Below are 54,036 nucleotides of genomic sequence, written 5' to 3' on the forward strand. Positions count from 1 at the left end.
CGCGACTGTACGGGAGCACATGGTTGAGTGGATGGCCAAAGTTAAAGCCCAGTGGAAACATTTCTTGCATGTATTGATCCAAAGCCCAGTAAAAGACAAAGGGAATGAAATGAGGGTCTTGTGCCAGGAGGCAGAAGATCCAGATCCTCTTCCGATGTTTGGAGCGTTCTGACTGGGCCTTTTAGCTTCATGTGTTTTAAAAGTAGCTTTTGGTTTATGTGCTTTTTCTGTTTGAGGGTAATCCAGTATGAGACCTCTACGACCTGGACATCAGAAGTACTGTCAGGCAACCATTTCCCCTGACTTCTGTTGTGCCAAACTGTACTGAAAATCCTATCCTGAGGCATTTTCATGTGTACCCATCCAGAAGCAGCAGATATCATGGATTACCGGGGTCTTGTCTTCTCAAGACTCAGTTTCCCTGCTTTTACATATGGTATTAAAGTATTTGTCCTATTTTTAGGCTTAATTAGTATTTTGGGGATATTTAGATTTTCTTAGATGAAAGAGCCATAATACAGAGTTACGTTATGCGAGGCTGGCAACTCCAGTCTTAAATTGACGTGATCCCACTAACTTCAGACAGAGCTATGCTGACACCCAGCTGAAGTTCCTACCCAAAGTACCTGGAGATTTGTTCAAACAAAAGATTGTTTAACATCCCCTTAGGAGGGAAGTCAATCTGCTGAAATAGAATTTCTGATTATTATTCTCTGACTTTCCCTCTTGCTTAAAGCTGCACAGAAGCCGTGGCCCTGGGATGCCAAAACCTCTATTAATATTTAACAAACTATGGACCTTTTCCTGAATAACTAACTCTTTGTTATCTAGGGTTAATAATGTTTGATAAAGTTTCCATGTCTGCCTCGGAGCAGAAGTTTGGAACAGGAGAATGAAGAGGAATGGTGCTTCTGGGAGGTCCTGAGAGGAAGGAGGAGGGAAACTTTGAGAGGGAATATGGCGTTTTGTAGAGGGTGGGTGATGGGCATCTGCTAGGGAGTCAAGTCTAGGATGGAGGAGGAGGAAAGGGGAGAAAAAAGAGGTAAGAAGCCTTCCTGTTAACTCAGTCTGTTTAAGACAGGAAAGTTTGAGGTGGTCCCGATCTTTCCAACCCCTCCAGGGGATAAGGGGATGCCCTGAGTATAAATTGAGAACCAGTTACGAAGGCAAAACTTGGATTCAAATTTAGGTGCTTTCTTCAATATTTGGCTTTTAGAAATGCTTTCATGAATGGGCTGAGGGATAAATTGGGTGACCAAGGTTGAAGTGGTGGCAGTGACCTGTCCTTGGACATCAGCAGCCTTGTCATGGAATAAGTTGTGAAGTTTCTCCTGTAGAAAGGCTGGAGGAATAGAATGGTGAAGGGCAAAGTGGGGCAGCTGGAAGCAGATTGTGCTACCAACTGGTGATCATTCTGTGTTATATAAAATGTTGTCATACGTTTTGAGGTCTAGTAGCGTGAAGACAATTTTAGCAGGGCATACTCTGGTACAAATATGAGGGGAAAAACACAGATGGAGAGGTTTGAGAACAGGACAAAGCTTTTTAGGAGTGTGAGGCTCAGAAAAACATAAAACCAGAAGTCATCCTTGGCGTGGCTATATCCATCAAATCACAAGGCAAAGACCACTCGGATGTATTCTTGTAGTGTGGAACTGGAGCATCATCTGAGATGTCAGAGGCTAAGTGGCAGTAAACTGTTATGAACATCATCCTATGGACAGAAAATACTTGAAAAAACCCACAAAGAATAATCAGCTGTCCTGCAAAGCGAGTATTTCTCCCAGGCAGAAACCAAGGCCAGTGCTTGTGCAGGGGAATGCTGTGCAAAGTTGTTATAAGGTATGTGCAGAAATTAAAAAAAAAATGTTATAAGGTATGTGCAGAAATAAAAACTATATGCAAGCGTGGCAAGGCATTGTGGCAGACTGATAGCTGCACTGTAGGAAAGGGCAATGTACTTCAGACTTGAAAAGTTGAAATAGTAACAGACTTTTCCTAAAGCATGGGGCATAAATGGCACTTACTGAATTTCTTCCACAAGCAAACGCAAGCTGGGTGAAGAACTGCATCCTTTGCATTATATTCTCTCCCCTTTAGCAGTCGCTGCAGGTGGAGTGCACCCAAGGTGCACAGATCCTCTCCCCATCCCAGCCAGGGATGTCCTGTCACCTGGGCAGGGATGGAGTGAGACATCCTCCACCCCCCAGCCCATCCTCTCCTCACACAGGAATACCCTCATCAGGGTGGTATGCACCGGCTGTTTAGCGAGGGGTCAAATCCATCTGGATGAAATTCCAGGGCTTCAGGAATAACAATGGCAGGAAGAGGGGTCCTTGAGCTGGCCCATGCCGGCCACCTGGAGCAGCACGTTGTTGACTTGTTGCCGGAGGTGCCACCCGCTGCTGCCTGATCCCTGGCTGCTCCCGACACCGTGGAGGACCGAAAGCTCACCACAAGTAGACTAAAACGCAGGAACTCCTCCGTTAATTACGAAATTATTCTATGACTGTACCGCTTGCCCAAAGCTAAACCTCCTCTTCAGCACTTTGGGAGTTCTAGGTGTTCCATGGCATGTATATTAGCAAGCGGTACGTTCCCCTGTGCTCCTTGCTTATCTCCCGCAGGAAAACCCTCCCACACCACCCCCGTGAGCGTGCTTTCCCTTACAAACCCAGGTCTCAGCTATTTTCAGTCTGTCTGAGGGCAATCACGCTGGACTGATGGCTCCTCGGAGTGTGTGAGGCAACACAGAAATAAAGGGGGTGGTGGGCTTTGCGAGCCTGTTGCTAATGTTTGATGTGACGGCGTATTTTTCATTCCTTCAGCTACTGTTTTTTTCTGTTTTGTTGAAACTCCCCATCTGTTAAGGTAGATGTGCAAATGGACCCAACCCAGGGCACGAGGCAGAATCTGGCAAGTGCTGTAGCCTGGGAGATGTTTCCCTGTCTGGTTCTGGCCTTGAGATGAGGCGGGAGGAGGAACTGGAGGGTTAGTCCAAGTTAGACAAGAGCATAAGCACATTTTTTCATTTCTAACATGCCATGCAGCGCTCCGACCGCCTGATAGCAACTGTATGGGAAAATTCCAGCTTATCAATTTGTTAAAAATGTCTTTCTCATTGGGGAATAGGAGAGTGCACTGACACGCTCAGACAGAAAATGTAGGAGTGCTTTGTGAGTGCTCTGATAATTGGGGAACTCCAGCCCCCAGCAATTAAGCAAAACAAACCAGAAACTCCTAAAAGGAAATGCATTTTTTCTGTCCGCCTATTGACCAGATCAACCCCGTTTCCATTGTGACTGTTTTGTTTGGGGGTTTTTCCCCAGCCGATGACAACAGAGTGACCTCCTGCACCATTTCCTCCAGGTCGTGTCTTTTCCCTCCACTCTGGAAGCAGCTTGCACCGGGTGGACTCGGGTGGTCAGACCTGGACCCACCTGCTGGTTTCTCTAGACGTATAGATGCTGGCTCCCCCCAGGCGGAAGTTACTACAGCTGTCCGTTCCGTGGAACATGCTTGTACGATGAGTATATAGATGTGCCACCAGGGACAGAGCTTGGGGGATGCAGGCTTTGCCTATAGACTGCTTTACGTTGCTCATGTTTTTCTCCCTTTTAAGGGATGGTCATATGGAAAACAAGCGTAACCGAGGCTCTCCCACAGCCTGGGCTTGCTGGCCCCTTGGGGTTTGATTTTTTCTTTCTCCCCCACCCCACCCCAGTGTTTGTCTATTATTCTGTGACCTTCTAACACTGCAGATCGTTTATCAAATAGCCGGTAATGGCTAAACAGAGGCCCATTAGAGCAGTCATTTGCAACGTTTTGTTAGCAATAAAAATGCTGTGGTTATTAAATATGTTGTAATTGGATAGCATTACGTGGAAATATTGGCTTCAGTATATGCCAGAATTTTAGACTGGACTATAAAAAAAATGGCTTTTTAAAATTAGCTTTCATCTGAAATAGCTGAGGTGACTTTTCTTGGCCTGCTATGTTTTTTTCTACACCTATAATTCAGGACTCCGGGTCAAAGTTGAGCTCTAAATTTGTGTCAGAGTCTAGAACTGGGACTTGGGATGACTAAGTAGACTGATGACTAGAAGCAGAAATGTAAAGGAGAACTCGAAAGTCAAACTTTCATACCATGCACAGCATGCATGTGGATTTGTCCTTTCTTTCAGGGCTTTCTTCATCAATAAGATAAATGTATTACTGATAGAAACAAGCAATCTTTATTTTATATGAGGAAATGTACAACACAGTCAACCACAATACAAAGTTCCATGTTTTATCTAAGATGCCTCTGCTGTGGCCTGGACTATTGATGGCAGAAAAGCTAAGCTGATCCTTCACTGCTATTTTTTGAACGATATGTAGGAAATAAATTCAGTTATTAAGGAGGCACTTTGAAATAACTCCCTTTTTTCTTTATTCTTTTTTTTTTATTATGTTTTTCTGCAAAGTTTTAAATTCAGTACCGACCACCCATAAGCCGCAGGCTGTGCAAATTTTGCTGTGTGCCTGCGATCCCTATGATTTGCAGCTATTTCATCTTCAAATAACGTTTTTCCCCAACCAGGAGGGGCGGCCATTTTATGTTCCCTCACAAATACTCATTCAAACTGATGTTTGTGCCTTGAGAACCAACACTGGCATAGTTGTAGTAAAAATTGAAGAAAGGAGTGGTGGGGGGAATAAAAGATGACTATTTCCGTAACTTTTTCCCTCTTTGCAACTCATTTTCTTTCTAAAATCAGAGCTGTATGAAAGCGTCATGTAAGGTGCATCGTGCAACCACCCTGCTCAAGAATAATATGCAAGTTTTAGTGATACAAGCACGTGGACAGAGTAGTCAAATATTTGTGTTTTGTTTTCATTTATGCAACAGCATAAAAACAGCTGCTTAAGTTAAACACTATCTTTTGATACAAACTTTTCCCTATAATGGGGGTGGTGGTGTTTCTGTTCCCTACCACTTTCTTATTCCTACTCCACCCACCTCCAACATTTCTACCCACTTTTTCAAGTTACCCTGCTCTTTTTGAGTTTATTTGTGCAGCACACCATCCATAAAATCACCTCTGGAGCTTGTAAGTACTTTTGCAAAGGCAGCAGTAGGAGGGCCGTGGCACACAGAATGGTTTTTGGCGAGGATGGTTTTTGGCAAGGATGGTTTTCGGTGAGGATGGTTTTCATCGAGGATGGTTTTTGGTGAAGATGGTTTTCATCAAGGATGATTTTTGGCGAGGATGGTTTTTGGCGAGGATGCTGCAGGAACAACGGCTGTTGTTTGGCAGCTGGCAAGAGGAAGGTGCCTTGCATGGGTTAGAGCCTAGGGGTTGTTCCTCAAAAGGTGGTGGCCCATTTCAAGGCATGAGTGACTCAAGGGCAAAGCCATTTGGCAACATGTGGTTTAAAGAATAATAATAATAAAAGAAGGCAAAGCGCCCCCAAAGCTCAGACCGTGGGTGGAAAGAACGTGGTCTATGAACTTTTCTTTCTTTGCTCGTGCACACAGCTGTTGGATGTGCTGAGCAGAATAACCAATTTGCTCTTTATTCTGCCTGTGGCTGGGGCTGTAGCAGCGCTGGTGGGCTGTGGGGGGGTCGGGGGGCAGAGTGGGGGCTCCCCTTTCGGCGTGGGCTCGCAGATGCGTGTGGGCAATGGCCAAAGCCCCCCCACCTCGTGCCAGCCAGGCCAGCCTGCTGCGTCGGTGGCGGGTCCCGCAATATTAATTAACACCGCTCGTGCCCTTGTGGCACCCCCTGAACGTCACCGGTGACGTTAAAATAACCCACAGCTGCAGCGTTTCCCACAGCTTGCAACAACTTGGAGTTGCGGGGGGGGGGGGGGGAAGCAGCTCGCGCTCCCCCTTGTCGCTTGTCGCGGGGGCTCAGCGGCGGGGGCGCCCGCGGGCCCCGCCAGGTGGCGCTGTGGCGCCTCGGGAGCCGCGGCCCCGCCCCCCCCGCCGCGGCCTGTGGAGACGCCGCGGAAGGAGCGCGGGGCCGGGGGAGCGTTTTGCCCCCCGTGTTGAGTCGTGGGAGCCCGGCGGCAGCGATCGCCCCGCTCTGAAGGCATCTGTGCCGCCGGTGGGAGGCAGAGGCCTCCGGAACGGGCCCGCTGCCCGCGGCCTGGCGGCAGCAACGGCCAAAACACCGGCCCTGCCGCCCGGGCACAGGCGTCCTCCGTCCCTGCCTGGCTCCGGCGCTGGGGCTGTGCCCGTGGTGGCGGCAGGTCCCGAGGCAGGGAGGGGTGATGGTGGGCCTAGATGAGAAGAGCCCAGAGTTCCTGCAGGGGTCTTGGGTGAGAGCTCCAACAGCCAGGCAGGGAGGCTGCAGCCGCCACAGGAGCGGTCAGCTCCGAGCCTGAGGACAGTCACCTCAGCCTGCGAGGGAACCATCACCTCTGATGGTCGTGCCGAGCTCAGGGATAGTCACCTCTGAGCCTGGGGATGGTCATCTCCAAGCCTGGGGAGGTCACCTCTGAGCCTGGGGTTGGTCATCTCCAAGCCTTAGAGGGAATGGTCACCTCCAAGTCTGGGGATGGTCACCTCTGAGGCTGGGGATGGTCACTGAGCCTGTGAATGAATGGTCACCTCCGAGCCTGGGGATGGCCACTCTGAGCCTGAGGTTGGTCACTCTGAGCCTGTGAGGGGAAGGTCACCTCAAAGCCTGGGGACAGTCACCTCCGAGCCTGGGGATGGTCACCCCTGGAGCACAGAGCTTGTAAGCTGGAAGCCTGAACTCCCCACAGACAGGCCCCCTGGGTGAGAGTGCTGTGTCAGAGCCAGGGGATGCTGCTACCAGAGCTTTTGATCCCGATGTGGAAGAAAAGCAGCAGAAGGAAAAACTGGTGTTTCCAAACCCAGACAGAAGTCATGGTGTGTTGTAGCACACAAACTTCTAGTAGACTAAGTGACGAATTGTGGCTTTTACCTGCCAGCTGGCAATGGCATCATCGCTAGGCAGTTCCACACCACAAACCTTAATGAACATCTCTAAATGAATTACAGGTGTGTGTTGGTATATGGAGATTTCTATCCTTCCTCCTTGAGGAACGTAGTCCTTCCTGACAGTGAAACCAGATCACCCTGCATCCTCGGAGGAGGTAGTTCTGTTTGTCTCGGGTGTAGAAAAAAGCGTTATTTTCTTATAGGTGTGCTGCTCTTTGGGTAGTGAGGGAAATCACCCTCTCGAGGTGAAAGGAACATGAAGGTTTGCTTAAATGTTTTGAGAGCATTTGAGAGAAGGTGACATTTGAAACACCATGTGTTGTTATTAAATCTTATGGCTCAGAACTATTATTGGGCCATATCCTAGAGGTTTTACTCAAAACTATGTTTTTAAACACCGATGTCTGGAAGTTAAATTAAAGCATATTGACGTCAAACACCTTAGGTATTTGCTTTGCCCTTCAGAATTGCTGAACTCCTTGCAGGGCAGGTCCCCTGGAGACTTTAAAAAGGCAAAAAATTCACTTTGGAGCTTTCAACCACTTGTTACAAGGTCTGGCCTATTGTAATTGTATTTGGGGTTTACCTGCTGTTTTTTCCAAATGGTTAATTTGATCACAAACAGTTCTTAGCTGTAAGCAGTAGCTTGAGTTCAAGAGCAGAACTTGATACTGGGTTTATTCATACAAATCCACACAGCCAATAACCTCTTCCTCTGAGGTAAACAGATAATCAGTAAGGTTAAATGCTAACAAAAATTATTATGAACCCATATATGAATGCAATGATTTTTTTCCAGTACTTACTGGTAACTTGCCTGGGAAATGGGTCTTAGTTTGGCTCTCATGGTTGATTCCAAGCATCCTCTTACCAATACCCCTGAGACTCTGGTTAATTTTGTGGCACAAAATATTTAATTATGTGCTCTGCCAAGTGAATACAAGGTCTCAAATTGAATATCAGCATCCCTGGGCAACTATTTTAGACACTTTGGTAGAATGTAAATGCATATTTTCTGCATGCCAGATCCTGGACCCATATCCATCAAAGTAGATCTCCAGTAGTTCCATTGAAGGCTTGGAACAATCTTAAATTACGTTATTGAGGTCAGATTGTGACCCTGAAGCTCTGGCAGAGACCCAAACCAAGAAATTTGTGTGGGAAATTGGGGAGGGAATAAATTAGCACTTGCCTATGCTTTTTGTGGGACTAAACTGTTACAAAGGTGTGAGCTAAAATGAAAGTTCCTAAGCATGGTGGATAATGCTTTCCAGCCGTTTCTGCTGGAAATAGCTTTCTGTGTGTTTATGGGATGGGTCCTTACTTTCTGGTGGTGCTCTGTCTCAAATAACAACCAATTTTACTTCCCCTGACTGTCCCTGTCCCCCTAACTCCCTCCAAAGAAAAAAATGTTTAATCCTGTAAAAAGAAAAGTGCAGGGCTAGGTTCTAGTTTGCGGGGGTTTTACTCTGGTGAATATAAACCTTCATTTTCTCTCTCTGCCAACCAGAAGTGGTAGGTCTAAATAGTATTAAGTAATTGTGGTTGTCATACTGCACATTGTACTGTGGAAAAAATTAATTGCTGGTTTTTTCGCCCAAGGGTTTAAGCAGCGGTCCCTTCATCTGACCGGGAGCATGTCGTTTTCCTCCCGACTGAGGCTGCGTACCATCAAGCAGCAGGAAAGGATTCCTGTACAGCTGCACTGGGTGAGTGGGCGGGCATCTCATTCAGTAATAACATCTAATTTATACAGCCATGAAAATCTACAGCTATAAATAAACAGTTCTGACTGACTTTGCATACTTAACTCAAAATAGAATGAGAGAGAGAAACAGACTGGAAAGAGAAATCTAGTGTAAATGTCGTAAAAGCCAGATCCTTACTTGGAGTATTTCAGTAAAGCCTTTTTGAAATCCCAGGGAAAATGTTTTGTGAACAACGATGCATGCTTTCTTCCTTACAGGGCTCCGTGTGCTTCAGGGAAAGGAGCAAAACAAACCCAAGATCCCAACACTTGTCTTTCAGGGACAGGCATTCCTAATTGCTTTCCCAAAGCACATGACTGGGATCTCGCCTCCCCATGCAGGACGCAGCAGAGAGCAGTGCCTCTTCTGAACCCTTTTCAAAGAAAGAAACAACCCCACCATGATTCTCCTCAAACCCCTGTGGTGCAGCAGCACAGTCACCATGCCAGATCCCAGAGGCAGTCCCGGCACGAGCAGGAGCTGAGGATGTGGTCTGGCATTCAGCTCCTCTGGTTGGACATGGAAAGAACTATAACCCTCCATGTCAGAGGCCAGGCTTTGTTCTGAGTTGCTGACATTAAAACTGTTTGCACTGGACTATTGCTACAAAATCAAATAATTTGAGCGAGAGAGAGAAAAACCAAAAAACCTGTACAGAGAGTCTTCTGAACTTTTCCCTCTTCCCTAATTACCTTCATGGCTTTTCTTCTGTCTGTCTCTCAGACACATTTCCTTTGACCAGCATCTTTCAGCTGACTTCTTTCCATGTTCTCCTTTAGCTTCAACAGAAAAGGAGGGAGGGATGTGTGTGTGTGTAATTGCTTACATTCCCCTTGCAAAGTTAGCTGGAGCGAGTTATCTAGATAAGCTGGGAATTATTGAATGCGTGCGTGTCTTTCATTGAGTTAGCTTAGTTTACAGTCTAGCCTAGTATGTTAACTTCCCAGACTGGAATTTTATCAGGTGCTTAACATGTGAGAAGAACAACCTTATGTATACACATTATCTTTTTATTGCTCACAGGCAGCTTACAATGTGTTTCGTTTTTACTAAGCTCCAGCAGCATTTGAAAGATTAAAATAACACCCTGGTGAACTGCATACACAGTAGCTCTAAGCTAGGGGGTTTAGCAATGGAGATGGAGTTAGACATTTAAGTACTGCAACTAGTTTCAAATCGTCTTTTAAAAGCGAGGCTAATAACAGAGATCTTTCTTTTTCACATTGACCATTAAGGAACACTTAGACTACTGTCAGTTTTGCCTGTTTATTGCAGTTTGCAAAGCAGATCTCCAGTGTTTTAGATCTTAACAAAATGTTGAGGCTAATAACAGAAATCAACTATATTGAGGAAGATTAGTAAACATGTGAATGGAGTGTAATTATATGGCAGGCAGCTTTATGTTAAACAGTGCTTTAAATTAACATGCTTTCTGTCGAAGCAATCATACAGTCAGTATAATGAGGTTACGTTTGCTGCAAGATTAACTGAAACCAAGAAAACGGAAGAAAGTGTTGCATTCAGATTTCCTGTTAAAATGGAGGGGAGCTATTATGCATATTAATATTCCAGAAAGTTTCTCGTTAGAAGAACTTGGCTTCATGGTGAACTTTCTGAGCAGACATTCCTAATTACAGTCCTTATTAGCCCAATTTGTTATCTAGCTAGCTTGGAAGTCACAGCACTGTTAGAATTATCCCTCCTCTTAATTTTTTCCAGACTTGATGAAGGGCAATCCAAACAAGAGCTGGCTTGCATTCACAGGTCTTTTACAGAGTGGTGCCAAGCTCATGAGGGAGTTCATTTACCAGTGACGAGTTTTAACCATGGACACATCCTCACGTACATTGTGCAAGAGATGAGAAATCTGTGTAAACAGATGAACACAGTTTTCTTATTCATAGCAGTTGCAGAGTTATCATGTAAGAGGCAAACATTTCATATTTTCCACCAGTTTTCCATATGTCTGATGACATAATGGCTTCACCAGAAGCTGCAATGCATTGGAGAAAGGATTTATCACAGCTGCATTTATTTTCCTCTACTTCATGGCTTCAGCATTCATGGAGAGATTGTTTGGCTTGAAGAGGAGGATTCACTTGCCTTTCCGCCTGTAGTCCAGTATTACTATTGAATCTCCTGTATAGAGGCAGAGGAGAAGAGATTGTCGGGAGCAGAAAAAAAAAAAAAAAAAGGCACAATAGGGAAGTCCTCTTGCAGGTCAAGCATGCTGTTAGGAGGAGGACGTGAACCTGGCTCCTGCCTCCCAACATCCCTGGGGAACCAAACCCGTCTGGGAGTGGGAGTAAGCTATGAATGTGTGGCTTGGACTAGCTGCTAGTGCCGAAGTGCTGCAGGAGTCAAATGAGCCTGGGGTATCCCCAGTGAGTAAGGGATTACTTGACTCCTGAGGAATGGTTTGAAATCTACCACGGGCTGTATACACTGAGAATAATGGTGCTTTGCTAGTGAGAAAAGTACCTGTCAATAAAGAAACTTAGCTTGGTGTAAGAATATGTGAAAAGCTTTAAAAATAAAGCCTGTCTGGAAAGGCAGCAAGCAGATAATTGATCCGTGCAGCTGAGATCTCTGGAGCATCCCCACACGGCTGGCCAGGACAGCACAGGACCTGCTGAAGACCCGCAGCTTCCTGAAGCACCAGCTGGAGACCAGATATGCTGCCATGGGGCACCAAGTGTGGCAATAACCAAATATATTTGGGTACCTTATCTAATGCACTGTCTCAGCCTCTTTTCTTCCCTGTTGATGATCATTTACTTGCAGGGAACCTTCTTTTAGAGGTGCTTTCCTTGTCCATAGACCTCAGAGGCTCCGAAACACTAATTGCTATATTTTATTTATCTCCAGCCTGTGTAGCATTTGGCAATTGACCTGACGTGGAACAAAATCCTGCCATTTCTTCCTTCCCAAATGATCCTGTAAGTATTTTGTACCGACCAAATAGATATTTCAAAGATGGGGGAGAACAAAAAAAATGGAAAAAAAAAAAAAAAAGACTAGCCTATTAGGCCAGGGAACAGCATATTAGCAAGCACCTGTTAATGTCTGGCCTCCAGTGATGAAATCGTAAGCCCTGGGTTGCCAGAGCTTCCGATCCGGTCTGCCTCCAGTGGATCATCAGATAAACTTGTCAGCAAGAGTAGGGCGTGTGACAGATGGTGCAGGTTTCCTTTAAATAGTTAGACTCCTCTACCCGAGGGGTAAACTGCAGTTGGGGGAGTGACAAATATGAAGGATATAAATACACCATCACAGGTTTGTGGCACGACTAGGATGAACGGATGAGACAAAAGTAAGTATTTGTATTTAGTTTGCAAACTCAGGGCTGTAAATCCGCTTAAATTTCAGCTCCATTTATCACTGACAATGTAGTGATATTGTAGGTATAAACATTATTTGTTCACTGGAAAAAATAAATATACCCTGGACTCTTATTCTTAGTTTTTAAAAGCATGATAGAACAAAAGAAAGTATCTTCTGGAAAGGAGGCTCAGTTTAAAAATCCCTCCTGGATACTGTAATATTGAAGGGTGGAACCTGTGTCTGGACTGATAACTACCTGCAGAACGTGACCTTTTTAACTTTCATATAAAACCTGCTGTTCATAAGCCTGTACCAGTGCCGTGGTAGAATGGCTTCGTACCCCACACAGTTGCCCTTTGTATCCCTTTATTTGCCAGCTGAGGTTCTGAAATCTCAGCAGCTGCCTAGAAGAATGAGAGCATCAAGGATTCAATTGTTTTATAGTATTGCTTTGTATTGCGCAGGTTCGTGCGCTGTCACATAGGCTGGGTTTCCCAATAGGTGACTACGGGGGATTAAGTGAGCTTGGTTTCACAAGCACGGAAGTACAGCAATAAAATCCAGGGAAAACAATCATGTTATATGTTTCTGGAAGACACATTGAAAGCAAAAGTACTCTGAAAAGAAAATGAAAAATACATTAAAGATTGCTATCTAACTTCAGCTCAGCCTTAGGTGACTATGTTTCACCAGTGTCTTTGCAAGGACACTCAAGAACTCATAGAAGATCTGGAGGAACACATTCATCCACGCACTTGGCATGAGGAAGTTATTCCACCATGTCTCTTCTTTTTCCTGAGAGCGATGGCTCTTAGGCTTGTTGTACTGCCTCATCCCTTGCTTTAGAGTATCTAATCCTGGCTTTGCCCTGCCTGATGTTCCTCAGCCAGCTGCTGGACAAAGGTTTCCTTTCTGGAGGGCAGCGAGCATCTAGGCGTGGGGCTGTCGGAGCTGCTGCCTTCTGCCCTGTATCTCTCCCGAAGGACAGCCCCACTACCTGGGGATGAGCATTTCTCTGGACTTGGCAGAGGCCTTGTGGCTGTAAAATCTCACAAGTTGTTTGCCAGTGTCCCCCAACAGGCATTTAAATCACTGGTGGAGCGGGTGGCTGTTGCTAGCTGTAGCTGCTATCCACTTGCATCTCAAAGTATTGAAATGAAGAAGCTGATGAATGTTTTGGGGTTTTTGTTTTTGGTTTTTGGTTTTTTTTTCAGGTGCCCTAGATGGAAGACAAATGAATCTGCTCCATCTTCAAATGCTGGTGCTAGAGAAGAGCCCTTGCCTGAAATCTTACTCTGCCTGTTGTGAAGAACTTTGATTCAAATTTCTCCCAAGAATCTGTTGTCTCACCAGGAGCAAAACCCGAGGGAAAACTGCTTTGCTTCATTTTTGAGGATTCCGGTTTGACTGGCCAAAGTGACATGATCAGTTGCCTGCATTATATTTTCTACCCATCGGCAACAGGAGAAGCTATTGCATGGTTCATCTTTGGTACTCGGACCCTGCAGCCAAATTCTTGGCTGAGGTAAATTTATGGCAGCAAAAGAATCAGCCCATTGTTTCAAATTATCCTCTTTGGAGTTTCTGTATTGCTCAACATTGTCTAGAAACTCTGGGATTTAAAACAAAAAAAAGGTCATTACTGGTACTATTTTCTGTGCCTCTCAGGCTGTGCAGCTGGGTTGCCTTAGTTACCATCAATCCAACTGTGCAAGGGGAGGGAGAGGCACATGAGAGAGAATACATTTTTAAAACCTCCAATACTGTATGAAACAGTTTGTCTATAAATAATAAAACAAATTTAGGGTCTGGCATCTTTCAGTTGTTCTGAAAAGGAATAACAAGGTTATATTATTTGACAGCCTGGATTTTCCAGCTTTCAGAAATGATACTGCATCATTTTGGTCAAGCGCAGGACAGAGCTTTAAAAATGACTTGCTTGAAGCTGAAAGCTGCCATCCATAGACTTTGGAATAAGTTGAAACTGAGTATACCTTTAAGGGTGAAAAAAAGTAGAATATTTATTTAGCTGGTTTTAGGAAAAGTGATAGTGGCCTGAAACTAAAGGAACATGGAAAAGAGCCCATATGAAGCATGGTATGCTGTGGGACAAGCTTCATTTGCAGCCTGCAGCTGGCCACAGCATGTAAGCTCAGAAGGAAACCAGGCTTACCACTCATGTGGAGCTATTTGTTAATCATTCCTTGCACCTTCGAATAAACACAACTTATCTGGGCACGAATTCAGCCAGCTTTCTTCCTTGAAGTGGGAAAGAAAGAAAGAAAAAGAAGTTGCCCCAGAGCCTTTGCCTTCGGGGAGAAGCCTGGTGGCAGCAGCCCAGGCAGGGCGCTCCGCCTTGGCAGATGCCACCAGCATCAGGTCCGATTGCTTGGTGGCTACAGATGTTATTGGAGAAGGTGTTTCCAGATGTGCCTAGAGGAACCCAGCGGACAGTTGCATTACTCTGGAACTCAAACTGTGCCTTCAGGGGACTGAGGTCCGTCCTCTACCACCAAGGATTGTTTTGTTTGTCTGTGCCTTTTCCCTTTTTTTTTCCTTTTTTTTTTTTTCCTTTTTTTTTTTCTTTTTTTTTTTTCTGCAGGGTTATTTTAACTGCGTCATCTCCCTTATTGTGATGGGAAGGTGAGACAGCAAAGGGTAGGATGAAAAAAAGTACGTGGAGCCATTTTTTGCTGTGAGAAGAAAGGTATGTTGGAATTGCATCTTCCTTCAGTTTGCAGCTCTTTTTACTCTGGCAATGCTGAGCCAGAGATTTGTCTCAGTCAGGAACATATTAAGATTCTGGCACACTGTAATTTGGAATAGCTTCCCTCTGGCTGTGTTTCAGTGCTTATTGGGACCTTGTTATCAGTACCAGCTTAAAGAAGTCCTACCCTTCTCTTGGGTGGACACAGCTGGGAAATGGATCGGGAAAAAGATCCAGGTTGAGAACAGCTCCTACTTGCAGGAAACAGGCGTGTGGTGGAGTGGGAAGGAGTAAGGGGTGGTAGACAGGACCTTATTGAGAAGTTATTGCTGCCAAATCCCCTGTATAACCAAAATGCAGCCTGAGATATCGCAGTTACCAGCTACTGGGGTGCAGCTTGCAGCTTCTTCTATCAGTGTGCAGCAAATCCAGGGAATACTGCCTGTCCTGGGGGCAAAGAGCTGAGGATGCATGTGAAGTAGCAAGAGTGTGCACAAACATGGGGAACTGTAGCTCAGGGGGTGTGTCCTGCACGTGGATGAAAATACCATGTAATCATTATGGCCACGATTTTGTGGCTCCTTTGAAAAATATCAAGTACGTATGGAGAGGCAGACCCACCACACACAGGAGGCCTCTGTGGCTTGCAAGAGCACACCAGATATCAATGGAGGATATCACATATGCCATGTTTATATGTATTCTCTGAGGTTACGTTCATGCTATCACAACTGGGAGTGCTTTTCAGCCTTTTTGTGCACACAGAAAAGAAAGTTGAGTGCTTGTCCCAGTTTCTTTAGAAATCTCTTAAATGAACATCTCTTAAGCAAGTATATTTACTCAACTGTTCAAAATTAGTCTAATTTATGCAGTTACTTTGATCTCTGTTCGGCACAACCTTTTATCTGATCAATTAACACCTTGGGAATCAAATTTTTTTAATTCTGATTATCTCCAACTTATCCATCAGGCATACTGTCGGCCTGGAATTACTCATACGTACTCGGTGATGAAAAAATCTGATACCTAGATGTATCAGATATTGGACCTCATAGAAAGACCTACACTGTCTTGTAGTGCTGATGTGGTCTTTGATTAGTATATAGTTACTATTTGTATGATGCCTCTTACACCAGAGCTAGTGCAGAAAGGCTGCAGCTCTGTTTTCATTTACCAGCAATCCTCATCTCGCATCGTGTTTATGCCAGAATAGAATTCAGCCAAAATTTCCAAACATGGACATGTAGAGCAAGCATCTTATTTGCAAAGGTATCAAGCGGTGAAGTTGGTTATTCAGCACATTTGAAAGTCAATCTGCTGCTTTTAGGTAGCTGAGTACGGATGGTGAGAGACAAGCTACAGACACTCTACTTTGGCTTGACAGGCATGTGAGACTTCACAAAATGGATCAGGCATCAAATGTTCCCTGAGAACAGAGGGAGGTTGTCTTATTTATTTTCAGAGGTGTTTTTGCAGTGTTTTTTCTTTCATCAGAAAGCTAGTTTAAGAAATTGCAAATGTTCACACATTTGTCCTAAATAAAATACACACGTTTTCCTGACAGAAACACTTTCATCCTCAAAAACTTAATCTTGAATGAAAAAGGAGAGAGGAAACCAGAAGGGAAAATAATAATAATCATCATCAATCATCATCATAATATCCTATGCCAAACTCCCAAAGCTGCTTCATCAGTTCTTTCTTCTACCTGTTGAATGTGTCATCTTAAACTAGGTTTTTTTTTTCCTAACTGCCCATTTGTCCAAGGAAGCTGTCTTTCATTTTCTTTAAATCACTACTGTTTAAACCACTACCAAAGTAGAAGGGAGATGTTCTCAACAGTTTGTAAAACTTTCTGAAGTGTTGTTTTACTCATGGAGCTGCTGCAATGCTTTCACTTGGATATACTAATGCCTTCCCATAAATTGTTAGTAAACAGTGCCATTCCTTAGTCTGACAAACACCACATGATGCTGGTGTAAGAGTGTTAGCCAGGGAGATTTGGCTTCTCTGGACTTTTGTTTGAGGAGGAATTCAAAATCCAGTGATAATGCTGGTAAGTGGTGCTTCTTGAGCTACATTGAAGAAACCTGGCCCAGCCTGTTATCCGGTAGGGTTGGGATTCCTGCTCCAGTTGTTCTGTGTGTGCTAGTAATTGGTTAGGACCCGGCAATCTCTACCAGACACCCAGATGGCACCCCGCAGTGTACAAGTGCCCCCTTCTCTCCCCCCTGCCTAGGCAATCACAGGAATTCATTTTAGATAATTATTTTTTTTCATATGGATAGAAGTGAAAAACAAAGCTTGGACTGACCCCATATCATACGGTTGAGGAACTCCCCAAAGTTGTAGAAAGAGACGATGACAGCAAAGCTACCAGCGAAAAATGCTGCTAGGCCGGCTGGGCTGAACAAAGCAAAGAGAGGATATACCCACTCTCCCGTTACAGAATAAATCCACAGGACCCTAGGCAAGAAGAGAAATGACCTTTGGTTAGGACCATTCAGTTAGAAGAACCACTTCATGATTTCTAACTCCTGAAGGGCCAAGCTATCAAAACAATCTTGATACAGAGAAAATTAACTCAGCTGTTGATACATCTCAGCATTTGGGCTATTTGCTGTGAAGCACACTTGAGCCGCTGCTAAATTAGATGGGTTTCAGTGCAGGTTGAAATACACACAAAGTTCTGCTGTTATCCTGGTTGCATTGGCTATTAACAGCGGTAAAATAACAGTAAAATAGCAAAATTCTCAGAAATAGGGATGTGCACTTGGCTACTCTAAGTGAAGCTTAGTCAAATAAGCTCTCACATGTGTGTTTACTCTTTGGTTACAACAGCTTTTCAGCCCCTATCCACATCTTGAGGGTCTGTGGAGACAAAGTGCTGCTTCTCACTGTCTCTATCCTGTCGTGCTGCTGTTGACTGCTGTTTTGGGGAGCAGAGTGGAAAGTTTTCAGGAGGCAAGAGGGCAAGGGGAATTCTCCAGCACATTTTCTCTTAGTCTAAGAGGAGGGGGAGAGGAGGGCAGGTAGGTGGGAAACAGAGGTAGCTCTTTTGCTCCTTTGTGCCAGAACCATTTGCAAAGCACTGCTTGGAAAAAGAAGGGAAAGGAAGAATTTGCCTGCTTTATAGGGTTTCTTTTATTTTACTTAGGCCCTCTCTTTCTGCCTTTTTCTTCTTTCAAAAACCATGTTGTAGTGGCTGCCAGTTCGCTGATACTATTTTCATTGTTTACGGCTCATAAGAACAGTTAGTAGTAAATGCCTAGACTTCAGAATATAAAAAAGGCCTTTATATATTAAATGTAGGGAAAAATACATTGTTCTGGATAAAATTATATGCATTTCTATTGAATATGTAAAGAAAATAAAAAATAAGACAGGTCTCCAGTGATCGTTAAGAGGATGTGCCAATCTAACGATGGGCAACACTTCCCTAAAAAGTACCTTTGGGTCCAGAGAGTCCTAAAAGGTTTAATTCTCGATTAAAAACCCCTCATCTGAGGAGTATGCCGTAATTTCCACCACCAGTGCTAACACGGGAATGCAGACTCTCTCTGATGGCACCCAGCCTGCCACCTCACAGAGTGTCACGCCTCAAAGAGAAGTGACAAACAGGCTGCCCCACCAGCCTGAAACTGTGTCATGAAACTGAGGAATGAGGGTGCGCTAAGAAAAAAACCCAAAAAAGTCTGAAACGATGATTTCTCCTTTCTCTAGTTAGAGAAGGAAGAGGTAGGGCATAAAAAATGATGGGTTTTTACCTTGCCTGTAAAGAGAGATTTACTAATACCCACCTAAGGGGTAGAGTGGAGAAATGGAGAGGGGTGGTACTGGAGCTGTCTGGGATGAGCATGGAAACGTTAAGTGTAGAGACTCATTTTCATGATTTAAGGTTCTTTCATCAAACAAACAGGGCGGTGAAACAGCTAAGTAATTAAAAACATACAAAAAAAAAAGCCTGCACAAAAGGCCACAGAGAGGCTGAGCAGAAATACTGAAGACTGTGTGTTAACTGGAGCCCATGTAAATGTGAGCATGTGTTCTTCACTGCACAGGGCAACTATTTGCTTAATGCGTCTCAACCAGTAAAACAGAGAGTGACAACCGCCTTTATTTCATGCAATGAGGAACTAGATGATCTGGATGCAATTTGGCCAGCTGGCACGCCTCACATGAGGTGCTCCGACTTGTATTTTCAAACCTAAACAAATGACTATGCAGGAGCGCTAAAGCACTTTCAGCTTTCTGACTTGGTAGTAGCTGTGTGTTACCAGGTTTTTTTATCTTGGGTCATACTGCCAGGTTCCTGAAGCACAGAATGCTTGTCAGGTTTTGGTTCTAGTTGTTTTTTGTTCTGAAGAGTTCATTTTACCAAATTTCATTTTTTACCAAGATTTTACCTTGGATATCAGGGAGTGAGTCAGAAGCAGACAATGGCCAGAATTATGGGGAAGATAGATTGAGATAACAGCCCTGGGTATAACCAAGGTTGCCAAATGGCTATAAGATATAGGACAGCATATAGATACCAGGGAGAGGTGATGTGCTGTCATAGTACAACTGGATGAAACTGCGAGACTTACTCTGTCCGTTAACATTAATGGGACCACTGTGTTTACGGAAGGGAAAAAAAGTATATCTAGGGAATTATTAGATGGGAAGATTCAGAAAGGAGAAAAGAATGTAGGCCACATAATAGCTCTCTGAGACAGTGGTTAATTCAAAATTAAAAGGTGGTGAACTGAAAATGAGCATGCAGTAGAGGAAAAATATTTTGATTCCTAACTGAGGTGGAAAATGGACATACTACAAGAAAGCCATCAGTCTCTAGATTTAATTTGGTTTGGATTTTTATGTCTTTTAGTTTTATATACAGAGTGCAATCTATAATGATTTATATTGCCTTGCAAAGGTAGTTTGACCTTTTCTCCGAAAACGCATGCAAAATTGTGAAGATTAAGATGTATTTTAGATCAATCTATCACCACTGAAGTGGGCAAGAACAATCTATTGTTACTTCCTTTTTAAGATTTAAAATGCCAGTTCTAAAATTTATGTATTCTTCACTGTTTTCAGTCTGATGACTCCAGGAGTAAGGCACTACTTAGCACAACCAGGAGATGCAAGATCCATCCTTGCAAGAATTAAGTAACATGCCTGATGGTTCCCTTAGCCCTGGTGTTCTGCAACCGAAGCTGCCTTTCCTTTTTGAACAGAGCTATAGTGAAGCCCCGCTAGAGGCAGGTACCTGGCGCAGGGTGTCACCGGCCACTCCATTTCTCTACTGCCTTGCAGGGACCAGCCATTTCCCCGGCCACCAACTCTGGGGAAGCGCAGCGATGACGGTGACAGTTCAAGGCTTTTAGGAAGGACTCTGTTGCTTGTGAAACATGAGGTGCCCCAGTCAGGCTATTAAATCACCAGGCTGCAGCAGCAACAGTAAAATGTGGTGGTTTTTAACTTGCACAGGCTAAAAAAGTGTTCTGTTAGTTGAAAGCTGTTATCTGTGGTTGCAAGGAACCAAGACAAGGAGGCAAAAAGAAAGCAGACAGGAGGTTCCTTGCTGCCTCAGGAGGAGAGAAAGCAACAGTATTGAAATCCTGATGTCTTCTATCCAGTTATTAGGGCCCTGGGACACGGGGAACAAGCACTCTAAGGGACTGCCTTCCACTCAGGACCCCCACAGCACCATGCAACGTCAATCAGAGAAGATACTGGGAAGACTCAAATGTGTTGATGCTTGTGTTGATCCTCATCCTTTGATGAGGATTCAGGTCCTGGCATGAGCTGTGTCTCCTGTGGGGTGAAATTGCTGAGCCGATAGGGGCTTTAGGGGAAAGCATGGCACACACGACTGCAACAGCTGCCTGGAGAGCTGTCTGGTCTCAAAGACTGTAAAACCCAAATTCTGTCTGAAGACGAGCAAAACAAAGCTGGCATTAAGCAACTGGGTGAACCAGAACATAGAAAAGGAATTTAGGAAGCCGTGGTTGTAATCCTATTAGGCTCTGGGCTGGATTAGGATAAATGGCTCCTAACTTGGTTACGTAAGGTAGCAGTGAAGTCCATCGCTCCCACAGCCGCTCTGATGGGATTCAAGTCACAGAAGTGTTTTGTCTGAGCAGTTTATTTTCTATCCCAGACTTTCATTTGGTGTGCTGAAGGTAGTCTCTAGCTGAGAGTGAGAAGTGGTGGGTAGGAATGGGAAGGATGGTTTCTCTTATCATCCCAGCCACTTCTGAGAAATCTTTGCATGAGGACAAGCCACCTCCCTGCTGGCCAGTTGTCCTGTATCTCACCCCCACCATCCCCAGGGGCCATGTGTTTCCTGAGCTCTGAAAAGTGGTATCACAGCATACCCTGAAACTATATGGACCTGTTCTTGAGCAGAGTCTCAACATAAGGCATGCTGAGAGGGGTCTGAAGTGTTGGCAGCTGCCCATAGTTAGATGGAGCAGGCAGTGCCTCCAGACCCCGGCCCCGCAGCCTCGGTGCAATGATCAGGAACGGATGCAAACCCAGCTCCAGGGGTGCATGATGCACACAGGAGGTGGGTGGACGGCTGTGGGCTGGCGGTGGGGAGCTGATTAGATACCATTTATCCTGTCAGGATCGCCCTCCAACAGGTTGGAGATCAACTGCGGTACATTGCTGGAAATGTAGGCGGTGTCCACTGGTGGAGTGGGAGGTGGTAGTGGGGCAGATGCCTCCTTGCTACCCGTCACTTTGCACCTGGCTCTGAGTATCATTTTCTATCTCAAGTTTCTAAACCCAGCCATGTGTCCCTGCCAAATACCAAACTGTGTTTTACTCCTCTTCTGCTCCTGTGACCCCCAGACCTTTGGGGTTTTGTGTTTTTGCAGTGAGCAAGACAGTGAGCAGAGGTAAATCTGATGGTACTGGTAGAAATAAAAACTCCAGCCCAGTAGAAATAACTCAAAGTAACCCAAAGTTTATGGCAATTTAGTTGTTTTCCTAGAAGAGGCCTTAGAAAGAGCAAGAGATACTATGTATGGGCTCAGGACCTGTATTGTGTTTGAAGAAACCTGCTCTGCCTACGTCTGGAAATAGTTTTCCTGGGTCTCAGCTGAAGTTTAAATGACTTCTCCACAGAACAGACTGCTGTCTCCCGTGTGCCTGGGAGGGGACTTAGATTGAAGTATAGCATTTGGCTTTGGTTTGCAAAGCAGATCACTTGAAAACGTTTTAAAATACGTAATTCTTACCAACTGATATACAGAAAAGTGACAAATCCTAATAGGATCAATCCCTTCTTCTTTGCTGGGTAACGGTGCGGTGTGGCAAAGATTTCCAGGACAGCAAATGGCAATACAGCCGTGTGCTGAGGAGAAAAGAGAGTCCGTCACTGACCTGTCACAGTGCCTGGCCTTCGGACATTGCTGATCATGAAGCCCAAGAACCTGCCCCTGAGTGTAATCGTATACAGATGTGCAGACTTCATTTTTTTTATAGTGAAGAAGTACCCCTCAGTAACAAGCACCGACATTTTGTTGTTAGTATGCTCTAAGAAGTACTCTAATGAGGTCTGCCTGTAGAATGATCTGCATCACTTTATAATAGGTGAGCTTTCCTTTTACATTTTATAATGCAATAAATTTTTTGGTAATTCCCATTAGAGTACAAAAGATATCGACGTCTATTGTTATGTGTGCTTGAGGATGTCGGAAGCCTCCTCCTTGAACTCATTAAGCAATTGCTGAACTGCCTTCATGTTCTCTTCAAGTCGTTACTGTATTGTATTATATTGTCATTTATTATTTACTCCAGTGCAATTGCGGCATGTTGTACTTCTCTCTGTAAACTGAAAAACATGGTTGTAAACATACAGTGCACATAAGTTAGTGGTGATTCAAGATGATGAAGGAACTTCAAACAAGCTTAGCCAAGAGTTAGTAAAGAGTTAGCGGGCTGGAGAAGCTTTTTGTTCTCCTCTCTTTTTTTTTTTTGTCAGTTTGATTTGTATTAAGTAGCTTCAGTTTCAAGGGCTTTTATGATGGCGACTGTCTGAGCACAGAGGATTTTCAGCACAGTGCAGAAACCTTGGTGGCACTGTTTGGTGGGGAGCTGCCTCCAAGAGTGATGCCCCTCTCCTCTCTGTGGGGAGGCTGGGAGCACTGCGAAAATCCTTCTGGGCTCAGATGTTAAACAGACACTGTGGGGTTCTTGGGACACCTCAACTTGTCAGCTGATTTGTGGCAACTTCAGAAAATAATCTGTTGGGGTGAAATTTCCCCACTAAAAAATTTGTTATAGTCCCCGTGCAAGCAAATGATAGTCTTAAGTAGCAATACCTAGGGCAGAAGGGCTAAACAACACTGGGGAATGACACAGTAAGAGCAGTCAATGAGGTGCAACAGGAGAAAATTATAGCAACAACTGTAGCTGACCAGTTGGTAAAATTCCTATTAATTTAGCAAATAGTTTCATGGGTAGATGGGGGAAGAAAGTGGGGGAGGGCAGCAGAGAAAGATAGATAGACTTTTAAATAGAAAAAAACCCACCAAACTAATGATTTTTTTTGGTTTTCCCTGAAGGCACAGCCTGCTGGGTGTATGGTGAGACGTTTCCTCTTGTCCCAAGGGAATGGTTGTAGTACCTTCAATGTACGTATTTGTCAGAAGCTGTGCTGAGTATCTGGTATGAGTATGGTGTCAAAGTTTTATTGCTGTATATTTATAGTACAAATTGCCACAAATACACATGAAATTCTTTAAATGCACATTGAGCTACACACAGCATGCATGAAAACATTCTTTACCTATTTGGCTAAGAGGCAGACATCCGTTTGTGTCTGCTGCTGCCAAGTGACTGCTCACTGGAAGCTACACGTCCTCCCTCAGGCCCCCCAGGAGCTGCTATTCACACCTGGCTGTCCTACTGCCAAAATAACCCTTTCATCTCAGTTATCATTTTTCAGAGAAAAGAGATAGGAAAGTTTTATTTGATGTTCCGGTCCCTCACACTCACAGGCACCAAGATTTTCGTCTGTTCTGTTTCATAAAGATATTCTTCAGCTCTACAACCTGCTTGGCTGATAGCAGAGCTCTCGTTGTATTAGTACAAGTGATGCCTGGATTCATTTAACCAGAAGAATGTGTTCAGTGCACACAGTTTTCATATATAATCCCTGTAACTTTCTTTTAGTCAGAAATCTATGTGTTAAGCTGCTTTTAGAATGATTAAAAAAGACGTTTACTTTCGACAGGTGGTCAATAGTTTGTCTTTGAATAAAACCAAAATGCCTATGCAAGACAGCAGTGATGGAAACTTGCACTTTGTCCTCATTTCTAGGCTTTAGCCTTTCACGGTGCATTTGTCCATTATGCAAAGCGGATATAAGTCCTGGTTTTCATCTGACATCCAGTGGGCTACAAAATTCCTTTCGGACTCATGAAATGTCCTTGCTAGTCTTTTAATTAATTTAAACACTTTTAACAACTGTAAGCTGGTTGTTCCAGCTGTATTACTGCTGCCCTAGGAGTTACTAGGTGAGATAATCCTGTGTTGAAGTGAACAGTTTTTAGGCAGAGGGGGTTTTTATGCTCAGTTTTCGGGTTTGGGACTTCTTGTTCTCAGAGGAATGCTAAATAAGCACAAGTCAGCAATATGATGCTGCTTAAATAGAAAAGGCGTGTAGTGTACTGGGATGGTATTAACAGGAATATTGTGTGTAAGCAAGACCTGGGAGGTAACGAAGCTGCTCCACCTGAACTGATGAGGTTTTGGCTGGCACTCTGCCTCTGATTTAGGGTACCCCATTTTGACAGGTGCAGATAGTTTGGAGCATGTCCAGAAAAGGACAGCACCAACAGCAAGAAAGTGTGAAGAACAAAGCAGCCCAAAGGCAGACGTAGAAATCAGGACTGAATGCGTTGTTGCGCGTAGAGAGAAAAGGAAAATGAGAGAGGTTTCAAAGGCTTGAGAGGTTGATGCAGTGATAACTGCAATGGGAAAGTTCTCTGCATCCATCGCAGGTAGGACCAAGGGCGATTGGCTCAGTTTTCCTCAAGAGAAACGTAGCTTTATACTGGGAAATATGTAGCACAGACAAGCAGGGAAGTGACCACCTAGGGGAGCTGGGCAAGCCCTTCCCAGGAGAAGCTAGACAAGAAGTTGACTGTGATTCTGCCAAGTGCCCTCTGGGCATCTCTGGCCCAGCCTCAGCTTTCCTCTGAACCAGCTGCCAAGGGCCGTGCAGACTCCAGAGCTGGGGCAAGCACGTGTGTCCAGAAGCAGAGGGTGAAAGCATGCAGAAACGGGGGCTTCCCTCTTGTGACGGGAGCAAGCTATCGTGACTAAGACCACCAGCGTCTCCACATGTTTAGCCAACTTCTCTTTCTCAGTTCATACATCTCTGTGCTGCCTTACAATATGTGAATCCCTCAGGAAAGGGGAAGAGGGGAGAAAAGCGGAGCTCTGCACCTCATTTACGATTTCTCATTTGCCTCACAGGAGTGAGCAGCACTGCACGGGATGATGATGATGCGGACAGCGTAATAGGGTCACAGGGAGCAACAAGCTGGGGGTGGCGGGGGGGAACTCACGGCTCTAACACACACAGTGGCACTGCAGACGGGAAGCAAACTGGTAGTGGTTGTGAAAGACAGTTGGGAGCTCTTCCCTTTATGCCGTGTTGATTTAGAAAATACCGATTTGCTTAACTAGTCATTTTTTGGTGGGCTTTTCCACTTATGGCAGAGTTTGAGAAAATATTCAGGGGCCCATAAATCAAAGGAGGTTTGAAAGTTATGGAAAAATCTGGAAAAACTGGCTGCTTTTAGAAAGAACCAAAAGTTTAGTGGAAGGGGTAGGTTCAAATTTCTGCTCTGCCTGGTTTACAGAGGCTTGAAGCTAAGCTTCCCACCACCTGGAGGGGTGCTTCCACCTCCAAGAGCAGCGAAAGCAATCAGGCATGGATTTTTGTGAACAGTTTTGTGAACAGTTTTTTAAAGGTCTTGGATCTATCTTGATTTGGAGGAAGGGAAAAAAAATAAAAGAAAGAAATTCATTGTGGCATAGGAAGGCTCCCTTCTTCCCCAGTCCAATGGTGACACTGGTACATGACTAAAGTGTGTGCTGTACACATGATCATATCTTTTAAAAATATTTCGCTATCTATTAATCCAATTTTATTTATTAATAGATTGTTAGCTTATTCCTAGTTAGAAGGAATCACTGTATAAATTAACTAGACGTGTTTTTTGTTGGGCCATTTAAACTTGCCATACAGTTGCCTTCTTGAGACAGATTTGTACAACAGTTCTCAGCTGCTTCATGCACCCCCAGGATGAAATTTGTTTGGTTTAGCATTTTTACTTTGTGGATATAAAGCTTTTTTTTTTTTTTTCTCCTCCCACCTCCCCCTTTCCTTCTTATGTACACATACACCCCCAGGCCAAATCTGTGGAAAAATCTTCCCTTGCACTTCTGCTGTCCCAAGAGTCTGCTGGTGACTTCATGTATTTCTGCTGAGCCCAGTTTGTCCATTAACGGTAAAATCATGGTGGAATTTCTACCGAATAACCGAGCATGTTTACAAAAGCAGATGCATATTTATACAGCAGACACCAGAGGAATGTGTGGTGCAAAGCCTGCCCTTTGCCTATGACATGCAGTTGGCTTTCCAAATGATTTCCCTCTCACAGCTGATAGACGTTGACTTTGGCAGCATCGTTAGTGATAGACCATATATCATGGTTAATCATATCTGCTGAAAGGCTTTAAAGACTTCTCGTATCTTTCTCAATAAAAAAGATGTATTTTCTCATTCAAGTTATTTTTACCATAGGTCTCTAGTGCGTGCTCGTTAAATATACTTTCAACCCTATTTAGCTGTGCTTTATATCCTTAAACTGACATATGTTTGAAGAGTGAAGTGTTTGTATGGGGCCAAATTAAAATACGAAATTTTGCCTTTTGCTTTAAAGAAAACTTAATAATTAAGCTCAGATTGACACAGATCAAAACATTGGCAAAAATTGCTGGAAACAGTGACTCATTTTTTATTTCAATTAACAGTTTCTCAGTTTCACATATAAACAGTGAAACTGTCAAAAATAATTATCACAGGGAGGAAAAACCTATTTCACTCCAAGGTAAGGAAAACAGGCTAAAACAATAGCTGAGAGTACAGACCAGGCTATCAGTGAACCGAACTGAATCAGACAGGTTTTTTCTTCTCTTGCCAGGAATCCTGTTAAATACTTATTCTTACATTCTTTTAAATATTAACATATTTACTTGTGTAGTAGCCTCTGTTTGTTGAAGAAAGCTTTCAACTTACAGATTTTTTAAGGACAGAAGTATTTGAAATGCCTTTTTGAAAAAAATTTGTACAGTGGAAAGAAGTTATGGGACTTTCAAAATTATCAGAGACATTTTGTTAACGAATTGCACTTATAATCTGAAGTCTGACTCCAAACATTTGATTTAAAAATCCTCTGTGGCTCCTTTTGGCACTTATTATGATTTTTAACTTTAGTTTGGTTTCTTTGCTTTTTTTCTTGACGAACTCAGGTAAATTTGAACTAGTTATAAAACTGCAAAATTGTTTTTGTTGCTCATAAACTCTGGCGTATGAATACAGGGGGAACAAAGTTTCTTAAATGTATGCTGAACTTTATCTGAAATTTTGGCATGTTAACTCATCTCCTGCGGAGAAGGATGAAATTATGACATTCTCCTGCTTCTTTTTGTTTCCTACCCTACGTTGTATGTTTCCCAGGATACGTTTCAGGTTCATGAGTTTAAACTGAGATAAATAGTCCTCTCCGGATATTACTTCCACAGTTTAGTAAGACCATAAGGAATTTTTACTTCCCGTATTTTGAGTAATTTGTCTGTTTATTCAAAGTTTCATCCTCGTTTTGCTGTTGAGAATATAAGTAAAAGCAACTTTCCTGGGGCTGAGGAGACAGGGTTGGGTAGAGTCTGTGTTCAGCTGCAGGCTCCAGCCTAGGCTGAGTTTTAAGCCCATGAATAATCTCCCCAGAGCTGCTGAGATCACTCGTCTGCCTAACGCGTGCGTCGCAGTTTGACCCTGTTTGACTCCAGAGTGAAGGAAATGATGCCTCAGTTGACCATAGCTGTTTGTTTCTAATTCGTCTGCATTTACATATCCTCTGTGTCTGCTTTCCATTAACATGTGAGACTTCAGCAGGGGATTGTTCACAAACAGTTACCACTGGCCAAACTAAACTCCACTGGGCACAGTTGGACACCATCGGGTGCTTTTGAAAAACTGCCCGTGTTTCTCCTTTCAGACAAATTCCCCACAGAGCTTGTGTGCTGGCAGCCACTTGTGGCCAATACTCATGCTTGTATCTTCTCCATCAGTAGGTTACTGCAAAGAAAAAGTAAAAACGCACTTCGGTGCTGTCTTATGAGGCTCGCAAAGCCCACGTTCATCAGTTGACCCTTGAGGTATTCACTCAGTTATTCAGCTCATTGTTGGGAAACGTCCTCTTGTCTATGGAAATTTCCTTGGGTTGGATGCTTTCATAAACGATTACAGCCTGTGTTATCTGAGCATAATAAAACTGAATGGCTTCCTGTCACCATAACCTCTATTTAGTTTTATACTCCTCATAATTTTCTGGATCTCTGTACGCTCTCTCCTTTCATGGCTTCATTTTGGAACAAGTTCCCTCTTTTGATTTATTTTGCTATGATACTGCCTTCATTCAAACGCCTTCTTTAAAATTTCCTTTTGTAATCTGTCCTTACACATTTTTCTTCCTCTCTTAATTTTTATTTTTCAGCGTGGGCGGAGCTTAAGCATTATTGTTCATTTTATGTGCGCAACTAGGACATTGATGTATTTAGTCAAACATATAATTCTCTCTTAGAGTCACTACCTGTCTTTTATATTCCCAGACATCAGTGGATTTTGAAGGAACCACAAATTTGTTTTATGGCTGGAGCAGGAGGCACAAGGAGTCCTGTTACAGAGCAGGTGCGGTGGCAGCAGCCAGGAAGCCATTGCTCGGTTGAAGTCCACCAGCACTCCCCTCCGAACTGTCAGCTACTAACTGCTTCTGCCCTTCTCAGGTCCGTTCATGCTCAGCTGAAAAGGACCGTTGGGGTTTTTTCCCTGCTTTTTCTGAGATGTTTAGGTGGTTTGGAAGCAGTCTTGTGAAAAATGGATGAAACGTCAGACCAGTTGTATGATCAAAGTTAAAAGAGCTTTGGAGATAAGATTGCCTGCATGCACGCATGCATTTTTGGAAATAAGGCCCTGGCTGAATATCCTATTGCTTACTAGCAAATGTTTTGTCTCTGTGTCAATGCCAGCATTTTAATTGCATTTCTCCCTGACATTAGATACGTAGTCTAAGAAACTGATGTTGCACTGCAGCTGGAAGCTGACCTGAGACTGAAGTGACACATCCTTTGCTGTGGAATATTTGTCTCCAGCTGTTCCTTCGTGGGATGGGTTACAGAGACTGCACCTGTGCACACCGGGGTAGCAGCAGCCCGGGAGGAATCCCTGCCATAACATTTCTCTGTGAAACACATACTTTCTCCCTGAGGAAATGGGCTTATGTCAACAGAAATGGAAACTTCAAAAAAAATAGATATGTAGCGCTGGGAAAAGCTAAGCATCTTTGCTCTTAGATGTGTGGGGTGATTAATTTCATGTGCCATATCCCTCACACACACATTCTTCTTCTTTGCCAAAAGCTGAATGTAATTGGAAGCCTATGGATGTCCATGGTTGCCAGACAGCTTAAAATTGAGATGCTGTGAAATGCAAACAAATGGAAATGTTTCTCTTTTGTGTAAATCTGCAAGAATTATTAGGCATTAAATACCAATTGCAAGGAGACTCGTTTAGGATGGTCAAAGATGAGCCTGAGCTGGTTCTTGTGTACACTCCTGGAGCAGGAGTCCAGTTAGAGTGGCTTGGACAAGTGGGTTCTGCTCCACACACTGATTTTGCACCCCCTTGTTAGTTAGTGCTGCGGCAGCTTCCTAAAATAGCGGTAGATAGATATAATCCTTCACATAGATGCCCTCACAACAGAGCGAGAGTAATTTGTATTCATATAACTGGTTTTCTTTTCCAGAAGTAAAGCATACTGATCCAAAATAACATTTCTGTTGATGTAGTTGTGTCCACACCGGGAAAGGAGTGGTTTAGGTTGGTGGGCAGAGCCTGAGCAGCTTGTAGATACCAAGGAGCTCCAAGATGAGAGGGAACATGGTGAGTCTTGCCAGTATTCTCACTGCCAGGGCATCGGTGGCTTGCTTCAGTGAAGGTAAATTACTTGTGTGCACCCAGCTTGTTCTTCCACTCCCTTACATTTTCTTTTTACATTCAGATACTGCTTGGCTACCTTGGGGCAAAGCGCAAAGGAGCTTGAGAGGCTCAGGCCCTGTGGGGTCTGTTGTCATCTTTGCTGAAAGTCTGCCAGGTAAGTAATTTTTCTTCTGTGCTTCCATTTACCATCCCTCCTCCTTTATTCTTAGTTATTTAGCTTACAAGGTCTGCAGAACATGCATGGCTCACAACTGTATGTCAGTAAAGTGCCCAGGACACTAAAATGCTGATTTTTGGAAAGCAGGGAGGGCAAGACGGTTACAGAATAAATTAGGAGAAGAGATGGCTAAACTAAACTCAGCTGCAGCCTGAAAATAAAGAAAATTGTGCTTTTTACAAGAACATTTGTGTTTTACAACAGCAGTGCCTTACAGGCTGAAAAGATAAACCTCCTTTACAAAAAGGCAATTGTACCATTACCATTTTTGTGAACACATCTGGTCAATGTTGGTGCGTATCTGATATTTTCTTATAGATTAATATGGGTTTGAGTGATCTCTTCTGACCCACCACTGTCCTTTTTTGTTTAGCGTTCAATTCTGTCAGCCCCTTCAAAATGTAGTGTTCCTGTATACTGCCATTAAGTTGAATAATACATGCATATGATTTAATCCAAGCTGTCTCCAGCAGTCAGTCGCCTTCTGGAGAGTATCCAGATGTTGCTTGAAAAGAGATGGCTGGGAAAGAAATAAACAAATTCACTTGAGGAATTGGCCAGTGTATCTTCTGTCTCAGCCGTCTTCCACTTCGAAAATCTTGTTCAAGTAAGATAATTGTGCTTGAGACATAAGTAGGGGCACTTTTTTCATCCATAAAGCTCAAAGCTTTATATCAAGATGGAAAAACATAATTATCCCAGGCAGAGATAAGTGGAAATTGAGCTGCAGCCCTTGGGTTAAACTCAGAAGGCAAAGAGAGAAACCCAGGCAGTCCAAAATATTTGGCCTCCTTCAAATATGAGCAAGAGTCCTTTCTGCATTAGCCATCCTTTGTGCAAAACAGAAAACGTTTCTGCTCAGAATGTAAAAAAATTGTAACGCTCTCTGTATGACTCTGGGCTACCAGGTGGGCAACGACACTTTCCCACTGTAAGAGCAGTAAATGTGAGAAAAATAAATGGCTAGTTCAGTTTTTGCAAGGAAGGTGCTGCAGCATCACCACGAACTCAAGGAGCTTGGTATTCTTGAAGTGTTTTTGCATGCCTATTTTTTAGGTTTGCTCTTCAGTTACATAACAACATATGCTTTCCTTATTTACAACTTTAAAATAGACCGAGAAAAAAAAAATACTCCCACTGCAAATAATATGGCACTGACATCTACTACTGATACGCCAATGTCTTTTTCCACCAAAGCCAGCTAGATGCTGCCTCAATCTGCCATGAAATGTCTGTAATCTCAGAGCCATAAAGTGTAGCAACGTGCAAGGAAACGAACGCAAAAAGTGTCTGCTTGGCAATCAGAACTTGGAGATTGTCCCTTAAAGTGTCAGTAGCTGCCTGGATCTTCTTAGTGTTCCCAGTAGATATTCTGGGTTGGATAAAAGAAATGCCTCAGATAAGCCTGAAGGCACCTGTTGGAAGGTGTCCCAAGTCGTGGGGGTCATCAAGAGCGAGCATCAGTCTGTGCTGGTGGCAGATGTTTTATGCTCAGTAGTAACTGGGAGGAAAATTTCCCACCCAGGGTCTGTAAAGCATGAGATGTCTGCAGTGTATTAAGAGCTTTAGAAATAAAGTACTAGATTGTGATAGAGATTTGCTTTCTGTGAAGTTTGTCTCTCGTCAAAATAATTTTGAAGAATTGTTTTCTTTTTTTAACACCTGTTTTTGACATTTCTGAAAAGGAAAAGCTTTTTGTTGTTGTCAGAATGACTCTGTTATGAAATGTAGGTGTAGGTAGGGTAAGAAAGAACTTATAACGAGCGCGTTTGACGGATTTCTGCAAAGCGTTTCTGCACATGAAATAAAAACGTACATCCTAGCACCTCTCAACCTTCCCATGTCATAAACAAATGTGGAAATGGAAAGGGCAAATTCTCAGCTGTGTGCCGGGATTAAACCAAGCAGCAAAGCCCATCTCCTCTCAGCTGCACCCTGTGCCTCCCCTTCCCCACCACCTCCACTACCGTGAACATTTTAAACTTCAACCAGTCATCCACACCAGGTCCCAGACCTGAAACCAGTGTGATGCTGAGGACACAAGGAATCTTTCCTTTTGGTGGCCGATGGTTTTGAGAGAGAGCGGTGCCCATTTGCATCCATGCCGAGGTTTGGGCAGCGACGTAAAGGCCCTGGTGGAGATGAATTGGTGGGCAGAGAGCAGGTGATGAGGTTAAAAGTGCACGACGGCTGCAGCTTATCGCTCGGGTATCAGCAATGCGGACATGCCTATGTGTGTTTGGATTCCGGGCACACGTATCTGGATACGCCTGTGTAAATGAAGTGGCTGCTCAAAACCTTTACCAAGTGTCCTCAGCCAGAAACCCCGAAGCCTCCTGCATTTACCTTCAACATGCATCGGGGACTGCTGCAGCGGGCTGCAAAGCATTGTACTTAAGAAATGGAGGCTGGAGAGAAGTGAGCCTTCTATGCGATTATTTCATACTTTTTGGCTTCTCTGATTCAGTCTAGCGCTGAACCTCTCCCTTCTCTCCCCCTTCCCATTAGCCCCACGAGGCCTCCCTGACCTTACAATCCACCCACGGTTTCCATGTTACTGTCAGGCTCCTTACACTTGACTGATGAGAAATATGTGATTATTCAACACATCATAAAAACGGCCAGAGCAAATGAAGGAGAAATCTGGAAAGTATTTATAGAAAATCTGTAAACAATCATTGCAATTCAGCTATTCAAAGCTGTGCACACATTAGCTTATTAGCTGTAGAGCTGTCAGATGTTCTTTGGTTCTTTCACCTTTTAAAAAAATTAAGAACTGCTTTGTTATACTCCCAGCCATTTTGTATTTCATAGACCTCTGTTTGCAGAAATTTATTTTTTGAGCTACAGTAAGTGAGGTTTGGGGTTTGTTGGGGGTTTTTTTTGGTGGTTTTTTTTTTGGTTATGACTACACATCACCTCATTGACTTTAGAGGCTTGACAAGCACTGATTCACTGACATTCCTTGTGTGCTAAAAGGCTTCTTGAGGTGGCTTCAAGCACATGCAGCTGTTTGCTGCGTACAGCTCAGCATCAGATTCAGGTAAGTAGGAAGGAGCAGGTGAGAAAGAAGCCGTGAAACTCTTCTGGAAAGGGACACAATGCAATGGTGGGACACGCGTTGCAAATTCTCTCTTCTCTGCAAGAGGCAGGGGTGTTTCTTACTCACCATAGCATGGTTTAACCAGATTGGGATGACTCCATCAAGGCTTTTGGGGTAAACCAGCTCCCGATTGTAGGTATATAGTGTCCAAAAGGATATAGACACAAACTGGAACCAAAACACACAGTGAAAGAAATTTCAAATTTGGCTAATGCTTTCATTTCTGGGAAGGCAAAACATCTCCTACATGAAGAACGGTGATATTGCCAGACAAACTCACGCATCTCACGTTACAATATAAAGAAAGGAATTTACTCTGAGGTGCAGTGTTCTGTGTTGATACTGCGAGAAAAACCTCCTTTATAAACTGCCAACACTGACACTTTCTGTGGAATACTAGATTAGCTTTAAACTTTTTTTTTTCTTCCTTTGCAGATGGGATCTTTTGATGGTCCAGAAGTTCTGCTCAAGGGGTTGGCTGTCAAGCCACGGTGTTTGTTATGCTCAGTAACAAAGTAAAAACAGATCTTGGTAGGCCCGTTCACATAAAACTTACCCTTACCGTCACAATTCATAAGCCTAATTCCTAAACTGCAGGTGCAAGCTGCACTGTGGGCACCCATTTTTCTCCCAACAGAGGAGGATTTGCAGTGGGAGAACTTAACTGGAGGAAATGAATCCTGGTATTGGTTACCGATACCTGGAAGCTTATTTGCACATTTCTGGCCTGGCTTTGAGCACACTTTGTGCTTGGAGTTGGAAATCAGGGGCGTGAGATGCTGGAAGAATGAGACTGCCCTGTGCCTCTGTCCTGCGGGCACAGTGAGGATGCCTGGGGCAGGGGGATATGACAGCAGCATCATGAATACTGCTGTGCAGGGAAGATAAATCAGCCAGTCTCTCTGTCTCCATCCCTGGCAGGATTTTTTTAGTAAGCCAGCTGGCTGAGCTGCTCATGGACTAAAATTAAGCAGCCCTTTGGGGTTCAGAGGTGGCTGCAGGCTTCGCTTATGCAGAGAGGTACCTACATGTATAAGTAGCCCATCAGTTCCCATCCAAGCCTCAGCACCAGATAAACAGCATTTTGATAAACAGCATTGTCAGTGAGGGAGTAAGTGATCTGTGATGAACCTGACATAGGCTGTGCCTATAATTGTCCTGTGAATCTGCTTCTCTCCAGTGCTTATTTAAAGCCACCCTGGAGTCAGAGAAGGAGGTGTGCGATTTTGCTGCCTCTTAGGTACTCTCTCATGTCCTCCTGTCCATGCTGCCCTTTAGAGAAGCCCTAAATCAATAAATCAGTAAATCCACAGCTATTTGAACTGTGAGATTAACGGGGAGGTTGCATCTCGTTCACCCTTTGGGGTCACGCTGTGTTCGCTCGGGGACAGCCACCCTGAAGCCTGTGCAAGAGGCTTTGCGTTCAACCATGACAGGCTTCAGCACTGTTTCTTCTTCTAAACGGTCCAAATCCATTTTCCAATGGTGAAAGAAAGCCCGCAGTTGTTATCTATTTTGGACATGTGCATGTTATGCTATACACCCCTAATCATTTATGCAAACATTATTTTTACAGAGGTTACTTACTGTGGATGTTGGGAAAGCCAGGACACTGAAAAGAAGGTCTCTGCTGGAAATTACGCACTTAGCACATCGCAGTTTCTTAATTAGTCTCAACACATCAGCCAGGAAGGACACCCCATAGAAGGCAGCCTGCAAAACCTAAAGTAATTACACCTAATGAGGGAAACTCATCCAGCTTTCATTAACACGTTCCTCAATGAACTCTGTTCTTGCTCTTCAGGGAGCCGTTTTGTTCGTGAGCTGCAAGCCCACGTGAGGGAAATAGCTGTTGGCTAAATCTTTTTTACTGTGACTGAATAAATAAAGTTGTTCAGCAGATAACTTTAACAGTATCTCATTTAACAGACTAAACAAGAGATGTGTGATGTGATTCAGATGGGAGAGGTGGAAGAACATGTTGAAAGCCAGCTCCTTCACACTTCCTATGTTAATTGTTGGGTTCAGTGTATATTGAGCAGGAGCAAACAAAATACGCCAGGAAATGTTTCCTGTAAAGCAATTGCTAGATAGTGTCTCCCACCATTTACCCAACACGAGGTCTGCTTTCCGGGGACTCGCGCTGCAGCTGATCTCAGCGTTGAGCAGCTCAAAATGTTTAAATGTGAGAATTAGATGTAGAAGTGCTCAAAAACGGACCCTCTTCTGCTGAACTCCAGGGGGTTCAGGAAAGGATTTCAAGTGCTTAGAAGCAGAGATCCAGACTTCGCTAAGTAAAACTGAGAAAGTTAAACCATTTATAGTTGGAGTCGGGGGGGTGGGTTGTGGTGGTTTTGGTGTTTGGGCTTTGGTTTTTTTTTTTCTGACTTCAAATCATTTACAGGCAATGAGGGTGGGGTTGTTTGGGGAGAGTGCTAGGAGGATTTGGTAAAGAATTAGGTATGTGCACAGTGACAAAACAGAATTCCGCAAATTGTGTATGAAATTGTCACAGTACTGTGGCTCAAGCCAGTGTTGCTTTTCTGATTACTTCATTTTCTCTTCTAATGCTACACAGCGGTTCAAGCTGAACCCAATTTGTCAGGCACACAAAGGCAAAACCCTACAGAAAAGTACTTCTCCCGCGGGCTCCCTTGCATTCAGCACTGAGTCTAGTTCGGTTCTGTTAACTCAGGAGGTGGCCTCTGCTTTTTCAGGCTGGGTTGTCCCGGCGTGATGCAATATTGGAAGTGCAGCCTACTGCAAGCACTGGACCAGCTAGTGATGCTTAAACGGAAAGAGGCTCTGCTACAGCTTTCAGGGTGAGATCTCTTTTGCCATGATCTTACTCTAAATCAGATATTTATGTAGAGCAAAGTGTCTGAAATTGTGGCTGGTTACTTCATCAGTTTCTGAAGGAGCCGAGAAGGGTGGTGCTTGGGAGGGGACAGAATTAGTGCAATGCTTTTTCATCAGAAATTCCTTTATTATCAAAACATCTGAGGGAAGGAAGGGACTACGATTTTGCCGTGCCCATTTGTTACACAAGGGTTTCTACAAGCTTTAGTTTGCAGAGACTGAGTCTTCCTGGGGATCAAAACGACAGTAGTTTGCATTTGACCAAAGCATCCTTGCAGTTATCTGTAAGCCTCCCCATCCATTATGTGGCTTCCCAGCAAAGAGAAAAGATACATCCTTCCTCGCCTATCCTTTCCACAGTCCAGGTGGTCGCCATAGTAGACTGCAGCCAGGTGCCACCGGTGGAGTGTCCCCCCTGCCTGCACAGACCCACAGCGGTGGAGGCAGGGACGTGCTGCCGCAGGCTGGGTAACTGGCCCGGGGTCACCCAGCGGGAGGTATCGGAGGTCGTGCATCACCCAGGTCAGCTGCAAAGCCCCATGTTTCCTTCCAAAAGCATGGGGTGAACAGCCACATTTTTACATAAAACCCCCCAAGCAGCTTCATCAGAACCCACATATGGTTTGGGTCAATTCTGAGGCACCCAAACCAGCTCTTTTAAATGTGGTTTTTTTCTCCCTCTCTCCCCATTACCACAATTAGCGTCTGTAACTGCAGGCACACTTTTGGTCAGTAGAGATTCAGCCCTCCAAGTCACGGGGTCTCTTTCAGAAAAGCCTGTACCGGGGCGCAGCACCTAGACCCAAACACACGTTCAACCCAAACATCTGTCCCAGCCCTTGGCCTCGCCAGGCCACCAGACTCAAGTCCCCGAAGCGCTAAGAAAAGCCTGGTTACAAACAGAAGCTCTTGTTACACCCTGTAGAGTCAGCAGTAACTTTCCATAAAAAGCATGAAAAATGAACGTGAGGGTGGTGACAGTCTGGTGACACATGGTGACTAATTGCCAATAAAGCAATTAGGGAGAGGCCTGGTTCCCAGAGGATGGGGCTATTATTATCTTGTTCATGGTCAGCCTTACATTAATCATGGGACAGGGAGAGGCTGCTTCCCGCTCCCCCCCCCCCCCCCCAAAAAAAAAAAAAAATTAACTAAAACAAACATTTCTGAAAAGAAACAGTCCCAAAACAGCCACATTCTCAGCCTGGTAAATATTCTGTCAGATGCAGGGGAGGACAATATTATCTTCCGTGTGGAAAATGCTTATCTGAATGCATAACCTGACCCGTTTCTCTGGCTGAACGTTGAGAAGAACAACTCCTGAAGAAGTTTAAACTCAGTCTCAGACCAGGTTTTGCACTGCTTGTGCAACTGTCACCTCAGGTTCAAAGGGTTTTCAGTCAGTTTGTGATCATCTTGTATTTCCAGGAGCAATGGAAGAATATACAAGTCATTCCCAAGCCAAAACCTGAACCTAGCTAGAACCGTCCCTAGTAACGCTCAGTCTGGCAGGGTCCACCACAAGTAGAGTTGAGTCAGAGCTCCAAACCCGTGCTTTTCCAGGCTTATTCCTATAGGAAAGGTGCATCCAAATATCAGCCCTTCACTAATGGGAAATTATTGATATTAAAAAAAAAAAAAAAAAAGTTGACAGGAAAACATCAGATTATTCCAGATGTCCTGTGAATTTCCCAAACAGCAGTGTTGGTGCTCACAAATCCATTGTGACCGCTCATGGAACATAAATCCGCTGGCTGTAAATAAAGAAGATTCCCTAATGTATTCCCACACGAACAGAAGGAAGACTGGAAGCGTTCAGAAAGCTAACGATTAACCCAAAGAGGAGAATATGGATGTGATTATCCCTGTTGGAGGGATGCTGCTTTCCCCTCTAGACCCCGCGGAGCCCCATGGCGCTGGGTGCTGTAGAAATGCTTAATTTGGCCAGATTGATTTTCCAAACTGAGCGTCGTAGTGACAAAGACAAACCTTAATTTTTATCTGCTGCAGTGATCAAAAGGGTGTTTCTGTTTAACTAACCTGACATGATTTACTTTCGCATATAAGATCTGGCCATATGTGTATATTGAAATCTCCAACTAGTACAAATAAATCGGGCTCCAAGCTCTGCCCTTGAGGGGGGATAAATCCAATATTCTGATATCCAATATTCAACTATTAGACATAACAGTCAACATTTAGTGTGGAGACACATCCATTCACATGATAGAGACCTGGAAAATATGTATAGTAAATACTGTGTCTATTTTGAAATACAAAACATCTTTCAGGAGAGATGAAAAGTATTTCAATTATGAGAGACAAGAGCGTAAGGAATAAAATGGGGCAGGAATGCAATTAATAGTTTTTAAAGGTGCAGCGTGCTCATTATGCAATGATGTACTAGTAGATTTACAGCAGTGAGCAGATTTTTATGAGCTCATATTTCAGGCGATGAATGATTCAGCTTGTACTCTTTTGTGTCACGGACAAATGAATACAAAATTGTTTTTATCTCTCATTTCTGCTTGTTCAATAATCGGTCAATGAACTCCTTTGATACCAAACCCACTTATCCTTTTTTTTTTTTTTTTTTTTTTTTACTACACTACAAAAATATTTCCTTTCTGAATCTTGATTGCTATGATCATTAACTAGATAAATGAATCTGGAGTAACGTCAGAGCTTAGCTCTCTTGGGAGAGCCACATGACTAGCAAGGAATTGAATGAGGTGCTAAAAGAGGGTCATATCTAGAAGAAATTCTTCCAGCATCCCTCCAGCAGAGCTAGGAGTCAGGCTGCATTTCCATCCCCGGTAAATGTCATGTTTCCCAGTATTTCCATTTCAGATCAGAGTGAGCTGGCCACAGCAGCTTTCCACAGAAGGAAATTTTTAAATGCAATTCCAAAGAGCTAAGAGGAATTGGGGGGGGGGGGGGGGGGGGGGGGGGGGGGGCGGGGGAAATTTCCAAGCGAATCAGCCAGCTGGTGCCAGAAGCCAGGCACTGGCAGTCTGGCAGGAGACAAGCACAAAAGCTGGACAAGGGCTCTGCCTGCTGGCCCCGGGGAAGCCTCCAAGGCACAGCCTGGCCGATCCACTAAACCAGCAGAGCCCAGTGGGAAGCTTTTGCCTGCTCTTCTCTGGGATGGTACCTCCTGGCATCCCAAGATCTTTCTTGGGCCTACTTTCAAAGGCTTAGAAATGTAACACGTTGGGTGTGCACCTGATGGACCTCTGTGGCTGACAGCCACCTCTTGTTCCTTGATGGACTTCAGCAGTGATGGGGAGTGGTTTAATGCCAAACCATAGGACAACTCTTCTAGGCCCTGTGTCCCACAGGGAGCCCTTCTCAACCTCTTCCTCTCTTATGCAGCAGCTGAGGAACCTTTTTTCCACCTGGAGATACTGACAAGCACCGTCCAGATCAACGGGAGAAATGGGGATGAGGGCATGTATCTCCCTGGACCCCTTTCCATGTTGGTAATCCTTTCCTGAAAAAACCCACATCTCTGTAGAAGGACTGCCAGCCTTAAAGGAGTAATTCTGCAGACCCTGGCCCCCATTGCCACATTTTCTGCGTGACAGATAGGCCATACCTTCAGCCCAAACCATCTCCCCTCTGGCTGACAGCTCCATCTCATCCGTCCCATCCAGTCAGGATCAGATCAGTATGTGGTTAAAAGATGGGAGACAGAACTGGAGAAGTGGAGCAAGGGCCCCCGCCCACGGAGATTTAATGAGACCTGAGCTGTTCAGCAGATCCATAAATGAGCTGGGGAAGGGAGCAAACACCGAGGGTAAAGCTTTGTAAATCTTTTTTCTTTTTTCTTTTTTTTTTTTAATTCCTTTTTGCTGTCAAAGCGAAGCCTGACTGCAAAATTGTCAAAAAATCTGAGGATACTGAGTGCCTGAAAGATCAAATAGCAGGCAAAAATCAGTGTTGGTAAATGCAACGTAATGTATTCTAAAACAAAAACAAAACACAAAAACAAAACCAAAAAACCCCAAGCAACTTCAATTATATATTTTTCAACAGTGGCTTCTAAATTCAGAAAAGAAATGTTGGACTCACTGTGGATAGCTTTCTCAAATTGCCAGCTCCTTGCTCACCAGTAATCAAAAAAGACAAATAGTTAAGAATTGTTAAAAAGAAATAAACAACAGACAAGGAAACACCGTTAGGCCACTGTACAAATCCATGCTGCGCTCACAGCTCAGCGCTGCCGCTTGCCCTAGTTACCCCTTCCTGAAACCAGAAAACCGACTGCAAAGGGCAACTAGGATGCTCTAATGAAAGAAGCATCCCTTTGTGAGGAGAGATGAAAAACGCTCGGACTTCCAGCTTGCAGAAAAGAATAACCAAGGGGAAAAACCTGGTAGAGGTCTCTAATGAGCGACAAAGGAAAAGTGAACAGGGACAGGCGATTAAATTGTAATGCAGAAGTAAAGAGGCATCTGATTCAGTTGTCAGGAAGCAGGTTTACACCAACGAAACGAACTGCTCTTTCACACAAGGCACGCTTGCCCTGTGCTACTCATTGCCGTGGGTAAGGAAGGTACCAGAAGTATAAACAGGCGTGTTTTTCCTTTGGATGGATGAAGGGAAGGTTTTGAGTAGGTATTAGCTACCTTGGCCTCAATTTATTTCCTGGCGGGGTATGTCAGTATGGCAGCGTGAGGGTGGAGCCATGGGAGCTTCATTTGATGCTTACACGTCCTCTTGTCTTGTACAGTCTTCCCCTGATCATCTGCTGCTGGTCACTAAGGGAAGCTGGATGATAATTTCGACAAGTATTTCTGCATCCCCAGATACTAAGAGATGGGTCTCTTGCTTTCTCCTCTGGATCTCGTGCTGTAGAGCTGTGTCATACACTGGGTGATAGAACTCATAATGGTGCCAAGGGGTGGGGTGGAGATGCGGTTTTGCCTGTTACTTTAATGAGGCCAGCTTTCCCCCAAAAACCAAGGAGAGAAGCTAGGCACACAGTCCTTTTCCTGGGACTCGGCTGGTGGTGTTTTAGTCTACTAACATATGTCCCAGCCAGATGAACTGAATATCCTTAAGGCTGTTGAATCCTGCCCATTTTATCGCTGGCATTTCAGAGAAATTAATTTTTAATGCATCACAAAAAGCCTAGAAGTACTGATACAAAGACAACGTAGCAACAAACCATACATACGCCATCCTGACTGCAGTGATATACGTGCCTTCATCCTTCCACAGCTGGCTTGGCCGCTGAGAAGGACACTGTGGATCCCCGAAGCCCAGGCTGTTGTAGCCACCTCACGTGCCATTCACCGCCTTTTGGTTGCAAATATTTCACAGAGTCACAGAATGGTTGAGGTTGGAAGGGACCCAAATTTCCCAAACCCCTGAGGGTCTCCAAAGGCCCCACTTGGAGCTGGGGAACCTTTGAGCTTCCATTGAACTCCACCATGGGAAATCTCCTTCTGAAGAATAAAAGTAGAGATGAACATACCCCAGGCCAGACCTCCCACTGATACTTGAGTTCTGATGGTCACAAAGAATGGACGAAAGGCTATGGAGGTCCCTGTGGCCATCCTTCAGACTAGCAAGTGTCCCTGAAATTTTCCCCTTGTAGGAACCCTCTCCACACTCCCAGTCCTGCCACCCCACTGCCACTGCTGCCACGAGTCACCAACGAACTGCTTGGGCTGTGAGCAAGCCTTCCCCCCCCAGGGTATCTATCTCACGTGCTTTCGTTTGGATTTCTATCTGGTGAAATGTTAGCATATTTAGGAGAAGCAGAACACATTACGGTCTATTTTTTTCTATATACTTTTATGAAATGCAGCAAGCAGTTGATAACACTGTTAAAACACGTGAGATAATGTCACAAGCACCTCTCTCCACAGGCTGGAATTTCTTTCTCATGCTTTCAACCGATTGCCAAACTAAGCATGTACTCCAAGCGGCTAAATTAACACCATCCCATGCTTTGTTTTACCTTTTCTGTCTTTTACAGGACATAAAAACCTATTAAAAAAAAATGAAGTAAAACTCCAAGCAGCATCATAATGTGTATTGAATTAAGGGTTAGATAACATGCATCAAACTTGCACGTGTGCTGGCTGGACATACGCTAGCTTTCTGCCCCTCTCCTCACTGAGGGCTTGTCTCTTTTACAAGGAGGCAGCTAGCTCTGGAGTACTTTCTGAAAGCCAAGCAGCTTGCCAGCCAATATTCTTTCTGCATAAAACCTGTGAATACATTTCACAGCACAAGCATGGATCCCTACTTAGTTTCCTGTGGGGTATAAACCGTTAAAGGAAGCAGTTTAACAGCAGCAAATCTACCAGCTGCATATGTCTTGAGGCACAGATGGCAGCCAAACAAATAGACATATTGGTATCACTGTACAACACGGTTTGCTTACCAGATTGAGGACTGTCAAATATTTCCACTGCCCACCGTAAAGGAACACTTCAGATGGCCGCTCTTCTGTTCTGATGTGTGCAATTGAATAGGCAATGAAAAAATACCAGACAAAAGCAAAGCAATGGTACGTTGCAAGGGTAGAGATTTCCATGTTTCAGCTAAAAGCAAGTGATAATCGGTCCAAAAGCAGATTTTCTCTTAAGGTCCTTGGTCACTGTGCATGGGAAATGGCAGGGCAGGAGGGTTTGCTGCAGAGCAAGCTCGGGACACGTTGCCACTTTGCTCTCGTCAACGGGAATAATCGCAAGGCTGTGAACTTTGCTTCGATTTGTTTCCCTTTTCCCTGTACAGATGGGCTCTCTGTGTGTGTGTGAGAAGAATAGGCTTATTCCTCAGATTTAAATGCCTCAAGATTAGCAAAGATTAGTTGCAGAGTTACATAAGTTTTTGAGTGGATTTTTTTTTTCCTCCCCGCCAAAAGTGGGGGAAGCTTTGCTGCTGATTTTGTGTAACGGGCTGTCATGCATCGGATAGCGAGTGAAAACAAGCGGCATTTTCCTCGCTCCTAGCTGTGGGTGCAGCCGTGCCTCCAGCTCAGCTTGGGGAGCCTCTGTGACCGTGTTTTTTCCTTGTTCCAAAGGAAGAAGTGGGAAACACAGTGGTCTGTGAAAGGAAAAAAAAAAAAAAAAAAAAAAAAAAGAGTTGATTTGTTGATAGGCTACGGAGGTGGCAGGGAAGCTGAGAGGATTCGTAGGCAAAAGTCCTGGGGGTTGAAAATCACTGCGAGCGTTGACACTTTTGCATGGGAAGAGGCTTGGCTGCCTTCACGCTGCTCCATGCAGCCATCCATCACAGCCGCGCGTGGCAGGTTGGCCAAGCCCCGAGTCGCTCCAAAGCTCCAGCTCTGGCAGGGATGGAGGTTCAGGGCAAAGGCCTTGGAGCTAAGCACTGAGCAGGGCATCTCACCTGCCTGCTTCTTTACCTGCTGCCCTTCACCGCCAGAGCCCCTCTTCCCTGGCATGACATTGCCGTGCCGTTGGGGCTGGGGTAAGGGACAGAAGGACTGATACTCATGCCATGACCCTAAAGTGAAGTGATCAGAAAAGTTCCGGTGGAAATTTTTGGTTTTCCTTCCCCTCCCGCCTCTCCAAGCAGCCCTGGAAAAACACACAGAGCATTTCCTATTTGGGCTCGAGGCTGGGTAACCGCCGTGCTGCCAGCATTAATTGTCACCTGGGTGTTCCACAGGGCCCTTGGTGGGGAGCAGGTACCAAGCCCCAGCATCCGCACCTTCCCCGCGCAGGACGGGGACAAGGGCTGCTCTTGTGGGCAGGGCTGGGCTTTGGCCAAGCAAACTGTGTAAAGGGTTCTCTTTTTTTTTTTTTTTTTTCTTTTTTTTCCCTTCTAACCATTGAGCAATCTGCTGTGTTTTGGTTTGTTTTGGGTTTTCCCTTGGATTTCCCCCCCCACCCCTCCGCCTGGTACTGGCTGTAAGGCTCCATGTGGGATGATTTCCTATGAACTCAGACAGCGGCGTGCATGCATGTTGGGGCCCTTGCAAGAAGGCACTTCAATATTCTCCTGTGTTTCGTTGACTTCTCCCCTAATTCAGATTGCGGGCATCCAGATTCCCTAGGCATTCCAGCCATCATGATCCCCAAACAATATTTCTGCCTCACTTAGGAAAAACTAAGGTGTAGATCCCTTTGTGATGGTTTGAGGTTGGAGGAGAAAATCTTTTGCAAAAAAAAAAAAAAGAAAAAAGAAAAAAAAGATGGGAATATTTTTTTTTCTTGGACTCTGACAATGTCACTCGTCTTTTCCTAGGAAATCTAGCAGGAAAGGGGTTTTGATTGCCTTTACAGCCTTTCTGGGAGGCAGTGCTGTCACTCCTTCCTCCGTGCTGAGCTGCTTCTGCTGCTTCTCCTTGTCAAGGCTCATCCATGTGACAAAAGGCAGGAAGAGAATAGGACTGTGGCATGGAAGGGCCCTTTTTATTAGTGATTTGCATATCAAAGGCACCAGACAGTCGGCACTTAACAAGTTATCTTCACACCAGTCTTTCTGAGGTTTTGTTATAGTGCAGCTTTAAAAATGGGAAGGCATGTGCTTCTCTGCTCAGTAGGTGCCCGAATGCATGCAAATGATTGCAAATGTATGCAAAATGGCAAGGTGTGTTTTTTCTTTTCTGGAGGATCTTGGCCAGTATGGCTGGGAAGGTGTCAAGTACGGTGACAGTTTTCTGATGCGGACACCTGTCCCATAGACTGAGACCATCTGCTTTGTCTTCCCATACACAAGAAGCAAGATATATATCCTTCAGCCTAGATAAGGGATGAAGTCTGGCTGTAGAAGCATCACAAAGGAAGGATGAGCACCAGATAGGATCCAAAGTCTAACATCCCACACTTCATGTGGTCTTTCCTACTTCACCGCCAGGGTGATGCAGCAAGCGAATACACTGGAACGGTTGTATCTTACGCCATCTCTCCTTTGGTATGAACATCTACCACAGGTTCTGTGGAATAGGAAATGCAGCCCACAACTTTTTGCAGGGAGTGGAGAGAAGGAAGACGGAAGGAGCACATCAGGGCACAGGCAGATGTGCTGCTGCAGCTCTAGAAGGATGGTTTGGGACCAAAACTGGTTTCCATCTGCTGGGTACCACACCCCAGCTCACATCTGCTGCTCCCCTGGAGCTGAGCCACATTCACACTCTCTGCCAGTGCTCCCAGTCCGCTTTGGGGGCTCACCCCATTGGAGCAGCAACAGACTTTGGGCTGAAGCAAAGTGGGAGCTCCCAGTTAGTCCATCAACATGGTTCAGCTGAAGAACAGTAAGAAGTAACTGGAGCTGTAAATCACTTTGTTTATGCAAAATGTCCCCTGCTCATGCCCTCTTCTACAGGAATGAGTTAGGCCAGCTTGCCTGACTTCACACGGCAATGGGTTTGACTCACTGATATTATTAGTATGGTACAGCTACAGAGACAACAGCAAAGTGTAAACTGGTAATATCTTAGGCCAACACACCTGCTTGCAGCACAGTTGTGTGTCTATGCTGATGGGCACGGCACTTCCAGGCTACCCAGCAGCTCCCCATAAGTCCATTACTACCATATAACGTTCAGTTCCCACCTCAGCCTGTCGCCAATGAGGCAGCTGGCAGAAACAAATCTTCCTGCTTTCTCATGGGCTGACAATTCATTTAGAGGCCAGTTAGGAGCCTTTCAAATGTTCTTTGATATTTTTGCACTGCAAAGGTTTCCTTTCTGTCAGGGCAGCATCCAGTGATGGCAACACAAGTGAGAGTGAGGCAGGAAATTACTGGCAGGTGACAGCAGTTAAGCCAGGTGGGAGGAAAGGGTTCAAAGCCAAACAAAGCCCTAGGACAGGTTTGGGGGTCTCAAAAAGCAAAATTGTGTCTTTGTGCCTAGTTCTGTCTTCTAGGCAAAATCTAAGATCAAGGAATGGATATGCACCTGGGACTTGCCTCCATCAGAGGGATTTCACAGGGTGAAGAAAACGCAAGGAGCTGGGTAAGTACATTTTTCTTCTAGTTTTCTGACACTTGTTTCTATCCTCAGTGTGGTTCTATTATCACGTGTGGATTCCATAATTTATTTGATTTTAATTTACTGCCGTTGGCACCTGGCTTGTGTTATAGGTGGCATTCCTTGAACATGGGTCCTGGGGATGTTCTTGTGCAGCATCCTCTGTGTGTTATGTGAACACGGCTGGAGTTAACAGCCTTCATCTCTGCCGTGTTCTGGTTTAGTTGCAGCTGATGCAGGGGTCTGTGCGGAAGAAGCATTTTCTGACAAACATTGGCCAAGAGAGCTCTGTAACGCATAGTAGGTGGCTGACTGAGCTCGGTGTCCCCCAGACACAGTGGTCAGAAATCATACGTTTCTGATGTATAAAATGAAACACAATTGACAAAATTGCATGCCTCGCCTAGCCTGCTCCAGGCATCCTCAAATCCTGAGGCACACCCCCCGACACCTCCCAAAAAAATCGTGTGGTTAGTGTAATTCACAAGATTCCATTCTCTTTGGTTTTGTTTTGGGCTCCATTGGCTTCCAGGGGTCTGAGTTTCCCAGCTCTTCCTCAGGGCTGTGTGAACAAGTGTCAAAATGTTTTAAGTGCTAATAAAACTTTGCCCGGCAATGTGGCAGTGAAAGCAACAACTAATGAAGATCAACAAAAATACTTTGAGTTATTTCACTAAAAAATCTGAGAATGGGCAATGCTGCAACATCTGCCCATGTGTACGGCAAGCAGGAAAGTTACACCACTGAAAGTGCTCCTGCATGGGCCTCTCCTCTTTCTTGAGTGACAGTTTAAAAATGTATTATTTTTTTTTTTAAGGAGAAGACAGGAAGTGGTTTATCCCATCTTGATATGTTTATTCCGAATTGTTTTAACAATTTATTCCAAAATGCCAAAATCCAGAGGGATTTTGCGGCAACTGGTGCACAAGCAGAAACTGGATGCGGTAGCTGAAAGTACTCGCTGGGGTGGCAGAGCTGCTCCCTCTTGTTGAGTCCAACTGGGTTTTTGACTGTCTGTTTATTCAGGCTGCCAAATGAAATGTCACTTTGATCCAGAAACAAAACTTCCTGTGTAACAATGATTTGACATTTCTGACACTTTTTAAAAGGATGAAAATTATAACACTAATCAAAACAAAACCTTTTCAGCTAACAGCTTGGGTTCTAAAAGTAGGTACGTTGAAATTAAGAAACATTTGATTGGGAAAATGCTTGCCTATCTCATTACCTCCAACTTGCAGTGGAAACAAGTGACTGTCTTATTGCCAAACCCCAACAGTGTCTTGTCTCTTGATAAGATGACTATTTCTTAGAAATAAAAGGCTTGTTTTTCTTTGATTCTCAGCAGTTTCCAAGAACATACGTGCTTTTTGAAGTGATATATAACATTGCTCCTCAATTTTACCTCTTCCCTTTTCTGTCAGAGATGCAAAATTAATCTTTGGCCATTTAGGAATATTGTGCACAAACACCTTGAAGTTCAGAGCGAAACAAACACACCACAGTGTAGTAGGGAAGAAATGCCGGGCGTATGTTTTAGGTCTTGGATACACAAGGTATGACTGGCTCTCATTAGACTCCTTCCTGCTAGCTAACTGTGGTGGGCAAGGTAAGAAATGCATTTATATTAAAATGTTTTCCTTTGCCCTTTCTAGAAGGGGCTAAGAATGTACCACCTGTCTTGAAAATAGATGAGCGTTGAAAATGTACTGCATATCAAAATATTTTCATTTGTGGGGGGCTTCTTCCTCTACCACTGAAACTCAGCAACTTCTCGGGCAGGACACGATAACTCTTTGGCAAAAGCATTTCAAAAGATTTATGACATAGAGACACCTTGCTGGACTGATGGATGGCAGGGTAGGGAAGTCATTCTTCTTTGCTGGCTCCAAGAAGACATCACTTGTGGCTTTTTTCCACTTGCGGTTCAGAATATTAGCAGATCTAGTGTATGTTACTCCCACCTTTCTGTGGGCTATGTATAATTGCAAATGAATATTCCATATATAAGGCAATAATCATCCAACACTGACCCCACCAGCCAGTGCTTGCTGAAATGGTGTAGTTTATGTGCAAATCTACCTTAAAGAGCAGATACTGTCACAAATGGGTATTAGATAATAAAATAAAGGCTATGTATGGCTATAGCCCATATTGGTGTAGTACCTAAATCTGTTACAACATTTAGTACTCGGGTTGCAACAAATGCTGGGCAGAGGAAGGAACTGTTCATCCCCACCGTGTGCATGGAGAAGTGCAACCCAAAGCAGTGACTTGGTGTGTTCAGGGTCACACTGAAAGCCTCTGTTGAAATGCAAATTAATGGTCATTCTCCTGCAGTCCTGATAACACCTTTAGCACCTGTAAGGAAAGGATGTAATGCTGCAAGAGATATTGAAGAGGTGCTGTCTCGCTCCCCACCACTGCTAGCATCTTGACTCAATAGGTTATAAAACATGTCACAACCCCAAGAGCCTCCCAAACCCTGCTAGATGCTGGGAACCTTGCAAGTTGGCCAGAGTGGCAAGTACAAGATTCTTCTCTCCTTGGTATACAATATCCTTTGTACACCAAAGTCATGTCCGGTTCCCGCTGGTTACCAGCGCTAAAGAGCAAAGTAAGTTTTTCAGTCTGTCAAAGGCAAGGGTAAAGTGAAGATTGTGATGTTTTAATGGTGCTAACAGCAATATGTCAATGACATACCACAGTTTGAACCTGTGGGTTGGTCAGACTGCCTGTCTAGCAGTGAAGGCAGAAAGCAGGGTCCCTACCTAAGAGCAGTCACACTGTTGTTGTGGCGTTCACACAAGGTTATCGGCGTGCCTGATGCAGCTCGTGGCTCCGGACCCTACCTGTGTAACGAGCAGCCAGGTGGTAGTGGCTCCGTACTGGAGCAGGAGTGACCCAGAGGGCTGCGGAGCGGTGCAGCCTGCACAGCCGTGGGGTGAAGCGTTGCCTTGGCCATCAGGCTGGAGCCAGGTGCAAGTGTCCAATTTACTACGTCAATGCTGCTCTTCAGCTCCTTCTCAAACAAAAAAAGCAAACTCTGCAGCAGGGGCTGTGTGGGATACCAGTGGTACCTCAGTGTCTTAGCTACCGCTCCTCACCAGCGATGTACGAGGGCCAGTGCTCCTTGGGAAGAGCTGGCAGGTTGTTCCCTATTGCGCTTGTGCCCTGGGAAGAGCTCTCTGAATTTTCTTGTTGGAGATGGGATGGGGGAGGGTCATGTTCAGAGCAAGCCCTACGCTGCTTCCCCAGCTGAAGTGGCCTGCTGCCTCCTCTCCACTTCTTCTTATCCTGATCCCTAGGACTGAACCCCACATAAAGGTGTTCCACATCACCAGCACCTTTGTGAGGAAGTCAGTCCACTGCTTCTTACCTCTCACGTACGCCTGCTCACTGTATTTCTTAATTTGCATGGATGTTCCCGTCCGGGTGGCTTTGCCTCCTCAAGGAGGTGGTGAGGCATGTGTTACCTACCCAAAGAGCTGTGCTGGGTGAGACCCAGTTCTGACACCCAGCACCTACCGGAGACCTGCCTGTGCTGTAGCGGTGTGATGGGTGATGGAGGCGGCAGTGAGAGACCGCTTTCTGTCCGCTCCTCAGCCCTGTGCTCTCCGTTTGCCGGCTGCCCCGGGCACAGCCTCGGCTCTCCCCCTGCCTGGGAGCGGGATGCTGCCGGGAGCCCTGGGCCTCCTGCATGGCCATGGTTGCCTTTGCATCTGCAGCCAGGGCTGCCTCGCTTGATGCAGCAGTCACCATCTCACTGACCAGGCTGATTTAGCGGTGGCTTTTGGCAGAGTGTTTTGCCGTAGCTGTTTACAGGGCAGGCTGTCTCCTGTAACAAAATTTTTTTCCTCAAAAGTTATCCTACGTAGAAATGAACTCAAGTGAGGGGAAGGAGGGGATGGATGGATGGATGGACAACACCACCAAAACCACAAAACCCTCAATATTTTTTCCTCCTTGACAAAATCCACCTTAACTTTCCTTCTGCCACTGTCGATTCCATTATGTGACGTGCCTTGGCACGTCTTCTTTCCTTACAGCGATGTTCAGTGCTGAGGAAAAGTGCCTCCAGCTTTTGCAACACTTCGTTTGGTTCTCGGTCAGATAATCAGATGTATTTGTGAGGCGTTTGAGTTTGGAATACGGCCATTTGCCACAAAACTCTTGTGCTGACCCCTTCCTTCTCACCGCCCTCTGAAAACGCATTGTGTTTCATTAATGCTAAATGCATTTGAGGGATCTGAACTTTCTCGGTCATGTGCTTTAGCTGCTTAGTGAAAACATAGGTGGTTTGTATACCTTTGTTTCTGGGATCAGCCGGTGGGGGAGGCGGTGTTTGCTGCTAGCTTCCCACCTCCAAGGCTTGGAGTTTTCCACCCCCTGCTTTTAGAAAGAGAGAATGGCAGAAAAGGAACCTGCCCTTGCCAAATTCAAGATGCTAGTTATCAGCTAATTCTACTGTTTACTGTTTGCACATCTAAACAACTGCTTGTGTTTGGCAGCCAGCTTGAGTTCATCGCAGTGTGCAGGACAGAGCTCCTGCCTCGTTAGCGACCTGCAGCACTGCTCTCTGCTTGTGCCTTTCCAGATGCTGTATAAAGGGGGGCTATCATCGCCCTTGCCTTGAAGGAGAAAACCTGAGCTTCTAGGCAAGCTGTGTGGGAGTGTTGGTCCCAATACGCAAGATGGACACTGGTGAAAGGGCAAAGAACAGGTAGGAGTTCAGAGAGTCCTGTTCCCAAATCTTGCCCCACGCTAGCGGCGTTGCCCACGCTAGCGTACACTGATGCTGAGCACTGCTGCTGCAGGTGGCTGTGAGGGCAAGTTTGACTTCTGATGACTCCTGGTGCTGGAGATGAAGGCAGGATAATACACGGTGAGGGGAAAACAAAGGGGTAAGAATGGAAAAATAATCAAAAGGACCCCAAACCTGGATGAGGCTTTTCCTGGGTACCATCAGCACCAGCCTCATGTAAGCCAAGCTGGAGTTTTGCTGGGATGCCAAGCCTGAAGCTGCTCTTGTAGCCAAATGTACCCAGGGCTGGGTAGCACTGCCTTCTAGCCAGTGCCACCTCTCTGTGCCCTGGGCTGCCAAGAGGAAATATCGCCCTTTGCGTCATTAGTGACAGCTTCATGTTGTTGAACTAGTCTTTGAACCCTTCCTCCTCTGCAAAACTGCACAGTAGGTGGTAAATTAATCCCTGGAGTTCAGCCCTGCACGTATACAGAGAGTACAGGAGGGGAAAGCAGGTGATCCTGTGCTGATGCTGAGAGCCCAGAACTTGCCTGTGCCCTTGGCTTTAGCTTGGTGCTGTTCCACTCACTTCGGTGGCAGCAGCTCTCACTTGCACAGATGTACACAAGCACAGTCTGTGTTTCTTTCCTCATGCCTGCAGATCAGGTCATGCAATAAGCATGGATTCAGGTGCCACTCTTCTAATTAAACGTGTAGTCGCTGTGGAATGAAATGACCTGGTTTAGTCTAGCATGGCTGCAATGGAAGGGGGTGATGTCAGCTAAGTGGACTTAGTGTTAGGAAACCGTATGATATTTTATGTATGCTCCATGATGAAACCAGAAGCAAAACAGGAGAACCCAGGCTGTCTGTAGTAATGAATGAAAACGAAGGAATAACTGTATAGCAACTGTAGTTAGTTAAAGCAAGTGATGTGAAGTTCACACCGGAATGGGAGGGATGGAGACTGGCATGCTAAAAGGATGATAATTCCCAGTTTCACTTATTTTGCTCTCTTGCCCTTTTTCTCTCTCTCTCACTCTCTTCTCCATTGGGATGTGAATCTCCAAGCAAAAAAACTAACATTATTTTAGGACAACTGAAAGGGGAACGAAGTTTTCCTTTACATGTGACTGGGAAACAGAAAAATACACTCTTACCATATGAAAGGCTCTGAGTTTTGTAACCTGCTAGCCAGTTTGGTGTTGGAGCTGAAGCAAGGCAACGCTGTGCTAGAAGGTGGCTTTGCTAGGAATCCCAGCAATTGAATCAAACTACTGTCTGCTGAAAACGTCTGGTTCAATCCCCTTAGCTGTAGCTAGGATGTGGCACATGACTGCAGCACATGCTGAGGATGCTTTGAACTGCCTTTTTTTGCCCTCCCCCCCAGCACTTTTTTTTTTTTTTTAAATTGAGCTGTAAAGCATGCAGTTCAGGAAGGCCAAGTATCACGTGTGAATATTGCCGGCTGTACAGCACAGCACTGCTCAGTGCTAAATGGTGTTGGGCTTTTTTGGTTCTTTGCAGATAGTAACGACCTCGAGCAGAGCACCTCTGTTTTCCTCAACAGTTCCTCTAGTTCAACAAACACGTATCCCTCTCAAAGAGCAAACTATGTACCCTGGCAGCTATTTTCGAGTAAAGCTGTATTTCACTTATTAAAGCATAAAAGTTAGGCTGCATACATTTTCAGAGAGCTTTGTTCAAGGCGGAATAGCTGCTCCAAAGACGGCGCCATGGGATAATGACTTCCAGACTGTCCAAAGCTGCATTCCTTCAAGCTTCTCTATCAGTGCAGTAATAAAGATGCTGCAAGCCACCTGGGCTGCATCTGTACTGTGTGGGAGGTAGGAGCCGTGGTGCACCCCACAGCCCTGCTCCCCTGGCTATCCAGATGAGGCTTGCTGGTGAGCTTCGCTCCTGCCGCATGCCTGAGCCTCCTTCTAGTAGAGCCAGGAAATGCAGCGTGATGGTGTGTGTGTGCGCACACGTGCAGAACAGACAGAACACGACCTGTGGAAGGAGCAAGGGCTGGATCATGCAGGAGATGGTTTCCATCAGCACAGCAGAAGTCAATTAGGAGAGGTCCTGCAAAGGACCAAAAGGGATCATGCACAGGACAGCTTGCAGAACCTGGAGCTGGCAGAGGGATTTTACTAGCGCAGCTTTGCACTGCTTTGCTGGAAGCCTGTTGCAGAGGAGGTCTTCCTGAGCAGAGTGAAATTAATGCGTAAAATATTGAGTAGATCTGACTTGCACCACAGAAGACTTGCACCTTCATGAAACAGGGTCTTGTTTCCCAACAACAGAAAAGTCAGGGCATGTAAGGGCTTTGCTGTAGATTATTGAAATCATTATCTGGGGAGTAATTGGTTAATTTAAAAAAAAATAATCCGCCAAAGCCCAAAACCAAAACAGCTAAGCTGCCTGGCATTAAAATCCCAAATCTGTTTCTTCCACAAGACTTGTTTTTGCAGCTCCCCAGTGACTCCACGGCAGTCATGGCTGCACTGGACATGCAGAAGCCACTCCAGTACCGACCCCAGCTTACGTGAGAGTGGAGATAACAGATTTCATGAGCAAGGCCCGTACAGTGCGGGGAAGCAGGCAAGGTTTGAGAATAAAAGCCCTTTAGGTCTGCAACAGGAGCCTTGCACTTCAATGTACAGGGACTTGGAATACATACAGTCAACAGCAAACGGGATATCTTGTTTACTCTTTAGTCTTTAGTTCTAGATATATAGCAAAAATATGAAATGCTGCCAGAAATACCATGTGGCAACATATAGGAGAATATAGATTTAAGCGAGCTCTTTGAACTGACTCGGTAGTGCAGCAGTCTGGGCATCTTTAAATGATGGGATGGAGGATTGCTCTTGCAAATGTGAAGTTAGCCACATAATTCTGTGGGGCACGTACAGACTCTTAAAAATTTATTTGAAGTGTATTTCTGCAGTGGAGAAAAAAGCCCTGTGTTCTGTGTAATTGGTCTCACTGAGCACACCTTCTCTTTCAATGAGCCTCGATGGGTAGCTTTGCATTTGGGCCACGGAGGGAAGTTTGGCAGGCAAAAAAAGGTGAAGTCAAGGAATGAAAAATATTATGAGAACTACAGGAAGAAAGTAGGAGGGCAAG

General features: G+C 44.8%; 1 protein-coding gene and 1 long non-coding RNA gene across 3 annotated transcripts; one reads left to right on the plus strand and one right to left on the minus strand.

Moving 5' to 3' along the window:
• Nucleotides 1-7,725: 7,725 nt before the first annotated feature.
• Nucleotides 7,726-35,245, plus strand: LOC119144955. Of its 2 annotated transcripts, XR_005103257.1 has the most exons (7): nt 7,726-8,664; nt 11,572-11,642; nt 13,242-14,734; nt 23,296-28,810; nt 29,084-29,966; nt 30,085-33,283; nt 33,779-35,245. It is a non-coding gene; the product is annotated as an uncharacterized LOC119144955 (long non-coding RNA). The 2 variants fall into 2 exon arrangements; XR_005103258.1 differs by having other exon boundaries at nt 23,296-29,966; nt 34,920-35,245.
• Nucleotides 8,944-42,962, minus strand: LOC119144954 (androgen dependent TFPI regulating protein). The gene is made up of 6 exons (XM_037380930.1): nt 42,603-42,962; nt 34,931-35,065; nt 33,410-33,511; nt 21,967-22,082; nt 17,049-17,200; nt 8,944-10,842 (listed from the first exon to the last, which is right to left on the minus strand). Exons 1-6 carry the CDS (start codon nt 42,753-42,755, stop codon nt 10,799-10,801), a joined length of 702 nt encoding a protein of 233 aa, XP_037236827.1. The 5' UTR covers nt 42,756-42,962; the 3' UTR covers nt 8,944-10,798.
• Nucleotides 42,963-54,036: the final 11,074 nt, after the last annotated feature.

The sequence above is a fragment of the Falco rusticolus genome, chromosome 3, assembly GCF_015220075.1.
Source record: "Falco rusticolus isolate bFalRus1 chromosome 3, bFalRus1.pri, whole genome shotgun sequence".
Classification (NCBI taxonomy): Eukaryota; Metazoa; Chordata; class Aves; order Falconiformes; family Falconidae; genus Falco; species Falco rusticolus.

Bases quoted from the DNA above. Each gene is read 5' to 3' on its own strand.
- LOC119144954 (XM_037380930.1), bottom strand. From the start codon at position 42,755: ATGGAAATCTCTACCCTTGCAACGTACCATTGCTTTGCTTTTGTCTGG. The intron at 22,083-33,409 runs GTGAGTAAGAAA...TTTTCTCCTCAG, and splicing joins TCTGGTTAAACCATGCTATG to CACACGGCTGTATTGCCATT. The intron at 10,843-17,048 runs GTCAGTCCAAGC...GCCTCTATACAG, and splicing joins CCTCAACCGTATGATATGGG to GAGATTCAATAGTAATACTG.